This window comes from Lagenorhynchus albirostris, chromosome 4, assembly GCF_949774975.1.
Source record: "Lagenorhynchus albirostris chromosome 4, mLagAlb1.1, whole genome shotgun sequence".
In the NCBI taxonomy this organism is placed as follows: domain Eukaryota; kingdom Metazoa; phylum Chordata; class Mammalia; order Artiodactyla; family Delphinidae; genus Lagenorhynchus; species Lagenorhynchus albirostris.
In genome coordinates, this window is record NC_083098.1 from 27,115,425 (window position 1) to 27,187,513 (window position 72,089).

General features: G+C 39.7%; 1 protein-coding gene and 1 non-coding gene across 3 annotated transcripts; one reads left to right on the plus strand and one right to left on the minus strand.

Moving 5' to 3' along the window:
• The first annotated feature begins 2,237 nt into the window (after positions 1–2,237).
• Positions 2,238–58,957, plus strand: EDNRA (endothelin receptor type A). Of its 2 annotated transcripts, none has more exons than XM_060147716.1 (7): positions 2,238–2,716; positions 30,212–30,339; positions 44,109–44,307; positions 48,519–48,671; positions 53,014–53,147; positions 53,806–53,914; positions 56,436–58,957. In XM_060147716.1, the coding sequence occupies exons 1-7, from the start codon at positions 2,297–2,299 to the stop codon at positions 56,574–56,576; spliced, it is 1,284 nt and encodes a 427-aa protein (XP_060003699.1). In that variant the 5' UTR covers positions 2,238–2,296; the 3' UTR covers positions 56,577–58,957. The 2 variants fall into 2 exon arrangements, with proteins under 2 accessions (XP_060003699.1, XP_060003700.1); XM_060147717.1 differs by lacking the exon at positions 2,238–2,716 and adding an exon at positions 29,615–29,689.
• LOC132520146 (U6 spliceosomal RNA) lies at positions 7,867–7,973 on the minus strand. The gene has a single exon (XR_009540506.1). It is a non-coding gene; the product is annotated as a U6 spliceosomal RNA (small nuclear RNA).
• Positions 58,958–72,089: the final 13,132 nt, after the last annotated feature.

Consider the following 72,089-nt stretch of genomic DNA (forward strand, 5'->3'; position numbering starts at 1 on the left):
AGAGCCATTCCATTTCTGGAAAAGGCCTTCTCTCTTTTACTTTTAAGAAAACCGTTTCTGAAGGTTCATTCCTATTGGGCAACTGGGAGGCTTTAGTCATTAAACAGCACAAAATACTGAAGGATTTCCTTTTTACCATCTCTGATCTGAAGGGGTGGATGACAATATGCTTTGTTCTTAGAGTTCTGGTCTCCACGGTGGAATGGAAATAGCGGCGTGTCGTAGGTCTATCAACATTTGGTCAAATACTCCAAACTGTAAGAAGCAGGAAAAAAAAAACCCTGCAAACTACTTATAATTAAGTCTAGGCAGAACTGTATGCCCCTAGCTTAGAAAAAATGATATTTTAAGACTTGACTGAGTCAAGTCTTATGAGCAAAGTAGAGTGAGGTGTTTTACCTGTCCTGCCATTTCTTGGCCACAAAAATGTGACAACTTCTTCAAGGCTCAGTATCTTCATGATATTGTCCCTGCTTACCTAGAGTTGTAAAGTTCAAGTCTGACAACAAATACTGTATATAATAGATTAATACTATACGTAAAATGTTATTATTAATTCAGGTTCCTGGGGGGAAATCTCTGGGGAAGGCAGAAGTATGCAGTATTTGCACCTTATATTTATTTTAGACCTTCTGTACAACTTGAATAAATCTTATTTCATCCATATATCGACTAAGTCCTAAACTTTGTTGATAACCAAGATAACTGTCAAAATTCCTAAAAGTTCATATCAAAATTCATATCAACCATGAATAGACTCAAAAGGACACAATTCTTAAAATTTAAATTGTGACCTGGGTGTATTCATCATACACACACACCACATCATCATAAATGAGCTTATGGCCTTCATTTTAAAGATTCACAAAAATTCACAGAAAATATACAAAATATTAAAATGGGAAGAGCCGTTTTTATTTACCTTTAATTGTTGTGTTACCACCAACCTCCCTCATTTTCCCAGCATCTTTTCTTCAAGTAGAAACCTAGACTTCCTGAACAAGAAGGACCACTGCTCTCTGCAAGTGACTAAAACAAAACAAAACAAAATAATGAAATGGTCTTTTGAAAATATCTAACCAACCTCCAAAGTCTATTGCTTCTTCAAAACGCTGGAAACATTGTTAAAACACTTTAGATGCTAAGAAGTCATGAGAATGAGAGACAGTACAGTCTAGTGGTTAAGAGCTCAGGCTCAAAGTCAGACTAACCTGCCTTTGAATCACAGAAGCACCACACCAGCTACGGCCTTGACAAGCTACTTGACCTTGTGTTTCCCTGTGTTTATAATGGAACCATGTAACTGCTTCAGAGGGTCATTGTATGGAATAGAGGGCATCACGCATGTGAAGTGCTCAGCACAGTGACTGGTCATAATCAATGTAGCTATAAAGGATGTTTAAAGGATGTATAAAGGATGTTTGGAAAACCAAATAGTATGCCTGGCCTGAGAAAGTCTATTACTCCTAGTTTCATTCATTGGCATATATCCTGATAATAATTTCTGACGAATGGAAAAGCAGAAAAACTCCTGTCAGAAGATGTTGATTGTACACAGTAATCATCCAGGTTTTCAATAAAATAAATATTTGGTCTTTATCAACTATCTCACTTTTAAATGACTAAGATTGTTAATTGTATTGATGGTGTTAATCAGAGTTCTGTTTTTAAATGAACATTTCATAACACTTCAAATGGCTACCTGAGCTGCATGTTATTTTCATGTTCGTTATTTGCCATTGGCAAAACAGCACACATGTTGGAATACTGAATTGTTAATTACAGAATTTGGTGATTTTTGCCTTAATACTACATAACTTTCACTCAGCATATAATGTCTCTTCTCTTCTGTTAATAACTAAAATATTGTTATCTCAACTCGTGAAGGTTTTTTGTAATTCAGGCTATCAGCCTAGGTGTAATGTAACTTCTTCTCTACTACTCGAAGGAAAAACTGCCATGTCCTCATATTATAATCTAGATGTAAGTATAGCTATGGACAAAAGCGAGAGAGACAGAGACAGGATACAGAGATATAACTTGCCCTAGTAGAGCTTTGATCTTTGCTTCTTTTGTTCTTCCATGGGGTAACCTGACAGAGATATATCTTATCTAATTACCAGATACATCCTGCTTTTTAATTGAAGCAGTAATTATCATTGACTACAGTCTTATTGGCAGCTGGAATTTGTAACCAAAATTATTTTTTCTCTTGTCTCTTTTCAGGTAGGAAAAAAAAAAAAAAGAGGGTGTCAAAGCAAAAGAATAAGAGACCTTTCCTCAAATTTGCATCAAGATGGAAACCTTTTGCCTCAGGGTGTTGTTTGGGTTGGCGCTGGTTGGATGTGTCGTCAGTGATAATCCTGAGAGCTACAGCACAAATCTAAGCACCCGTGTGGACGATTTCACCACTTTTCGTGGGACAGAACTCAGCTTCATGGTTACCACACATAGACCCACGAATCTGGCCCTCCCCAACAATGGCTCAATGCACAACTATTGCCCACAGCAGACTAAGATTACTTCAGCTTTCAAATACATTAACACTGTGATATCGTGTACTATTTTCATCGTGGGAATGGTGGGGAATGCAACCCTGCTCAGGATCATTTACCAGAACAAGTGCATGAGGAATGGCCCCAACGCACTGATAGCCAGCCTTGCCCTCGGAGACCTTATCTATGTGGTCATTGATCTCCCTATCAATGTATTTAAGGTAGGAAGTAACCACAAATGCGTTTGCAGGTTGGAATATATGCTCTGATTCCACAGTTGAGAGAGGTGCTGCAGACTTTTCTGTCCTTTGGAATTTCAGTCTGTGTTTTTACTGAGAGCCATTTCTGCTCTCTTAAAACTGGGTGACATTTGAAATTTTTCTTGTTTGTTAAATGTGACACTGACTTTCTAACTTAATTGTTAACAAAATAGTATTTCAGGGATGACTCTTCAAAGTCGCGGTCTTGCATGAATGGGATTTTCATGCCAGCCGTGAGCTTGCTGGGTAGATGGGCAATCTGGGGAAGATCACTGGATTTTTCTGACATTCCATTTCCAGGGTAAGACCTGCTGAGCCCAAAAAGTACTTAAAATAAATTTATCTTCAGTTTCGTTTACCTTTTCAATGTGATGCTATTCGGAAGCCCGATATCCATAGTACGGCTTGAAATGAGAAGGGCTTATTTTATTTTGACTATCTGGATGATTGAAGGCAAAGGTCATGCTGGCTTCCGCAGTTAGGGCAACTTAGGGATAACGGGTGCACGAGATGGCAGGCCAGTCGGTGACCGCATTGAGCAGCATTACTAAGCATCAGTTTACTGTTGCCTCCCGCATTGCTTCCACTCACATTCAAGGAGCACCTACTGTGTGCCTGCTGCAGAGCTAGGCAACAAGGATCCAAAGACAATCAAAGTTAGAGCCTGAGTGGGAGAGGAAGAGAACTCACCCGCTGTTGGTGTGATCACCTTGCTCTAGGGACTAGTTAGTACCAAAACAACTAAAGCCAAGAGGAATCAGTTATTCCATATTTGGTCTAGTGGTTGTGTGGGGGAAATTGCTGCAAGAATTCAAGTGAGCTAAAATTCAAATGAAATTTCATCATCTGTGTCAGATGTTTTAGAATGTCTTTATTCCTAGCACAGGGAAAGCACTTTCCTCAGCCTTTAGTCTTTTGTCTTCTATGTATTATCTGTAGAAACAAAACTATTCTGAGCAAGAATATTCTGAACTATGACTTGAAATGGAAAGTTTGTCAGTTGAAGACATGATTAGTTTTAAGTGAAATAGTGGCATCTTGGTTTCAAGTAGATACACTCCAACTGTGGTGAAATGATACTAGCCTACCAGAAAAAGCAGTGGTCTAACCATAAAGATGAAAACAATGATGAAAATTTTGAACATTACAAGGAAAAATCATCTCAAAATTACTCCAATACACTGTTTGCAAAATTGGGGAAATTAGACAAAATTGGGGAAATTAAGGGACTTCCCTGGTGGTCCAGTGGTTAAGATTCCACCTTCCAATGCAGGCCAGTGGTGACCTCGGGGGGCATGAGTTCAGTCCCTGGTCGGTGAACTAAGATCCCACATGCCACGCAGTATGGCCAAAAATTTTTAAAAAAGAAAAAATTTTTAAATCACATACCATCTCTTTCCACAGAAGAGCATGAATACATGTGTTTTCTGTTTGAACTCAAAGCAGGATTTCAGAACCAAATTAGGAGGCAAAATTGAAAATATGTAAATAATTTTAAATATTTAGCATATGCTACAGAACTTTTTTTCTTTTAAAAAGGTTTTGATTTTCTCTTAGTGAAATATTACACATACTCAACACGACTTCCTCGGGACATCTCTCTTTAATAAGAGATTTGAAAATGTTGACTTGACTCACTCACAATCACGGTGCGGGGTATTAAACATTTTTTGTTCACACTTACACAACTAGTTAACCAACCCATTATGGCTCGGGAAAATAACATAACCATCTCTGATTAATAATTCCCGTTTGACCATGTGCAAAAGCAGCTTTTGACATAACCGTATCTGCTGAGAAGGAGCCTTGCTTATCTCTTTGAGGTGCTACCTGCTCTTCACGAGACTAAACTTCATTTCTATTCCGTAGCAACATTTTAAGTCAGATCATCTGAAATATCTCCAAATTCGGTGAAAATTCCAATAAAACTTTGTTTTACATTCATACAACAATGGAAAAAAACTGACACTTCCTTATTTGACCTTAAGATTTTTCCATCTTGGGAATCCAATACTTTATATACCTTATTGTAGTTCTCAACAATGTGGACAGTTTGATGTGTTTTTTCATAGCAGGAGTACATTTGTATAATTCCTGTTTTTCTAAAACTCATGTAGTGAGTCCTTTAACCAACATTAATTTTAGAAAGTAAACCTTTGGGGTTAAAGAAATAAATACTCTTTAGTCATTTCAATCTTCTTCCAGAGGAAAAGAGAAAAGCATTGGAGCGAACAGAAAAGCCTCACAATATTCGAGCGTTATTTCTATTTCCTCCTGGCAGTCCATTCCTCTAGGTTAGGAAACCATAAGATGTTACTGTTTCTCTGACTTCTGCCCAGGAGAGTCAAGAGAAATCCTGCTAAGCAATGTGTGCTCTAGGTCCTCATGCCTTTTCTCCACAGCTGCCTCCTGCTCTAAGAGTCTGATGCTTTGGAGTCTCATATATCAGACCTGTGGATTCCTCTGACCATGTCAAGCTACCTCTGCATTGCAGGGCAAAGTAGTAGCCATCCAGTCTCACTTTACCATTATGTTTAGGTACTGATGAAAAATGCACAGACTTGAAGAACATTCTATTAAAGGGATGCATGAAGCTTCTTTATCTCCCGTATTATTAGAATTAGGTTGAAAGAAGAATGGTTTAAAAGATCTGCTATGTTCGTCAAAGAAAGATAAGTTTTCAAATCGCACAGGTCGTTGTGTTTAACAATTCTATCAATTGCTTTTAGACTCAGTTTTAAGGTGTCTCCAGAGGGAGAACATTGCACTGAGCTAGGTTAGAGTCAGAGTGAGTGAAAGTAGTATGAAGATTGAATCTTGGGGCAAGTGAGACTTGCTGATTAGACTCTAGTAATATTACAAGAAAAAGGAGAGCACATGATAAAGTGTTCTTTCTATTCACATTTTATTATCTTTCTCTCACTTTGAAAGAGTTGTACTGAAACTGTTTCATATATTGATATGCTGTAAAACACAACTGAAAATCAATGCAGCAAGTATATCAGACGGCTAGGCTGTTTCTGTTCTGTCATTATCCCGTGCAGCTAGTGCTGGGTAGCTTTGGATCGTCTGTGGGCATGGAAGAGGGGTTCACTACACATCTGAATTTCCAAGTTTCCTAGTTGATCTCTATAGCTTCAGGACTTCTTCTGCCAGGCTGCACTGGACTTTGCTTGTACTTATCGAGTGCTGCTCTGCTCAGAAACCCCCAAGAGCTCCTGCTTCTTACTGGTTCCTAACACGCATGTGCAGCTCTTGTCCGAATGTCATCATTACCCCTAAGTAACATTCTCTGCCCTAAATGTCATTCTCAGAGAGGCTGGATATAGTTGCCAAATTGCTGCTGCTGAAGCATGTACAGATCCTAAATTAAAAAATGAATTAGATCTGGAGTTATATACATTTCATAGAGAAGAAATAACCCAGAAAGTGGAGAGAAATTCCTCTAGCCCTTGTTTACACTCGTGCACGTGCACACACACACACACATACATACACTACCTGGTGATAAAAATCGGACAGTCTGAGACAATAAAATGTAAAACAGAAGGGACCAAAAGATGCAAATAAATGCCAATTACCTTCTTGGTTTTCAAATGGCAATGTTAAAGAAACGGTATTATTTATCAAAGGATTACTCTAATTTGGAATTGTGCAAAAAACATATCATTAATTTCATGAGCAGACTGACAAAACCAGGAGAGAGGAAGGAAAAGGAGTTAGTAGACCCTTTCAAATGTTCACACTTATAACCTAAACTGATGATGGATTCAATTTGTCAAGAAATTACACTATCTGATACGCTGAATTTTCAAGGAATGCAAAAAGTTAGGCAAGTAGATTAATCTGTATATAAAATATTTACATTCATTACAATGGCAAAATAATTAAAGCACTGTATCTCTGTTTAGAATCCAAAAATGCCCCCCAATGACTAAATGCCAATATAGATTAGAAGTATAGAATTTAATAATCATATTCTTTAATGATTTATTTATGCCCTAGAGTGTCATCTATAGGGAGATGGGTTTTAATTTTGAATAGAGTGGAAACCCTAAAAGTGATGTTTGTGCATGGGTGGGCCAAAGTTTGGTGTCATGTGCTTTCAAGATAACTGTCACCCAGATGTGCACACGGATATGCCCATAAACCACTGCACCTTAGCCTCTTAAGTAGAAACAGAAGTGTGGAGAAATATATGTAGGAGAGAAGTAGAATGGAGAGGATGAGAATGATGGTCATGGGAAGAGAGAGGCAGTTGAGTCCAATGACTTGACATAGAAATGTTGGCACAGCAGGGAGGTGGAACCAGTGACGTCATAGATAATACTGTAGATGAATAATGTCTCCACTTAGTGTGTGGGGTAAAGCAGATCTCTGAGAACAAACGAAGCAGCCAGTGATACATCCAGTAATCAGCTGTTGACTATTTTAGTCCACTCTAAGCAACCACCTCTTCCTGAGGACAACAATGAAAAATAAACAAAATTTCTGTATGAAATTATCAGGAATATTTTGCAATGAAAAGCCAAGATTCCCAATATGTTGCTCTGGCAGAGGATCTGAGCAATGTGCAAACCAGAGACATTCACACAAAGCCAGTTTATCTCCATATTCACACAGCCTTTGACATCTTCTGCAACTGGGATCCATCCTGTTGGGGCAGCCATACAAAAGTTGTTTCTTGACACATCAAGAAACACATATATATGTTGTGATAAACACATATCACAACATATAAGTTGTATGCCTCAAACATAGTAGCTGTTCAGTTAATACTTTTTGATATGATTAAAATTAACTTCTTTTTTTAATTGAAGTAGAGTTGATTTACAATGTTGTGTTAGTTTCTGGTGTACAGCAAAGTGATTCATATATATATATATATATATTCTTTTTCATATTCTTTTCCATTATAGGTTATTACAGGATATTGAATATAGTTCCCTGTGCTATACAGTAGAACCTTGTTTATCTCATTCTATATATAATAGTTTGCATCTGCTAACCCCAAACTCCTGATGCATCTCTCCCCCACTCACCCTCCCCATTGGCAACCACAAGTCTGTTCTCTATGTCTGTGAGTCTGTTTCTGTTTCATAGATAAGTAAAAAATATGGGAACACTTCACAAATTTGCATGTCATCCTTGCCCAGGAGCCATGCTAATCTTCTCTGTATCATTCCAATTTTAGTATATGTGCTCCTGAAGGGAGCACTAAAATATACTTGTAATCAGATTTTTCTGAGACCTTCGAATTAAAATATTGATGGTGATGATGTTGATTTGTCAGAGGGATTCTTTGTTTACAGACAAGGCATAGGGTATTATCTGTGGTCTGCACATACTACTCCCCCAAGCTGATCCAGTTACACACCGTTGCATATGTGATAGATGTTTGCCTTTTACTCATCATCAAGCAAATAAAAACAGGCCTTTCTCAGGTATTCCAGTAATAGCGCTATAATCGTAAAAGTAGGTATAGAAACTGTATTCCCTGAATTTTAAGAGAGAAAATGTGTCCCTTCACCAAGCTCTCTGTCCCTTGAAGGTGCATTGCACTCCAGCTCATCGTGTCTTGTTAGATAGCTCTGACCCTGCCTCATCTCCAGGCACCTCCCTCTTCATGTTTTTCATCTACCCCTCTTCACTCCAGCTAACCAAGAGTACCAACATGATCCTTCTACCTTGAATATCTTCCCTCATGCCTTCTCTGGCTTATTCCACTTTATTCTTCAGATCTCAGCTGAAGCATCTCTTTGTCTGGCAAGTATCCCTAACATAGACTAGGTCAGTGCCTTTCTCATGTGCTCCCATGACACCCTCTAGTAACCCCCTAAGAGCATCTAACACACGCTCTGTTGTGCCTGCCAATTCGCTTGCCTGTCTGCCCCGCTAGACTGCAAGTCCCCTGAGGCACACTGCCATGATTCTCATTTATCATTGTATCTCCACATCCAGCACTGTGCCCAGCTTTCAAAATATTTGATGCATGAGCAAAATACTCGTTTTGCTCAAATACTCTATTTGCCTCTGTAAGAATGTGTTTCTCCCATGCAATTCCGGATCTAAAGGCAGACTTGCTTTTTGAATTCACTGAATCTCTACTTTTTTCCTGCAGACCAGGGATGTCTCAGGGTCCATAAATCTGTGAAAAATCTGTCAACCTAGAGTTGTTTTCCCCTTGTCCCTTTGTCTTTAGAAGTCAAGAGTTCTTGTTCTGTGGTTCCGGAATTATATTGTTTAATTTCCTCTCTCTCCGGTACATGTAACCAATTGAAGAGTCACTTTTCAAGATTTCTGTGCAATAGGCATTTTTTGAGCATAGCTGTAATTGTGGTTTTGATTGAAATATTAAACCTACAAGTGATTTGGAATATCAAAATGAACATTCATATCACAGAAGATTTTAGTTACTAATTTAGAGAACAGGAAACATGTTGATTTTCTAGCATGGCTAAAACACAAGCACACTGCAAAAGTTCATTATGCTAACCAGCTGACTTAAGGATACATGTACATATAAAATAACAGAGTGATACATTTATTACCCAACTTGCTGTTTGTTATAAGGAAGTTGCTGTCTGGAAAGGCTTCAGAACCCTCTCCAACTCTACCTCCCCTTCTGACTTTTCGTTTCCTGTGTCTGGGAACCTCATTGCTTTCTCTCATGGTCCTGTTAAGTAATTATTCTCATGTGAGGTTACTGGGCTAACCCTCAGCATTTGGTTCACAGCACAGTTATTCCCGTTTCAGGGATGGGGGATGGAAACCATCCGTAACTGCAAGATCGTTCCCATGGCTGAGGAGGGAGAGATGGATTCAGTCCCCTTCTCATTAGGAAGGTGTTGGGCTGTGTAAAGCATCGTGGTTGAAGATATTCCTCCATCAGACACTTCAGATCACAGAAGAGGTTGCTGTATAATAGTGATGCATAAATGTTTTACTTTTGAGAAAAGAATTTTCACATACACACTGTGTGTGTGTGTGTGTGTGTGTGTGTGTGTGTAATGTTGCAGTAATTCCAGCACTCTGTGCAGTAAAAGCAGATGTCCTGGCTATTTTATTCTGAAATATTTCTAGAGTGTCTTTATCTTTTGAGTTGCTAGCATGTGAGTGTTATTTTTTTATTATCACACAAAGTTTATACAGTTCGTGTAAAGCGTGTGTGAACTAAAATGAAAGAGGTATGAAGTTTACTGTCTCTGAAGTTGATTTGAAGACTAGAGTGGTTAGATAAGGAATGTTCTAAGAAATTCTGTCAAAATAAATTCGATATACAGCCAGAAATTCTACAACTGCTTTCTGGAGCTACCATATTCTCTTGAGAGCTAGAGTAACTGCTTTCTATAGCTACAGTTTTATTTTTAACTAGGTCTAGTTTTTCTTGGAAAAACTTTCCTTCATTATAAAGTTAATAGTTGAAATTAAACTCAATAATAGAACTGAACATATCATTCAATGTTAATATTTGATAGCCTTATTTTTAAATTTGAACATCAAAGATTTTACAAAACCACATGCTCTAAAATATTTATTTAAATTTGCAAGGTTTGAAATCCCCAGTGTTCCTGAACTCAAGAAGAAAAATCAAGTGTGCCCTCAGATTTAATACCATTTTTGTGGATGTGCAAATTTAGAGGTTACTTTGTATAATTTAAACTTCTCTAAAAGTTTCATCCACATTTTTTGCCATCACGACTTACTTGGAGACTAGGATAGATAACAGAATCTACTCAAATCATGCTTCTCATAACACTTATCTTAAACACAGGAGTCCTATTATTGGTCCGGCCAAAAAGTTCATTTTGGTTTTTCATAACATCTCACGGAAAAACCCAACTGAACTTTTGGGCCAACCCAATATTTTTTAGATCAAATTTTATACTAGAAATTAATGCGGATGGGCAACTGATTGGCTATGTAGTTACTCAGTTACATCAGGTCTCTCTTCTCTGAATGTTCTTCATTTATTCATTCATAAATATTTATTGAGCTCCTAGTATATACCAGTTACTGGGGAAATAGCAGTGAAGAAAAACAATCATCCTTGTCTTTGTGGAGTTTGCATTCTAGTAGAAGAACAAGACAACAGGCAAGTTAATAAGTAAATATATAGTATGTGAGATAACTGCTAAGGAGAAAAGTAAAATAGGGAAGAGAAATAAAAGAAGAGGAAGAGGGTATTCATCTTAGTGTGAGTGGCTGAAGAAGAGCTCAATACAAGGTGACGTTGAATAAAAACTAGAACTTAAAAGGAGCAAACCATGCCACTATCCAAAGTGAGAGCATCCAGCCAGAGGAAATGGCAAGTGCAAAGGCCCAGAGGCAGGAATGTGCCTGGAGGGTTAAAGGAGCAGCAAGGAAACCATGGTGGTTGAGTGGAAGGAAGAGAATAGTAACAGATGAGATCACAGGGATACTGGGATAGGGCAGGTGATAGGGAGAAGCAGATAACGTGGGGCCTAACAATAGGTGACCATATAATTTATTGTCCAAACCAAGATGCTTTGAGAGTGAAAGTAGACACTATCAATAATTGCATCTGGACAATAGGCATAAACCAAGACTCCTGGAAAAAATAGGAAGCGTGGTCACCCTGTGTATACACCTTTATAAAGCCTTTAGCCTTTTTCTCTGAGTGAGATAGGAAGCTTTTAGAAGGTTATGAGCAGGACTTCCCTGGTGGCGCAGTGGTTAAGAATCCACCTGCCAATGCAGGGGACACGGGTTCGAGCCCTGGTCTGGGAAGATCCTACATGCCGCGGAGCAGCTAAGCCTGTGTGCCACAACGACTGAGCCTGTGCTCTAGAGCCCGCAAGCCACAGCTACTGAGCGCACATGCCACAACTACTGAGCCCGCGTGCCTAGAGCCTGTGCTCTGCAACGAGGAGCTACCACAATGAGAAGCCCATGCGCTGGAATGAAGAGTAGCACCCGCTCGCCACAACTAGAGAAAGCCCATGCGCAGCAGTGAAGACCCAAAGCAGCCAAAAAGAAGTTAATTAATTTTTTTAAAAAAGGAAGGTTATGGGGAGATGAGTGACATGATTTGGTTTACATTTTAACAAAAACATGCTGGCTACTGTGCTGAGAAGCATTTCCTGAATCGATGCAGGAAAAATATGCAGTCTTAAAGTATGTTATGTATACCAATTTATAACATGACCTAAAGCCTAATTACTATTTACTCTGTACCAAGCTAACTCATTTGATCCTCACAGTAAACTTATCCTATATGACTGTTGCCTGAAAATGAATAAACTGAGGCATGGTGTTTAAGGAATACCCTCAAGGCTACACAGTTAGCGAGTTGCAGAGCCAGGATTTGGATCCAGTCTGATCCCAGAGGCCATGCTGTTAGCTAAGCTGCCACATTGCTTCTCTTCCATATGCCTCATAAGGCAAACTTGATAGTCATCCAGATATCCTCCCTAGTACAGAAATATATTTTCAAAGACTGTGTTCAAAAATAGTCATTCCCTTTTCTCTCCTGCATTAAACCCAATACTTCTTTAGTTGCTTATTTAAGACAGAAGTGACACACTATAAAGGAAGATGTGTATGAAACAGAGGTTGTTCTCCAGAATAGCATTTACGTTGTAAGTCTTGCAGATTGCATGGGAACATCTGTCAAACAGATTTTTGTATTCCATACTCATTGTCATGTTGGTGAGATCAATTGACGGAAGGGAGCCAGAAAATAAAATTTTTTAAAAATGAAAAGAAATGTTAAGTTCTTTGATGGACTGATTGCCTAGACATATACATCTGCTTATCTTCCCAGAGGAACACTTTTTGCCAAACTGGTGTCTCATCCAGTTATCATTGGAAAGGCTAGGCAATTTGTGGCATGAGACAGAAAAGTGAGTGTCTATGGCTATCCCAAGGTTTCAGTTGGCGTAAAAACACCTGGTTTTATTGATAAAACTAAATGTTGCATTTCTAGATCTTCCTCCTTAGGAGTTGACCAGATGCATAGGAATTAAAAGGGTAATGTGAAAGCATAATGGTTGACATTTGGGAATATGTCTCAAATGATATTTAAAAAGAAGCAAGAAATAAAATACCTAGGAATAAACTTAACCAAGGAGGTGAAAGACCTATACTCTGAAAACTATAGAACACTGATAAAGGAAACTTAAGATTGTACAAAGAAAGGGAAAGATACCCCATGCTCTTGGATTGGAAGAATTAATATTGTTAAAATGGCCATACTACCCAAAGTGATCTACAGATTTAATGTAATCCCTATCTAAATACTCATGACATTTCTCACAAAAGTAGGACAAGTAATTCTAAAATTTATATGGAACCACAAAAGGCCCTGAATTGCCAAAAATATCTTGAGAAAAAAGAGCAAAGCTGGAGGTATCACCCTCCCTGACTGCAGATTGTATACTACTGTACAAAGCTACAGTAATCAAAACAGTATGGTACTGGCACAAAAACAGACATACAGATCAATGGAACAGGATAGAGAGCCCAGAAATAAACCCACACACGTATTCAGTCAATTAATCTTTGACAAAGGAGGAGGCAAGAGTATAAAGTGGGAAAAAGACAGTCTCTTCAATAAGTGGTGCTGAGAAAACTGGGCAGCTATTAATACACGTAAAACAATGAAATTAGGACATTTCCTCACACCATATACAAAAATAAACTCAAAATGGATTAAAGACCTAAATGTAAGACCTGAAACCATAAAATTCCTAGAAGAGAACATAGAATATGCTTTGACATAAATCATAGCAATATGTTTATGGATTTATCTCCTAAGGCAAAAGAAATAAAAGCAAAAATAAATAAATGAGATCAAGTAAACTTAAAAGCTTTTGCGCAGCAAAGGAAACTATCAGCAAAATGAAAAGACAACCTATGAAATGGGACAAAATAGTTGCAAATGATATGACTAACAAGGGGTTAATATTCAAAATATATAAACAGTTTGTACAACTCAATATCAAAAAAATAAACAATCCAGTCAAAAAATGGGCCACAGACCTGAATAGACATTTTTCTGAAGACAGCATACATATGTTAACAGGTACATGAAAAGATATTCAGCTTTGCTAATTATTAGAGAAATGCAAATCAGAACAACAATGAGATCACCTCACACCTGTCAGAATGGCCATCATCAAAAAGTCTACACATAACAAACACTGGCAAGGATGTGGAGGAAAGGGAACACTTGTGCACTGTTGGTGGGAATGTAAATTGGTGCAGCCACTATGGAAAACAGTATAGAGGTCCCTCAAAAAACTAAAACTAGAACTACCGTATGATCCATCCCTGGGTTTATATCTGGAAAAAATGAAAATACTAATTTGAAAAGATACATGCAACCCCAATGTTCATAGCAGCACTATTTACAATAGCCAAGGTATGGAAGCAGATAAATGGATAAAAAAGATGTTGTAGGGCTTCCCTGGTGATGCAGTGGTTGGGAATCTGCCTGCCAATGCGGGGGCCACGGGTTGAGGCCCTGGTCCAGGAGGATCCCACATGCTGCAGAGCAGCTGGGCCCGTGTGCCACAGCTGCCGAGCCTGCGCTCTAGAGCCCGCAAGCCTGGAGCCTGTGCTCCGCAACGAGAGAGGCCACTGCAGTGGGGGTCCCACACGCCACAACCAAGGGTGGCCCTCGCCGCGGCTGGGGAGGGCCCGCGCGCGGCAGTGGCGACCCAATGCAGCCAAAAATAAATAAATAAATATAAATTTAAAAAAAAAAGATGTTGTTTATATATACAATGGATTATTACTCAGCAATAAACAAAGAATGAGATTCTGCCATTTGTGGCAACATGGATGGACCTAGAGAATATTATGCTTTGTGAAGTAAGTCAGACAGAGAAAGGCAAATACTGTATGATATCACTTATTTGTGGAATCTAAAATATAAAACAAATGAATGTATATAACAAAACAGAAACAGGCTCACAGATATAGAAAACAAACTAGTGGTCACCAGTGGTTTGGGGGGGAGATAGGGGCATTGGATTAAGAGAGACAAACTACTATGTATAAAATAGATAAGCATATAGTGTATAGCACAGGGAATTATAGCCATTATTTTGTAATAACTTTTAATGGAGTATAATCTATAAAAATACTGAATCACTATGCTGTACACCTTAAACCAATGTAATATTGTAAATTAACTATACTTTAATAAAATAAAATAAGCTAGAAATCCTCAATTTAAAAAAAAATTACAATGAAGTTTAATGAAATTGTTTCATTAAATCTGAAGCTATTTGAATAAGGAACTTTATTAACATCGCTATTTTTTCTTTTTTGGCCATGCCACACGGCATGTGGGATCTTCGTTCCCCAACCAGGGGTTGAACCCGTGCCCCCTGCATTGGAAGCGTGGAGTCTTAACCACTGGACCACCAGGGAAGTCCCTAATATCCCTAATTTTAAAAGCAAACTATATTGAGCATGTTCAAAATATCCAAAATCATTCCTTTCAAAATATAAAAGGTAATGGGCATACATCTCTTTGCCAAATATTGAATAGCATACTATGCCCCATCCCACATGAGTTTTATGTCAGATAAAGCAATTCTGTAGAATGTGTATTTTTAAAAATCTGGCCACTGTGAACTTTTAGTTTAGTTTCACAAAACAAAAATGTTTAGAATACTCCAGCATTTCTCTTTCAAAATGATGTCATGTATGTCACAAATGCTGTGTTTCTCTGCCTATTTCCTCTGTTTCCACAAATTTGATGTTCTTATAGAAGGTAAATCTATGAAAATTTAGGGTAGTGTTACATCATTTAAGTGCCATAATACTTTGTAAACATTTTCGACATTTTATTGAGATGTAATATACATGCAAAAAAAATGTACATTAAGTGTCAGCTCTATGAATTTTCACCAAATTAACACATCTGTGTATCCAGCATCAGGAATCAGAACATTACCTGCACCCAGAAGTCCCTCGGTCACTAATTACCCAAACTCCCAAGGCAGCCACTTTCCTGACTTCTAACAGCATGAATTTGTTTGCCTACTTTTGTGTTTTATGTAAATGGAACCATATGACGTATGATCTTTTCTGTCTGGCTTCCTTTGATCAGCACTATGTTTGTGAGAGTAACCCATGCTGTTGAGTTTAGTTGTAGCTTATGCATTCTCATTATTGTATAGCACTTCACTGTCTGAAAATGCCACAATGTGTTTATTCATTCTACTTAGGTAGGCATTTAAATAGTTTCCAATTTTGAGCTCATATGAATAGTGTATCTATGGACCTTCTCACATGCATCTTTTTGTGTGCATATAGATTGCCGAAAAAATAAATATATACAGATATATAAAACTTAACATGTATATATAAATATATATAACACTTAAATATCAACATATATACCTATATACTAAATAAATGCTTTTAATATAAATCTTGATCATGAATACTTAAATATCAACATATATATTTATATACTAAATATATGCTTTTAACATAAATCTTTATCATAATCCTTTTATATTTTGAACAGTAATTTTGGAGAACCACCAGGGCATGGTACAGTACTGGGAACTAGGCAGAATTTCCTAGACAGAATTCTTTTCTAAAAGGTCTAAAGGCTTGCGTGGCATATGTCTGAACTTTGTTCATTATAATTCTTCTTGGTCTTTCAAGCAGATCTATTATCTGCCTTCATATTGGATAATCCCCAAATCAACTCACACATTTACTAAGTGTCTATAGAAAACACAAAGAAATCTAGGACAGCTGTGCCTCTGAGTGGCTTGCATTCTGTGTGAGGATACATATATTCCATCAAGTTAGCCTGAATGCCAGGTGAATGTTATAGTCCAGTGTTCTGTTGAAATTTTTGAGACCATTGAACACAATTTTACTGAAAAAAATAACATTTTGAATGTAAAACACCTATTAACATTTTCTTTAAAAACAGAAAAACTGTCATCTCTCCTTCTCCTAAAGTAATATATACAGCTAAACCAAAATTAATCCAATTAATCTCAAGAGACACAGAAATAAAATTAGGTTTCAGCATTTTCCATTACTGCTGCAGTAAATGGCCATTTATTTTAAAACTTTAAAACACCCCACGAAACACAGATTAAAAAGCACTGATTTCAGACAGTAAATGTTCTGAGAGTTTAAGTTGGATTGATGAAATTTTCCAGACAATCTCTCTGAGGTTATTTTTGTTAAATGACATATTTTGGGATGCCAGTTGCTAGGTAAAACTTGGAGGTTTAGTTGTAATCTGGTTACCACATTATTGTAAGACAAAATGGTAAGGGAGGGTTGTTATAGGAATTTACCAAATTGTAGCATATGAAGACAGATCTAAAAGAAAATCCTTCCTAACATCAACACCAAAATTTGCATTTCAACATCACATAAAAGAGATTTTATGTATCAAAACCACTGAGTAGATTTTAAATGGAATTCGATGGCGGTCTTACAAGGCCCTGAATACATACTGCCAAGAAGTTATTCAGAACTTTGTGAAATGTGTGAACACTGGGCTTTGCAGTCTTACGATTGTGCCTTTAAACTTACAGGATTTGTTGAAATTTTTCCTGCTTTTTGTTCTGAGGAAATAGTTACCTTCACAATAATATTTTTATTGGTTTCATGGAGTGACCTTAAAATGCCTCCAGCTCCTGGGTTACCGTAAAGGAGGGGAAGTAAATCCAGGGGGAAGTTTGCACATTAAGGTAATATTCCAGGGCCTAATTTGCAAGCACTGAGTACTCACCACTTCGGCTTGATCCTGTCTGATTCTCTGACCCAGGGGTGGGCAAACTACAGCCATGAGCCAAATCTGGCCCAAAGCCTATTTTTATAAATGAAGTTCTATTGGAACACAGCCATACCCATTGCTTACATAAATGGTTTCGACAGATACCAGATGGTCTGCAAAGCCCAGAATATTTACTATCTGGCCATTTACAGAAAAAGTTTATCCACCCCTGCGGCATCTCACCCGCTGCCCTGGCCCTGCTTTTACTTTTTTTTTAAGTTTATTATTTATTTATTTTTGGCTGCCTTGGGTCTTTGTTGCTGTGCTCGGGCTTTCTCTAGTTGCGGCGAGCGGGGGCTACTCTTCGTTGCGGTGCGCGGGCTTCTCATTACGGTGGCTTCAGATTGGGAGAAAATATTTGCAATCAACATGTCTAACCAAAGGAGTAGTTTCTAGAACATATTAAAAACTCTCAAAATTCAACAGCAAAAAACCAAACAATCCAGGCAGAAAATGGGCAAAAAAAACATGAACAGAAAATTTTCTGAAGAGGATATAAAGCTGGTCGATAAACACATGAAAAGATGTTCATCATTATTAGCCACTAGCGAAATGCAGAACTGAAACCTTGGTGAGATATCACTACACACCTATCAGAATGGATAAAATTTAAAAATAGTGACAACACTTAATACTGGCAAGGATGAGAAGAAACTGAATCATTCATACATCACTGATGAGACTGAGAAATTGTAGAAGCACTCTAGAAAAGACCTTGCAAGTTTATTATAAAACTAAACATGCAATTACCATAAGACCCAGCGATTGCAATCTTGGGCATTTATGCCAAAGAAATGAAAATTATGTTCATGCAAAAACCTGTTCAGGCATGTTCATAGTAGCTTTATTTGTAATAGCCTGAACCTGGAAGCAACCCAGATGTTCTTCAGTGGGTGAGTGGTTAAATAAACTATGGTACATCCATTCCATAGAGTACTACTCAGTGATAAAAAGGAACAAGCTGTTGATACACACAACAACTTGGATGAATCTCAAGGGAATCATGGTGAGTGGAAAAAAATAAAGCCTATCTCAACAGATTACATACTATAATTCCATTTATATAACATCCTTGAACTGACAGAGTTATTGAGATGGAGGACAGATTAATGGTTGCCAGGGGCTAGGGAGTTCAAGGGAGAGGGGAAGGGAGTGTGGTTATAAGAGGTCATTATAAGGGGTCCTTGTGGTGATGGACCTATTCCATGTCTTGCCTGGAGGTCGATACACAAACCTACACATGTGATAAAACTGCATAAATACAAATAAATCAATGAGTAACACGGGAGAAATCTGAATAATATCACTGGATCATATCAATGTCAAAAAAATGGTTGTACCAATTTACATTCCCACCAGCATTATATGAGGCTTCCAATTTCTCCACATCCTCACCAGCTTATTATTGTCAGTCTTTTTTATTATAGCTATTCTAATGATGTGTAGCGGTAGCTCATTGTGGCTTTAATGTACTTTTCCCTTAATGATGAATGATACTGAGCATTTTTCATTTTCATGTACTTAGCTATTTGTATTTCTACTTTGGTGAAATGTCTATTTAAATCTTTTACTCTTTTTAATTATGTTATTTCTCTTTATATTTTTTAATTGTAGGAGTTCTTTACATATTCTGGACGGAAATCCTTCATCAGATATATGATTTGCAAATATTTTTCCCACTCCGTAGCTTTTCTTTTCATTTTCTAAATGCTGTCTTTTGAAGAGCAAAATTTTAAAATTTTGATGAAATCCAATTTATCAAATTTTTTTCTTTTATGGACATGTTTCTGTGTCATATCTATGAAATCTTTACCTAAGCCAAAATCACAAAAAATTCTCTTATGTTTTTTTAACAGTTTTATAATTTTAGCCATTACATTTAGATCTATGATCACAATTAATTTTTGTGTAGTATATGAGGTAAACTTCTAAGTTCACTTTTTTGCATACACATATCCAATTGTCCCAACACCATTTACTGAAAAGACTATCGTCTCCTCAAAGAACTGCCTTGGCACCTTTGTTAAAACTTAATTGATGATAAATGTAAGGGTTTATTTCTGTCTTTTCTTTTCTAGTCCAATGACTTATGTGTCTATTGTTATGTCAATACCATCCTGCCTTGATTACTGTAGTTTATAGTAAGTTTTTAAACAGGTACTGTAAGTCCTACTTTGTTGGATTTTTTTTTTCAAAAAATTTTTGGCTATTCTGGGTCCTTTACATTTCTATATAAATTTTAAGATCAACTTGCTAATTTCCTTGAATTTACCTAGGAATTGTATTGACTCTTTGGATGAACTTAGAGAAAATTGCCATCTTAACAATGCTCATCCTTCCAATGCAAAAACATTTATTTAGGTCTTTGATTTCTCCAGTATTTGGTAGCTTTCAGCAAACATGTCTTATACTTCTTTAGTTAAATTTATTCCTAAGTATTTTATTCTTTTTTTGATGCTATTTTGAATGGAATTGTCTCAATTTCATTTTTCATTTCTAGTATATACAAATGCAACCAATGTTTGTATATTGCTGTGGTAGCCTATGACCTTGCTGAAGTCCTCACCATTATACTTGCAGCATCAACTTTTTTCCACAGCTAGTGTGTGATGGTGAAGAATGCAATGACTCTTAGAACAGTTTGCACCAATAATGCAAATGTCAACCAGTAGAAAAGGCAGTCATCTCAGCGTTATCTTGACCTTGCAGGTCCTATGAAAGGTTCTCCTGAACTGTGAAAAGGGATCTCCAGGGGTCCTCAGGCAACACTTAGAGAACCACTGATCTAGATGGTCCCTAAGCACCTGTCCAAAGTCTAAAATGCTGTAATTTTTCATATCTAAGATAAATGTTGTTTACCAAACTTGTCTTAATAACATTTGCTTAAGTCACTGATTTTCATGGCAGTCAATATTCCTTAGACAATTGCTGCATGTAAAACAATGTACCAAGTGTTCTGAGAGAGATGAAAAGGAAGTAGAACATTGGCCCTAATCTCAAGGAAATGGTACAAGTCTCTCTCAGTACTCAAGTGTCTAGGAAAGGAAGCCCAGCTAATTAGTAGGCTAATTACATTAGACCCCAAATTCGTATGTTTTCTGTTCTAGGTAGCACTAAAAATAAACAAAATACTTATAATGGAGATACAGTATGTGTCGAATATCAAGACTGAGAAGTAAAACTAGGTTAAAATCTGTTATTCTTGACTTATACAATTTAATGTTATCTCATTTCCAAATGACTGGAAATAAGACAAAGTAGGATCAAACTCATTTTCAAATCTTTTAATTCTTAATTTTACACTATGATTTATAACAGACCCTTGACTGGAAGCTTAAAATAGCCACTTACCTACTGTTTTCTCCTGCATTTTACTTATAGTCCGGGTTTACAGTATGGTGCTTATAGCTCACTGGGCAAATTTTCCGTATATTTTAGCTTCTCCCTGGAGAGGAATAAAATACTGTTCATACATTCGAGGTAAATAAATAGTACCAAGACTTCACCTATGAGATTCCACAGGTACTGACATCCTTCATCCTATTGGGTAGAAAAAAGAAAGGCAAAAAGGACTAAAATACTCATAGTTGGGAAGAATAAAAGAGAAATTGGGAAGACAAAATTATTCATATAAAATGAAGGGAGGGATTGAGGTTAAGCGAGTTTAGGGATAAATGGAGTTGATAATAGTTTCAGTGAAACCAGCTGCAGACTGGAGTTCTGATATGAAAAAAAAAATCGTGCAATTTAAGAGCTGGCAGAGAATTTAGAGATAAGAAATGTTGGGCCAGAACGAGATTATATGGCAGAGGAGGAAGGCAAAGCCCAAAGATTTCTGATAGGGCTAGAGCTGGAAGCCAGAATTTCTAACTTCCCTGCAGTATATTACATCCTTCCCTCTTCTGAAACTTTAGTGGGTGAACTGTTTACATGCATGTCATTCTTATGTGAAGCATCGTTACATGACTGGTAACTCAGCCGTCTTGAGCAGGTCTTCCTAATTCACTTTATACCTCAGCTATTGCAAATTGTCTTATTTCCTAATGAATTTGTTATTAAATATTCAAAATCGCCTCAACCTTATTTACTGTAACACATCAGCTTCAGCATCAATAGTGTTCTTTTTTCCCCAAAAGACACATATGGTATCATTTTCTTCATGCCGCATACCGTATCTTAGTTGGGTCATCGTTTCCATCAACACAGGATAATTGTGACCACATGACATACTTTAAAATGAAGAACTAACCTCAGTTCTTAAGATTTCACACATTACATCATTAAATAGGCAGCATGCTTTCAAATATGCCATTGGCTTTTGCTTTTTTCTACTTATTACCACCTTCCTGATAAGTTCTTTGGGGCTACTACCTAAATCTACATGTGGAAATCATTACCAGTTTGTTTTTTGTTTTGTTTTGTTCTGCTTTGTTTTCGCCTGCATGTTTCTTTTAAATAAGCACTAGCATGTACTACCATAGAGAGTGCTGATTAAAATAAACAGTAACATTTTTTCAATAGGTTTTGGGTCTTATTGTGTGTCCAGGTCAGAGCACTTATTTTCTATAATTAACTGTCTTTTCTCCATCCAGGAAAAGCCGGGTTCATTCTTTCCAGTGTAACTCTTCTCTCCATTATGAATTAAATCCTAAAATACTGACACACACATTTGGCACTAACCTATACAATTTTGATACTGAGTGCTTCTAAATTTTGTTTTTGAAAAACATTTAATTCTTCTCCATCCAATGATCCTTTGGTTTTAGGCATACCAAAAAAGTAGAAGTCATAAATCCCTTGATTCTAGATTGGCATCCTTACAGCAGCTTTATCAGAGACATTTCTTTTCATTCCCAGCCTTCAGGTGACTGAGATTCTTGGGGATAATAAGCCCATATCTTGGGTGAACCATCTTTCCTCTAATGAAATAACCTTCCTGGGTTTGGAACTTGGTTTTAGAAAGTATTTTTTCGGGACTTCCCTGGTGGTGCAGAGGTTAAGAATCTGCCTGCCAATGCAGGGAACACGGATTCGAGCCCTGGTCCGGGAAGATCCCACATGCCGCGGAGCAACTAAGCCCGTGCGCCACAACTACTGAGCCTGTGCTCTAGAGCCGGCGAGCCACAGCTACTGAGCCCGCTTGCCTAGAGCCCGTGCTCCGCAACAAGAGAAGCCACTGCAATGAGAAGCTTGTGCACCACAACAAAGAGTAGCCCCCGCTCGCCACAACTAAAGAAAGCCCATGCACAGCAACAAAGACCCAACACAGCCAAAAATAAATAATAAATAAATTTTTAAAAAATTAAAAGTATTTTTTCCTCTTTTTTTTTCTCTCCTTCACCTGGTTGTTATTAACATCTATGTATTTCAGATTCTAAAAAGTTAAGACCTCAGCCAACACCAAAACACTGAATATTCAATGGTGAAATAGATGAATAGTGGGTAGTAGCAACAACCTCAAGTTTTCTAATCTAAGTGCAGAGTAGCTGGAGCAGTTCCTCAAAACCCATCTCTTAGAGGAACTAACATTCACAGCCTGCGATGGGTCAGGCCCTGTTCTAAGGGCTTTGCCTGGATTAATTCATTTCACACTCCCGTCAACCATATGGCATAATTTTCATCTCCAGTTTTCATTGAGGCACAGTTCACTTGCGTAAGTCATGTAGGGTACAAGGCTGCCGGGTTCCGGAGCCTTCTTTGGCTGAGTTCCCACAGAATGTTGCTTGCAGCTCCTTGAGGGACCGTCACACCTGCTCATCTTCTGGGTAGTCATTTCCTTGTGAATGGGGCCCTTTGTACCTGTGGGGTCTGCCACCCCCCTGTACCTGGTAACCTGGATGACCGTCCTTCACAATCTCACTGGAAAAAACAGACAGAAAGTAGAGACTGATAACCACAGGCCGTGCAAATAGCTCACACTTCCAGATACTTACTTCTGCTAACTGCTTTCTATGGATTGTCTCTTCTGTCACGCACAGTAACCCTGTGAGGTAGCTGCCATCACCATTTCCATTTTCTAGAGGAGGAAACTGAGAAGCAGCGAGGTTAACCAACATGCCAAGGTCACACGGTGTGAAACATAGCAGAGCTGGGATTCAGTCCAACCCAGGAAGTCGAGCTTCAGGGCCCACGCTCTTTACTACATCAAGCCACTTGCTTTCATTAAAAGGAGTGCTTCTCCATCCCCCCAGGTCACGGAGGGCACCCAGAGTCGAGAACATCTGTGGAGTGTCTGCTCTGCTCTAAGGACGTCATGCTTTCCAAATTCTTGGGCTGGTCGGGAGGCAGGAGGAACCTGTCAAAGGAAGAAGTGTATGGCTTGGGTGGAAGCCACGGGTTTTGTTCTATTTATTTGATTTGATTTCTGTGAAAACTCTGCTTCAATCCGGAAGCAATTAAAGCATAAGGGAAAGGCAAAATTCATTCTCAGTCACGCAAAGTGATTTATTTTATTGTAACCAATTTGAGATTTGCAACAGCCAGAAAACATGTTCTCGTGGAAGGCCTGTCCTGGGCACCGCAGGCTTTATTACCATCCCAGTCTGTACTGTTGGGAGATGTAGAACATCTTTACTGGTGATTCGACTATGTACCAACTTCTACATCCCAGCCCCTGCCCCAGAAAGAAAGAAAACCTCAGAACCCCACTTTCTGAAGACTGGTACCTGGTCCATCATGTCCAGCTTCAAGTGACCCAACAATAATCCACGTTGGGGGGAAGAGAACATTTTATTTACTTTGAGGGTTCCAGCTATTACAGACTATGTTCATAAATCCCTTATTCCTTCCTGAGATGGGTGGGGTGGGATGAAGGGAAGGAGAAGAAGCCCTCATCCTCACCGGATGGGCTAGAAAGAAAATTAGCACAAAGAAAAATGCACCGCTGGTTCTACTTATCGCATTATGAAGATGCCATGACAATAACAAAGATAATATCCAAGTAATGGCATTAGCATCTGGAATGGATAAAAAGAGGGGGTAAATTCATTTATATTATCCTTTTCTTCATGGTCATGAATAATTGGTACATTTCAGTTTATAATTACAAACTATAGCAGTTCAAAATAACTAACGTCTGTGCAGTGTACACTCAGCTTGTGGATTCTCTCATAAGCATCGTCCCATTTGAGCCTCCCAGCTGGTCATCATACCATTGTGGCAGGTATGAGAGCCACCCCATTTAACAAATACAGGAATGAGACATAACAATGGGTAAGTGGCTTACCCAAGGTCACTGTCGCTAACAGATAAATCTTGTATTGGAACCTAAGTCTTACGAAATGACAATCTAAGTTGATTTTAAGGAAAGAACAGCCTTATTTCATAATGCCAAGCTGGTGAGGCCTGGGACGTGAGGCCTGGGACATGAGAGTCATGCACACCAGTTAGGGCACCTGCCTTTCGATACTGATGGCTTTAGGCACTATCGGCATGAGAGGCATGCAGACTACGCGGCCCCAAGCCATTATGATTTTTTAGTCATGTCTATATTATATTCTATTTTCTGCTCATCCTGCACTAGCTGGCTGTCAACTCGCCATCATTTTTTTACTGATCATGGCATCTCTAGAGCAGAGGTTCTCAAAGCAGAGGTTGGTGGACTAGCAGCATCCGCATCACCTGGGAACTCATTAGAAGTGCAAAGCCACGGGCTTCCCTGGTGGCGCAGTGGTTAAGACTCTGCCTGCAGAGGCAGGGGACACGGGTTCAAGCCCTGGTCCGGGAAGATCCCACGTGCCGCGGAGCCACTAAGCCCGTGTGACACAACTACTGGGCCTGCCCTCTAGAACCCACGAGACACAACTGCTGAGCCCGCGAGCCACAACTACTGAAGCCCGCGTGCCTAGAGCCAGTGCTCCGCAACAAGAGAAGACACCGCGATGAGAAGCCCACTCACTGCAAAGAAGAGTAGCCGCCGCGTGTAGCAGTGAAGACCCAACACAGTCAAAGAAAAAAAAAAACAAGTGCAAAGTCTCAGGCCCCACCTCAGACCTACTGAATCAGGAACTCGGTGGGGCGGGGGGCGCGGAGCAGTGTGGTTTAATAGGTCCTCCAGATGATGCTGAACCTGCTGAAGCTTGAAAACAAGTGTGCTAAAGCAGTGATTCTCAACCTTGGCTGTACACTGGAATCACCTGGAAGCTTTAAAAACTTCCGGGCTTGTGTCCCAACTCCAGACATCCTGATTTAATTGGCCTAGGACAGGTTTTTTGTTGTTGTTGTTTTGGGGGTTTTTTTGCGGTACGCGGGCATCTGACTGCTGTGGCCTTTCCCATTGCGGAGCACAGGCTCCAGACGCGCAGGCTCAGCGGCCATGGCTCACGGGCCCAGCCGCTCTGCGGCATGTGGGATCTTCCCAGACCAGGGCCCGAACCCATGTCCCCTGCATCGGCAGGCGGACTCTCAACCACTGCGCCACCAGGGAAGCCCTGGGCATTGGTATTTTTAAAAGCTCCCTCAATCATTCTAATGTACAGCCAAGGTTGAGAACCATTACTCAGGCGGGTTCGTATTAATGAGTAGCTTTGGATGTGCAATGCACAAATAACAGAACCATTTAAAAAGAACAATAAAAATGGGTGTAAAGTAAAAACAAATCAACCTGCGGGGAAGACTCAGACCGTTCACCCGTAAGTCAAGGACATGAACTTCAGGGCATACATTTCACAGCAACCATTTGGCGCCTTACCTTTTTGCTTACTTTCTGGTTGTCAGGTATGTTCCAGAAAGCTGACATAAGCAGGTACGTTGTACATACCATCAATAAAAGATCACAACTAAGTAGAAATTGCTTTATACCAAATATAGTAGTGGCCAGACATCCTGCTTTTGGATCTAGTCATTCTAAAAACAGGGTGCCTATTGGTGGATCATGTGGTACAAGTCCTTAGGTAAATCTGTTTCGACAGGTTAAAAAATGCAGCCTATCAATTTTATGTTGATTTTTCCACAATCCGAATCAGCCACACAAATACAGAATTTCTCCATTAATTTGTGCCATTTAGTAGTGCTTTCATTTTCAGGTGGAGATCAGGACTTTAATTACGTTTCAGCTGCAGAAAAGTCCCCTCAGAAAAGTCCTAAAGCAAAATCCATGCTCAGCAGATGACCCTCTGCTGCCTAGGTTGCCCTGGGCTGTTCCTCTGTGGTCCACTTGAGAACCCGATTGGACCATAGGACGGGCGTCATCTTCAGGTGCCTGCTCTGTGGCTCTTATCAAGCTGGACGGTCTCAGCACAAAGGGAGGGCTCTCCAAGCAAAGTGTTTGGCAGCCCCTCTTTACCATGGACTTTTCAACAGAACTGTATTCTCCCACCTCCTCCAACAGCTAGTTGAACGGTGCATTGTTTGTTTCAACATAAAGAGTGGAAATACCACTTTCAGATACTTTTAAATGACTTTTAAATAGAAAGTAAATTATAAGATGAATGTGTTTTCTGTGGAAAATTGGTGCTATCAAATTTCAAAATGTGAAAATATTTCCCTGAATTAGTGAGTTGAAATCATTAATTTGTTCAACACCTACTACATACGAGGTACTGTGTGATGCCCTTGGCAGTTATAAATATGAGGGTTACATAAAAGCACAGATCCTCTCATGGCAAAAATAAGCTATGACTGCTCCAAGGTGCCAGATTTACGCTTGAACCAATCCGACTTGTTAGTTTGTCAGAATGGTTTGGGTTTTCTTTCATTGAATTGATATTAGCTTGTTAACAATAATGAAATCAACTACTTCTTTTACCATGGTCTCTTTATGCTAAGCAGTTCTTTATCTTTTCCTATCCTAGTCTAAGTGGTTTTCCTCAACGTGCTTTTAAAAAATCAAAACATTTTAATTAGGCAATAGAACTGCTTCCCAGAAGTCTGCTCTAGGAAACAAAATCATAAAAGACTGCTGGAAGGTATTATTTCCATAATGTTCTGACTTTAAAAAAACAACAACAGGATTTATGTACATAGGGAGTTTTCCGGAAGAAAACACAATTTATAATTAACAGTGGTTGCCTTTGGGCAGGGAATTAAGGGGTCTTGAATAGAAGGGAGACTTAACTTTTCATTATACAAGTTTTTATACAGCTTAACTTTTACCATTTTAAATATTGTATTTTCCATTTTAAACGCTAGTAAATAACTGAAAGGATACATTTCCCATAGTCCTTCATAAGCTCCAAAATGCCTCTTCTAAATAAGAGAAAAATAGGTGAGCTATACTCTATGTCTCTTTGATGTCTTCCTTTTGTATATGTTTTCTTGCTAAGACAGAGTGGGCTGAAAGGAGTCTTTGAATCTAAGATTACTCCAATATTGGTTCCATTAAAGAGGTTAACAAGCAGGTCCTACTTGAGATTGGGTGGTTAAGCAGGGCCTCTTTGAGGAAGCCAGCTTTAACCAGAAAGAGAAGTTGCCTGCAGGTAGGACCCTAATTTCCTGCTGGCAGCATGCGAACAGTTACTATCCATATATCCCTTGAGAATGAAGTGGATATACGTCAGGGATGTCTACACTGTGATTGTACCTAAAATTTTTTTCCAATGATTTCTTTCATTCTCCTTTGTCAGTAATTCCCAAGAAGAATCAATGCTGGCAAAGAAAAAAAAAAAAAAGAACAACAAAAATAACCAAACACCTATTTGTGTCAAAGAAGGACAATTCTGTGATCTATTTGGTGCTCACCAACTCCATGATATCTTTCTCTTGGGTGCTTCCTTTATACCTAATTCTAATTAAAAGTTTAAGCAAGCATGAAAAAAAAAATATTTCAATTGAGATTGGAAAGGCCTGAAACAATACATGCTCTGTTGTGGGTTCTCCCAGATCATTTTTCTTAGCACTTGTTACTTAGACCTGCACAGGATTTCAGAGTCTCCCTTGTTAAGCCAGGAACATCCTTTTCTTTTCCCTCATTGTTGGATGTGTGAATTGGGAAATCCATCCACGTAGATTTCAGGATCGTCTGTCTCTGGGAATGAACCAACCATAACAATTCAACTGTTCCAAAACTTATCCTATAACAATCCTTACACATTTTAATTACATCTCTCTAGTCTTTAGTGGAGAATTACAGTTCTGGGACAAAATACTAAACTCCCACTGTGTAAAAAGTAATTTTCAGGTTTTCTTTTTAGGGGGTGATTCATCTCAGAAATAATGTTTTATGTGTTTACTTGCATCAGGCATTCATAACTAGCAATCAGCAATGGTATAACTATTTTTTAGCTTCGTGAGAACTGTCAGAGTTTAGGGCAGTATTTCTGTGAAGAGCCTACTGCTTGTCTTTGGACAAAGGTATTTATGGAAATTCTGAGAAGACACCAACCAAGACCAGTTAGAGTGAGAGGAAGAAGAGACCAGCAGTAGGGCTGGATTGAAGGAAAAGGTCTTTTAGAAAACTACTCAGAAGAAGGGAAATATGTTTGAAAACCAAAAAGAGAGAACATCAGAAATTAAATCAAACAGGATCTTAGCCATAAAAAATAGAATTATAGATAGCCCTGTGTTACTAAACTCACAAAATGCATTAGTTCTGATTTTGTATTTCTCGGGTAATAGTTTCCTATCCTCTTTCCATGGACTCATATGAATGACCACGCCAACCATGAAATTAAACCTTACTCTTTTAGAAATGGTAGAATGAAATTGGAAGGTCAACTTAGAGTTAGGTACTCTGCAAAAAAAAGAAGTTTGTCAAGTGAGTACAGTATTATCTCCTATTGAGTGGAGTACGTTTAAATTCTGAGTCACTAAGCAAACATAAGAAAGGACATCAATACCATTTTTACTCGTGAAAAGGCATCATAGATATTCAGCAGAGGCTTCCTCCTTTTAGGTAGCTGAGCTATTATTTAAGGCCATGCTTCTAGTACGATACCTAATTAGATATCTCTAATCAGATATCAGCAATTCACAGAGGATTTATGTTCCTGCTACTCACCACAGCCACTAGAGGGTCATCACCCTCTCCCTGGAGCAAAAATTTCAAATTGTCAACATGGAAGAATAGATGTCCCTGCGAATGCTACAAACGGGTCACAGTAACCACATTTTCTTGTATGATAGAGGAAAATTTGAGCCTAAATAAAGATAGGCCACTGGTGTCACACCTGCTGAAGCAGGGCAGCAAGTTAAGCATGGAGGAAAAGGTGAGTTTCAAGTGGCTTTAGCTGTTAACCAGCTGGCAAGGCCAGTGCATTCTAAACTACTTCACTTTCCCAGTATTCTCCAGAACATCTTATTCAGAGCTTTGGCTGCTTCTCAGGAGATAATATAATCTCCCAATGCCACTAGCTGAAAATGATTCATTTCACTCATGATTTAGTAAGACTTGATCAGAGATGACTGCCTGCTTCTGAGTTAAGCCATCATCCAAACCCCCAAATTTTGCTCCTCTTTGAAAATCAGGCGGCACGACTACTTCCTATAAGATCCAAGTCTCATCTCTTGTTATGATATTTATCACTCTCCACATTGTTCAGGATTTAAAAAATTGCTGAGGCTTTAAAATATGGAAAAAAAATGATGATCATAGTCTATTGCTACCACACTAACTGAAAAGCATAGTGAACGATACAATTTAGAAGTTTGGAAGCCTAATTAGAAATATAAGTGTCCGCGTAGCCTATGCTGGCTCTGCCATTTCTTACCATGCTCTTTCCTTTTTTCAGCTGCTGGCTGGGCGCTGGCCTTTTGATCACAATGACTTTGGCGTATTTCTCTGCAAGTTGTTCCCCTTTTTGCAGAAGTCCTCAGTGGGGATCACCGTCCTCAATCTCTGCGCTCTCAGTGTTGACAGGTAACGTGGTTCTTTCCCTTTACTCTGTTGTTGGGTTGAGAAAAGCAGTTTTGTCAGAAAGAAGAGAACTCGAGGAGCCTTGAGAATTGGTGTTCAAGACAGTTGTTCATTAGTTCCCAGCAATGAAAATACTAGCGATCTTGCTCTACTGTTTAGAATTGCTTTCCACAGTTGTTGATTACCAGCCATCTTTGGTTCAGGCAACTTGTACCGAGAGCATTTCACCAACTATATCCATTTGACATCCTTATGGCAACGAAGGAAAAAGGAACATGTTAGATGGAATGAATGTTGGAAAAGGAAATTCTAGGACATCCACATTCTGTATTTTCAATGGTAGATTTCTCATTAGAAAAAAGAAGATACTGTTCAATTGTGTTTCTAATGCTTGATTAGTTGAACTGAGTGGTGAGTACTCAGAATTATGTTCTAATCTATGCTTTTCTGAATACCTGAAATGCTTCCTAATTTTTAAAAAGAGGACAACAGAAGCACCCCTTGATCCAACTCTGAAAAAAACCATCAAGTATCTCAGAGTCTTTCCAGAATTCTTCTCAAACATGGATGTCAAGGCGTCAAGAAAGAAGTCCTTCTGAATTCCATGAACTTCTAGAAGGTATTTTCTATACCTTCTAATTTTCATAGCAGGAATTATAAAAAATGAAGTTAGGAACTCTATAACACGTTTTGTGGTGCTTTTTTATATTGAAAATAATCCTTTGCAAATGCTGTTTAATGTCTTATTTAGGTGGTTTACCTACAATTTAGAAGAGGTTTTCATTTTTCCTTTCACACGCTGACAATCACTTTATCAGAGCACCTAAGTCCCATCATAATAGAAATAAAAGTCCCACTTTCTTAAAGAACATTTTAGTGTTTACAGATATTCATTATTTATCATTAACAATTAATTTTCAGGACCAAAATTGTTATTGTTAAAACATAAAAATACTCATTCCATTGGTAGTAGAAAATTATAGTGGTATCCTTGTTATAAATTTATGGTTATAATAATTGTGAAACACTAAACAAAATGTTTAGTAGTGTTATTAAAAATAAATTTATTGCTGAAATTAAAACGAAAAAATTCCATTAGTAGTTTAAATTGCAGTAATGCTATTGACAAAAATGCTACCACTGCGGTGGTAAACACAAAGATCAGAAATAATTTCATCACCCATTAGTAAGATTCACAGTGATTCCCAGGAAAACCTGAGGTCTACATAGGTTTCTTCTGCATCATATCAGATGTTAAGGGCTGCTGCATAAAAATATTTACATACAATAGATGACCACTGTATCACTTTCACTTGACAAATAATAGATTATGCTACTTGTGACCATGTCCTAAAAAATTGAGCAAGCATTTATAATCTGGACTTTATTCACTAATGAATTCTCATTCTATTGTTCCCACTCCTAGCACCCCAATAATATCATTTTGTCTTGTAACTAAAGTATTGTATTATCTAAAAATTAAAGTCATTAAATTATATCTATTACATTACTAATACATGAAAAATTTTTCCTACCTGTATTTATCAAGTTGTATATTTAGAGATGTAGCTAGGTATTTTCATTATAATATCCAATTAAAATTTTAAATTATAATATAACTCTAAAACCCATATGGGGAAAAGAAATAAGAAAATGATCATGACAATTTTTAAAAGAATTACGTTTCCTATACACATATTCTTCCTATATGATATTCTTAAATGTTATAAAGCTACAGTTTTAAAACAATGTGGTAGGGCTTCCCTGGTGGCGCAGTGGTTGACAGTCCGCCTGCCGATGCAGGGGACGCGGGTTCGTGCCCCGGTCCGGGAGGATCCCACATGCCACGGAGCGGCTGGGCCCGTGAGCCATGGCCGCTGAGCCTGCGCGTCCGGAGCCTGTGCTCCGCAATGGGAGAGGCCACAACAGTGAGAGGCCCGCGTACCACAAAAAAAAAAAAAAAAAACAATGTGGTACACACACATAAACACATTGACAAATCAATGGGAAAAACAGAAACAGGTGTCAGAGTGTACAAGAACATATTATAGGCTGAAATCACTTTAATGGGGAAAGGAAAGATTCATCAATAAACAGTGCTATGTACCATCTGGGGGAAAAAACATGTTAAAGTCTTATTTTGTACTATATATCAGTAATAATATTTATAATTATTACCATTTATTGAGTATTAGTATGTACCAGGCCCTGTTAAAAATACTTTCCAGAAATTATTTTATTTAATCCTTATAACAACACCTGTGATGGTGCTATAATTATCCTCATTTTACAGATGAGGAAGCCGAGGTCTAAAGGGCTTAATCAAGGCCAATTGGCTACTAAGTTTTGGAGCCATAATCAAAAGTAGTATGTGTTCTTAACTACTATGCACAAGCATGCAAAAACTCAAACCATAGAGCAATAGAAGAAAATAAACCAATATCTTTTTGATCTCTAGAAAAGGAAGACTTTTTGAACCTAAAGTGGATGGTAGAAAATCTGAATAAAACTATAAATGCATTTCAGGACATAAAATTTTAAAACATGAATATCAAACATTCATAAAATTAAAAAACAAATAAATAAAGCAATAATCCAGGGAAAATATTTGCAGCAAAACTACATGTTAATATTCTTGGTATTTAAAGAAGCCATACAAATAGTAATTAAAATCTTACTACTTCCATATAAAAAGGGCATGAGTATAAAAATCATCAAAGAAGAAACTAAAATGACTAACATATGAATCATGTTCATATTATCAAAGAAATTCGCATTACAAAGCATGTTTCTCAAAATCTGGCAGTAGTAGGGAATTGAACAGCCCTTCCAGAAACTAAAGTCCTACAAATGTTTTTGCCTTCTGACCCCGTAATTACAATTTTCACGATCAATTCTATGGAAATGATCCAAAATTTGAACAAAGAAGTCAGGTACAAAGATGTTCCTTACAACAGCAGTCCCCAACCTTTTTGGCACTGGGGACCGGTTTCATGGAAGACAACTTTTCCATGGACTGAGGCGGGGGTGGGGGGGATTTGGTTTCGGGATGATTCAAGCGCATTACATTTATTGTGCATTTTATTTCTATTATTATTACATTATAATATATAATGAAATAATTATACAACTCACCATAATGCAGAATCAGTGGAAGCCCTGGGCTTGTTTTCACTTGCCACTCACTGATAGGGTTTTGATATGAGTCTGCAAGCAATTGATTTATTATGGTCTCTGTGCAGTCAAACCTCTCTGCTAATGATAATCTGTATTTGCAGCTGCTCCCCAGCACTTGCATCACCCCCTCAGCTCCACCTCAGATCATCAGGCATTAGATCCTCATAAGGAGTGTGCAACCTAGATCCCTCACATGCACAGTTCACAGCAGGGTTTGCACTCCTGTGAGAATCTAATGCCACCGCTGACCTGACAGGAGGCGGAGCTCAGGCAGTAATACGAGCGATGGGGAGCAGCTGTAAATACAGATGAAGCTTTTCTCGCTCACCCGCCACTCACCTCCTGCTGTGCAGCCCTCTTCCTAACTGGCCACGGGCTGGTACCCATCCGTGGCCCAGGGGTTGTGAACCCATGCTTTACAAGATCATTTAAAGAAAAAGTTGAAAGCAGCCTTGTATTAGGGAAATGGATAGGGATGTTAAATGCAATTTATATGTATAAGTATATGAATATAAAATTCCTTGAAAGGAATATGATAAATATTAGTATTAGTTATGTCAAGGGATAGAGTAACAGATGTAACATTCTTCTGCAAGCAGAAAAAAACTTATGAAAGTTTATTTTATTTTCTGTGACCCATTTTCCTTATTTACTTCATGCTATTCCCTACATTTTATTTTTCTCATCTGCCCAGCTCATTCCTATGACCTTTATTTTAAATTAACACTAATTTCCTATGACTGGGTAGCTCTAAAACGCAAGCATATGTAGGCCTGTGTGTGTGTGGAGAAATACAGGTACATGCCCAGCTCAGAGTTACTTCCATGCCTACTCTTGCCTTTACAAAAGCACCATCAAATTTGGGAAAACAGCATTTTATTTAAAAAATTAAACTTTGTCCCAAAGTTTAGGTAAAAATAGGATGATAACGAGTTTTAGGAAAGGGCCACTCAGTGTTCTAAGAAAACTGCACCTCCGAGGAAACATCTAACCAAACCCAGACAAGACCAGCCCATGACAAACAAGAATGAAAAACAGGAGAAGGAAGACAAGGAAGATGCTTGGCTCCTATAAATAGTAAAACCTTTTTTAAGGCAGCTGGGTATAATCCTCTGAGAAGAGAGGCATTGATGAAAAGAGAGGCCAAGGAGAGGAAAGAATTTGCTTGGTTTGATAAGAAATATAGGCAACTTTTCATCCCTGCAATATATTTTCTTGTTACAAAAATTAGAGTGTATGCTCTGAGTAGTGTTATGTGCCATGGTATAAGTGGTCCCTTTTGTAGTTCGTATGAATCTATTAATAAATTTTTTTCTTGATTGAAAAATACTTTAGGGCACTTATTCCTCAGTGATATACTGTATCATGAATTATCCCTAGATTGAGAAGCATAATTCATAATATAGTTCAACAGAGAGACTTGGCAAGAAGGGTATGAGGTACAGACATGAAGAATCAGGCCTGGCTGCTGTTCTTTAGGAGTTTCCATGGATGTGAAGACAATGACCTAGGAACCAGGGAGAAAGAAGTGCACAGGGAAGTGTTCAGGCAGTTGGATTCCCCAGCCAGCTAAATCATCAACATCCTCCATTCCTTCTCTAGCTCACCTTGTTCTGCTGCCTCTTTCTCCCTTGGGGGAACCTCAGAGGTTCCTGAGCTTCAATGTCCCCAGTATAAACCCTACCTTTAGGCAGGGAGAAGGGGGTGGTGGGAGATGATGGGATGGGGAAATGGAGGGATAAGGTCATAGATTCCTGTTTCTGGTGTAGGAATACCTCACCCACACCATGTCCTCCCCTACCTCATGCATGGAGAAAAATTAACTCAGTGTTCAATCACAAGCTGTCAGTTATGTAGCACATGAAATGTTCTTGGTTTGAAAAAAGAAAGAAAGAAAAAAGAATGTCAAGCATTTATTTCATTAAGACTTAACCTCAGTTTTAGATCAATGAGAAGAACTGTTTTAAAATTCCACTTTCGCAAAAATCTGCCTGGATCCAGGAGGTTTTTTCTGGGTAATCAACTCACCGTCCTTTGTTCCCTGGGTCCTTTCTTTATTATTTTTACATTTCATTTGGTACTGACTCTCAACTTTGGGACCGGTATGTAGGGAATCTATTTTGACATTTCTATTTCAAAAGCTTTCACACTAGAGAATGAATCATTCACACTTGACTTCTGAAGATAAGATACAATTTGCTTTCAATCTTGATTCGGTTGCATTATATTCTTCTAAAAATAAGAAAATGCCTTTATTTAAAAAAACAAAAACAAAGCAAGGAGTAAAAAGAGGGAAATTGGAACCTGTTATGAATCAATTTGCAACTTGGGAATCCCTGCTTTCATTCTATGAGCTGAATCAAATTACGGCCCAGGAAGAGTTCCCGTGATTTTTTTGGTTTTGTTTTTTAAATATGATGATTATGTCTCATTTCAGAGTCGTTGCTTTTGAGGGAAAATAATGAACATAACTATTCATCCAAGTTTTATACAATTTCTCCATTACTTCATTGATTGCTCAGTGAATACTAATACTTTAGGATCAAAGAAAAAGTCTAGCTTTCTTACTCCAGGCTTTTAATCTGAATAAGGTAAACAAGACAGAGAAAGCACATCCCTTGTACCAGAATGGATGACTTCCCATTGTTCATTTCAACTATGGACTTGTCTTATTAAAGTTTTTCACTAAGTCTTCCTCAAATCTATTATTTATTTTTATTTCACATCATTAGTTACTTAAGAATAAGATAAAACAGGAATTTCAGAAAAAGACTGGGGAAATTTAGAAACAAATTTTGACCTCGATCCAAGCTTTAGCAGTGAAATAGTTTTGTCTAATGCTAAAGCAGTATACTTCTAAAATGAATGAATTTTTCCCAACAAAACATGAATAACCAGCCATTACCAATAGTGCAAATAGGTATTCTTACCCGCCATAAGTGACAAGCTTTACAAGTTACTCTGAGTTTGTTTCAGGGGGGAAAAAAAGAAGCGGCAGGGATTGGGAAGAGGAATTCAATGCTATTCCTTGTAAGGTTCACAGTCATGTTTAAAGCAGAAAATGATGGGGGTCAGACCAGTAAAAAAGGTCTGGGTACAGTTCCAGATTGTACTTAAAAGTTGCCTAGGGAAAGAGGTTGTAAAAAAGATATAACTCTTAACAAATACTCCAGATGATGTGTAATTAGATACCTGGGAAAGTTGTAAGGATCCATTACTAACGCACTTTGATTTGCCTCAAACTCAAAGCCAGTTCTTCATCCCTCATTTCAAGTAATTGCTTAGTGGTCTCTATGATCTTCTCAAAGGTTTATCCTAACTCAAGAAAGCATGGAAGTGATTTTCTAAAAAACTTCATTTTTACTTAGACTCGGGCTTGGTTTCTCCTTATTCTCCTGGTGCTATGATTTTCCTTTCACGCTGGGTGTAGGGCAACTTGGGATCTCATTTGGGGGTCTGTTCCCTGTCGCACATAGTTATTCGTTCTTTTATCTTATTTCTATTGTCAAGATCAGGTGACTGGTTAATCTTGCTACCTCATTTTTCTTTGATAACAAACTACCCCCAAACTTAGTGGTTTAGAACAACCACCATTTACTTATTATCTGACCATGTTGTGGGTCAGGGATTTGGGCGGTTCTTCCGCTCCTTGTTACTTCGACTGCGGTCTCATGGTGGATTTCAGTTGGCCACTGAGCTTGCTTCATGGGTCCAAGACTCACATGACTGGCCCCTTGGCAAGAACAGCTGGACATCTGAGCTCAGCGGAGCCCATCTCCCTCTCCATGAAGTCCAGGGCTGTCCAACACCCCTCCAGCGGGCTCAGGGCTCCAGGGTGGAACCTGCTGCTCCATTCAGAGGCCAGGCATGAAACTGACAAAGCATCGTTCCAGCTGTGCCCAGCTGGTCAAAGGAGCCACAGGCCAGCCCAGATGAAGGATCCAACTGAAGAAATGTCCAAATATCTGCAGCTATCTTTCTTTTTTATTATTATTTTCTTTTTTTGTTGTTGAAGTATAGTTGATTTATAATGTTGTGTTAGTTTCTGGTGTAGAGCAAGGTGATTCAGTTATACATATATAAATATATATTCGTTTTCAGACTCTTTTCCATTATAGGTTATTACAAAATATTGAATATAGTTCCCTGTGCTATACAGTAGGACCTTGTTGTTTATATACTTTATGTATAGTAGTTTGTATCTGCTAATCCCAAACTCCTAAATTATCCCCTCCCCCCCTTTCCCCTTTGATAACCATAAATATGTTTTCTATGTCTGTGAGTCTGTCTCTGTTTTGTAAATAAATTCATTTGTATCTTTTTTTTAGATTCCACATATAAATGATATCATATATTTGTCTTTCTCTGACTTACTTCACTTAGTAATCTCTAGGTCCATCCATGTTGCTGCAAATGGCATTATTTCATTCTCTGCAGCTATCTTTTATTTTTTTTAACATCTTTATTGAAGTATAATTGCTTTACAATGTTGTGTTAGTTGCTGCTGCATAACAAAGTGAATCAGCTATACATATACATATATCCCCAAATCTCCTCCCTCTAGCGTCTCCCTCCTACCCTCCCTAACCCACCCCCCTAGGTAGACACAAAGCACCGAGCTGATCTCCCTGTGCTATGCAGCTGCTTCCTACTAGCTATCTATTTTACATTTGGTAGTGTGTATATGTCCATGCCACTCTCTCACTTTGTCCCAGCTTACTCTTCCCCCTCCCCATATCCTCAAGTCCATGCTCTAGTAGGTTTGCGTCTTTATTCCCGTCTTACCCCTAGGTTCTTCATGACCTTTTTCTTCTTAGATTCCATATATATGTGTTAGCATACGGTATTTGTTTTTCTCTTTCTGACTTACTTGACTCTGTAGGACAGACTCTAGGTCCATCCACCTCACTACAAATATCTCAATTTCGTTTCTTTTTATGGCTGACTAATATTCCATTGTATATATATATGCCACATCTTCTTTATCCATTCATCTGTCGATGGACACTTAGGTTGCTTCCATGTCCTGGCTATTGTAAATAGAGCTGCAATGAACACTGTGGTACATGACTCTTTTTGAATCATGGTTTTCTCAGGGTATATGCCCAGTAGTGGGGTTGCTGGGTCAAATGGTAGTTCTATTTTTACTTTGTTAAGGAACCTCCATACTGTTCTCCATAGTGGCTGTATCAATTTACATTCCTACCAACAGTGCAAGAGGGTTCCCTTTACTCCACACTCTCTCCAGCATCTATTGTTTGTAGATTTTTTGATGATGGCCATTCTGACTGGTGTGAGATGATATCTCATTGTAGTTTTGATTTGCATTTCTCTAATGATTAATGATGTTGAGCATCCTTTCATGTGTTTGTTGGCAATCTGTATGTCTTCTTTGGAGAAATGTCTATTTAGGTCTTCTGCCCACTTTTGGATTGGGTTGTTTGTTTTTTTGATATTGAGCTTCATGAGCTATTTGTATATTTGGGAGATTAATCCTTTGTCAGTTGCTTCGTCTGCAGATAGTTTCTCCCATTCTGAGGGTTGTCTTTTCGTCTTGTTTATGGTTTCCTTCCTGCAGCTATCTTTTAATCCACTTCACCTGGCTTCTCTTTAAAGTTCTTCCTGCTGGCATTTTGCTCCCAAACCTCTGTATGGCAATTGGTCTGCGTAACACATAGGAGACACGAATCATAAACAAACATTACAAAGGGTCACGTTTTCTCAATTAAAGATGTGCAGGGCTTCCCTCGTGGCGCAGTGGTTGAAAGTCCGCCTGCCGATGCAGGGGACACGGGTTCGTGTCCCGGTCTGGGAAGATCCCACATGCCGCGGAGCGGCCGGGCCCATGAGCCATGGCCGCTGAGCCTGCGCGTCCGGAGCCTGTGCTCCGCAACGGGAGAGGCCACAACAGTGAGAGGCCCGCGTACCGCAAAATAAAATAAAATAAAAAGATATGCAGACATAAAGATATAAGTGCCACTTTACCTTATGGAACTGGCAAAACTGAAGAAAAATAAATTTTAATGAAGGCAAGCATTGACAGGCACTTAGGAGAAACATTTTTTAAAGGTACTTAAGCTACTTTTTCATTCCCTTGATTTAGTAATCTCACTCAAGATAATTAACCCAGGAAAATCATTCAAAAAGAAAAAAAAATCTGTACGTGCAAACATATTTATAGGCATGTTATTCACAACCTTGAAACACTAGAAATGATGTGATCATAGGAGGAAGATTTAGGTAAATTGTATCAATATCTTGTTATACTGGGTAGCCTTGAAATTAATAAATGCCATGCCTATGTAGAAACATGAAAAGCAAATAAAGCCAAAAACAAAATTGTAACTGACAAGATTATAATATAATTATATTCAAACTACACTTATGAGAATAGAAATGGGCAAAGAATAAGAAGAAATGAAAATAGATTTTGCTGAAGTGATCTTTTGAATTGAAGTTTTCTTTTACACTGTTTTAAAGTACATTCAATAATATTTATTTTCAGTTTAATGAGTTTCCCAGATCATACCTTAAAGATTGAAAGACATGCATTTAATGCCTCTAGCCTTGAAAACATGTAAAAATCTATTTATAGACCCATACAGTAACAAACATCTTTACATAAATAAAACATGTAATTTATTCTTGTATTTTGGCATGTCACATGACAGAGTTCACGGTGGTGTCATGGGAAAAGACTCCCCTGGGACTTGGCAGACCAGAGCCCTGGCCCAGGCGCCCCACATTCACTGGAGACCAGGCAGAGGACTTGGTGACACACCCCTCCTCAGGTTCCCAAAGAGAACACAAAGGGAGAAATTTCAGCTCAGAGGTCCTGCTTGGTTTTAAATTATTGTGTTCTAGGATTCTGAAAGTATTAGCTCTTTATCTGTTGCCTAATTCAGGGCTGGCTTGAAAAATAAGAAACTCTTTGTAATGTATATTGGCTTTGGCCAATAAAGACAAATGCATGGTAAGGAAACGAACAAAGAAAGATTCTTAATTCAACAGATATTTATTCAGCACCTATCGTTGTAGGTCTTGTGACCAACATGCAAGATGTCTGCCCTATGGAGCTTATATTCAAAAGGGAGAGGTGGACATAGACCATAAATAAGTAACATATTTGATTGGTCCCATAGTAGTAAGTGCTATGGAGAAAAATAATCAGGCTGAGTGGGACAGGGTACATCTGGAGGGGAATCTGGCAGTTTTAAATAGGGTATTCAGGGAAGGCCTGAATGGTGAAAAGACACCATTGCGTAAAGATCTGAAGGAAGTGAGGAGGCAGCTCTGAGGACACCTGTAGGCATTCCCACTGGGGTGGGAGCCCACTGGGGTGGGAGCCCACTGGGGGATCTGAGCAGAGGGGTGACATGATTGGCTTACATTTTAACAGGCTCACCCCGGTTGCTGTGTTCAGGGCAAACTGCAGGAGGGCGAAGTGGACACAGGGAGACCAGTTAGGAAGCTATTACAATAATCCAGGCAGGTGGTAACTGGCGAGATGGTGAGAAGTGGTTGCATCTGGATACGTTTTGAAGGAAGAGGTTGCAAGGTTTGCTAAAGAATTGGATGTGTGGTGGAAGAGAAAAAGAGGAGGGAAGGCTAACTTCAAAGTTCTGGGCCTGAGATGGTCACGACTAGAGAGAAGGCAAGGAAGGGGGCAAGGAAGAAGACCAGGAGTCTGGTTTGGGTGAGTTTCAGTGCCTATTAGATAATCCGAGTGGAAACCTCAAGTAGGCAGGTGGATATACAAGTCTAGAGTTAGAGGTGAGGCTCTAGGCTAGAGTTATAAATTTGAGAATTAATTATCAGCATATAGAGAGTTTAAATGATACTAAAGCCATGAGACTAGATGAGATCACAAAGAGAGAGGGTGTAGATAGAAAAGAAAAGAGGTGTGAGGACTAAGGAGAAATTCAACACTAAGAATCTGAGGCATGGGCATGATCCAGCCAAGGAGATGAGATGGAGTGGCCAATCCCATCAGCGGGAGGAAAACTAGCAGAATGTGGTCAAAGCCAAGTGAAGAAAGCCTTTTGAAGAGGAGGGATTATTTCCGGAATAGTTTTTGTTGGCAGGCTGTTCATAATCACACCTAGTAAGGAGAACATATTGTGTATGTTGTGTCATTATCACCCAAATAGAAATCGTTTTGGGAACATCCAGTATTTCTTATTTTCCACACCTTTCTGCACCTCCAGCATCACACGTGAGTGTTTCTAATCGCTTTTATGGTTGTTTTCTCATCTCATGGAGATGTTATTAAGATCAGTGTGATTACAAATGGGAAATATTCTAATTCTCAGTCATGTGGGTTAATGAAGGAGCAGACTGATTATGAATCATTTGCTCAACTAGGCACTAAAAATTACTTCTATTTATTTTTAAATGTTGAATTCACACTGGATTATAGATATGTCATATTCTGGGAACTCATGGGCACATTACAAAATGAAGCTGGTCTGTGAATATATTTATCATTAGAACGTGTAGATCACATTTTCTTACTAAACCACCTTCTATCTCCAATCCTGCCTAAGAAATCTGGCTTTCTCTCTTAAGAGATAAAGTGTTTTATTTACATCACCTTTCCTGATAAGAGGAGGGGAGAAGAAACAGATATAACTCATGGACAGCCTTGGGATATAGACATTCTGTCTCCGTTCCTTTTAGCTTTTACTGGACATCAGGCTGCCAGTCTAATAAGGCAGCAAAGAAAAGTAAACAGAAATAGAAAGCAGAATATATAGCAGTCTTCATCCCACTGGCAATAACCATAAATTTTCAAATGCAGTGTTGGCTACATTGTAAAAGGATTTTCTTGGTCTGTTTGCATAGCTGTATTTTATTCCATTCTGAACTAATCTGGACTTTTTCAGAGATTCTTATTGTACACCAATCTTATTTATCCTAAAAATCTTTTGCAAAACATTTCTCCAGCAAAGTGTGCTGTATATATGCCACGTGGCATCATCGTGCATACCAAAACTATAGTTTCTAATCTACAGTGAAGAACAGGTAGCATAATTCCTAGGAGTTGTGTTTTCACAGGTGTACGTTTTAGTTGTACTGAGACAGAACACTAACTATAAATGATAGGGGCTCATTTTGGTGGCTATGGGTAGCTTGTATCTTGCCTTGGTGCTGCTAACTAATCTTTGCCATTAAGCTGCCTGGCCTGCAAACCCACGTGCACCTGTCTCAACGCCTTGGTCTGTTTTACAGCCTTTTTCTGGCACTATCTAATGAAAGCTATTAAAAGAAAATGTTTCCTTTCCATTACAACAGCAGCAAAAATTTCAAGAATGAAGTCACAGAAATATTGTACCACAGGTCCCTTCTTAATAGTAAGTCTGAAAGCAGCACCAGACCATCATCTCATGTCAAAGAGCATAGTTTCTGAAACCAAAGTTTCTTTAGACTTAACATGTAAATGTGATTATTATCATAAAATATTAAGGTAAAATATAAGGCAAACACAATTTCTTAATGCCAGTTAGTTTTTTTTTTTTTTTTAATGTATTTATTTATTTATTTTTGGCTGTGTTGGGTCTTCGTTGCTACACGCCAGCTTTCTCTAGTTGCGGTGAGCGGGGGCTACTCTTCTTTGCGGTGCGCGGGCTTCTCATTGTGGTGGCTTCTCCTGTTGCAGAGCATGGGCTCTAGGTGCATGGACTTCAGTAATTGTGGCACACGGGCTTCAGTAGTTGTGACTCGCAGGCTCTAGAGCGCAGGCTCAGTAGTTGTGGCGCACGGGCTCAGTCGCTCCGCGGCATGTGGGATCCTCCCGGACCAGGGCTCGAACCGGTATCCCCTGGATTGGCAGGCATATTCTTAACCACTGCGCCACCAGGGAAGTCCCCCAGTTAGTGCTTTGATTGGCATGATTGTTCAGTTATATTTATATCTTATGCTTCTGTATGAACCATTCTTTCCTATTAAACTGTAAACCCTAAAGTTTAGGAACCAAGCTATCTTTAGCTCAGTTTTATATAGTCTACCCAGGGCCATATGGGAGAGATATAGTTATTCTTTGACATTTTCAAATATAATTATTAGAAATATTTATTTACTAAAACAGCCACCTGGTACAAGCCCACTTGTGATCATATTTCGAGGGTAGAGGAAGGGAGAAAACAATGGAATATCTATGGTCACTATTCACTTAAGGATATCTAGATCCACTTCATAGATAATATTTCGAGTTTTTTTAATATAGAAACAGAAATAAGACATTACCGTAACAAGTACCAGCAGCTTTCACTACCCCTTCCAGCATCCAATTTTCCCCCCAGCTTAATAAACATAGCACACCCATCTCTGCTGCCACATCCTAAATTCTCAGGAGATTTCGATGGGCCCCAAGTGAAGATCTCAGACTCAGGCCTGCCAGCCAGTTGAACTCCAAATGGGTAGAACTTTTAATAGCCCCACTTGTTTTTCACACCAGGACTCACAGAAAATTCCTAAAAACCTAATGGTTAGTCACTGGCCAAAGGAAGGATCTTTCCAGCATTTATAATTTTCATTTAATTGAAATAAACTTAAAATTTCCTAACCACTTGGTACCATCACCCCCTTTTTTTTAGGTACAGAGCAGTTGCCTCCTGGAGTCGTGTTCAGGGAATTGGGATTCCCTTGGTCACAGCCATTGAGATTGTCTCCATCTGGATCCTTTCTTTTATCCTGGCCATCCCCGAAGCAATCGGCTTCGTCATGGTGCCCTTTGAATACAAGGGTGAACAGCACAAAACCTGTATGCTCAATGCCACGTCAAAATTCATGGAGGTATGAAAAGTTTAAAGGAAATTAACTGGGGAGGGGAGAAGGTCTTCATTTACCATCACCAAGATTTGTTGATATCTCTACACTGCCGAGTGTGGTTTACTCTGTTAGTTCAGTCAAATATTCTTTAATTGCATGAAAAGCAGATGTTAAACCAGGGCTTAGCTTCTTGAATAAAACAACTATTTTGTTTTCACTCTTGTATTATAGCACAACTGTAGATACAACTATTGCTCTGCACCAAACAACTCAGAATTCTGAAACCGATTTACTAAGAAAGAGAGATTGATGTGTATGCATGTCGTGCTATTTGTTTTGATAATAAGGAGTACAGCACAATTTCCATCTGACAGACACACTGATGCTTATTTGATGTTACTTGGGGAAATGCACATTGCTCACACAGTTTTTAAAGAGAGATTTACTAATTCAAAGTAGGAAGTCATCCTCATGTGTGCTTATGTTAGTACAGATTCTGTCTAATATATAAATAATTTTTTTAATTTTTATTTTATTTGGATTCTTTTCTCTTTTTAAAAAAATATTTATTTTTGGCTGCATTGGGTCTTCATTGCTGCACACGGGCTTTCTCTAGGTGCAGAGAGCAGGGGCTACTCTTCGTTGTGGTGCGCAGGCTTCTCATTGCAGTGGCTTCTCTTGCTGCAGAGCATGGGCTCTAGGCGCGCGGGCTTCAGTAGTTGTGGCACGTGGGCTCAGTAGTTGTGGCTCACAGGCTTAGTTGCTCCGCGGCATGTGGGATCTTCCTGCACCAGGGCTTGAATCCGCGTCCCCTGCACTGGCAGGCGGATTCTTAACCACTGTGCCACCAGGGAAGCCCCAAATAATATAAATTTGCAGAACTTTTTTAAAAAGCATTTTAGTGTAACAAATTCAATTGTTGCTTAATACACCTGACTGCATTAATGTTTCTGAAAAGCTTAATTACATAACTGAGAGTATTAGGAAACACATTTAAAATGCACATTTCCTCTGCAAAACTAGTCACATGTAGAACGAGGAGGAAAACCAAGAATAACTATTTCTCTTAAGTCAGCATAACTGAGTACTTTGATGTAAGTTTCATGCAGTTCAGATTCCACATTTAATCCTTTACAGACCTCTTAAGGTATGTTTTCCTTCCATGGAAAATTCACACAATTAGTGGTTTTACAGTTGACCAGTTATCCTGCTTGGAAATTCTGGTTTCAAAATTAAAAGTGCTCATGAACACAGCCAAACTAGCAACCTTAAAATTAAAGTCTTCTGCTGATCCACTGACTTTTTTATGAAGTCAACCTCCACAGTGAAAAACAAAGTAGTAGGAGGCTATCAGAATTTGGGCAGTGTGAATGAGCAATCTAGAAAACCCTGACTAAAACATTAGAGAGAAGAGGCTCAACATAAGAAGGAACTCACTGGGAATTTCCTGGCGGTCCAGTGATTAGGACTCATGGAAGTCATGGGTTCAATCCCTGGTCAAGGAACTAAGATCCCGCAAGCCGCGCAGTGTGGCCAAAAAAAAAAAAAAAAAAGAGGAACTTACTGACCATTCCAGCTGGACAAAATGAAATGGGTTTCTTCACAAGGATGCATATCCTTTCTAGAGGTGAAGCTAAGAGTAGCTGCCCTTCAGGCTGGCGGGAGCGTTGTGGCTGGCAGGCGCCCGGAGGGTTGCAGTATAGGGTATGAGTTTGAACTGATGATTTTGAAGGTTTCATTCCAAGTCTAAAGTTTTAGGATTCTCTTTCCCCTCCTGTTCTCTTTCTCTAATGTGATTCCCCCTCTTTTTCCACTCTTTCCTCCTCAACTTTGCTCTAACCTAGACTGGAGGGAGGTCCCTCCATACCCTTGCTGGTGACATCAGTTCAAAAGAAACGTGTGACCCCATTCTCGACAGGCCTCTACCATGGAAGGGGCAGGGAACTCCATCCAGTCCCCTCCAGGTAGGGTCAGCTTCCAGGCCCTCCGCAGCTGCTTCTAGGCAGTCACACCCAGCCAGCAATGCACCCAGAAGAAGGGGGTACAAAGGAAGGGGGTCCTGCAAGGAGTGTTTGTGTTGCAGTTAAATGAAGAGAGAGTCCTTCTGATTTTTTGTTTGTTTTTTTAAGTTCAGTACTAAAATCTTTCTACAGTGTGATGTGAATAGGAATATATTTATATAAACAGATTTGAATAAACCAACTCCTTTGGGAGTCTGCATTTAACCTGAGGCTAGAATTCAGAGGTTTGTAAACTTGAATGGAAAGGAAATTACATGTTTATTTTCACTAACTTCTAACTGAAATTTATCATTTCCTTCTAATATGAAAGTAGGCAACAAACCACAGTAGTATTTAGCAGTACCATGATTTTTTCACTAATAGAAATAACAGACATGTCATACCACATAACAGTTGTATAATCTCGAAATATCATTTACATTCATCATTGCTTCTACATTCTGATAGAACCACCATTAGATCTGTGATTTAATTTGTTAATAAACACATATATGACTACATCAGAACTTTCTTTTTCATATTTTGATATCTGTGTTTGGACGTAATTGGTTTCCATTGTAATCTTACGTATTTTATTTCATGCACATAAAAGTATTATTCTCAGAAAGAATTATAGTCTACACCAGAAGGCAATCTATGGCATAAAAATATTTAAGAACCCCTGCCCAGAACTTCTTCTCCTCAGGAACCATTTAAAGAATATTTTAATAGACATGTTATAAATGCAGCCCACTGGGCCTCTTTCTATATTCAGAAACTCTCCGGTTTTTCACAGAGCAGTGTGATTATTTTTTACTGTGGGAACTGAGATATTACAGGAGGCTGCATTATCCTTAGTAAATAAACAATCTGGAGAAACAGCATAAGAAGAGGAACAGCATTTCTTCCCAAGCTGGTGATTAATTCAGTGGGCCGAAGAATTTAGATGTAATTTTCTAATTTCCATTTTTATTGGGTATTATATTTTCTCTTTCAAGAACTCATAAAACTGAGTCATCCTGGTATTTACAAATCCTGTCCTCAGGGAGATAATGCTCAGCGTGCCTTCAGATAAGCTACACTGCCTCAATGGTTTCCAGGTGGTAAGTATTAAACGAGAGCGAGAAAGGGCAGAGTTATTGATGGCTCAAACTGGCTGGCTGCGAGGTCACATAGCAGACATACCAGACAAAGGGTTAATTCCCAGTAACCGGAACTCCTCAGATAAGCCATTCATAACCCTCACTGTTTCCAGACTAGATAGGCACATTAAGTACACTCTAACCACAATAGTCAGAAGTAAACCAGGCACTAGCAAAAGGTTGAGAATCACCAACAAAGATAAGAGTCTGTATGTCTCAAAATCATGTTTTATGAGCTTTGGAAGGGAGCTCTTTTTATTGATTAGGGCTCTTGCCCTGTGTAATTAAAACCAACTTCAGTTTATTCAAAATATCTTTGTTGGGATAATTTTTTAAATTTATTTTATTGAAGTATAGTCGATTTACAATGTTGTGTTAATTTCTGCTGTACAGCAAAGTGATTCAGTTATCCATATATATACATTCTTTTTCATATTCTTTTCCATTATGTTTGATCACAGGATATTGAATATTGTTCTCTGTGCTATACAGTAGGACCTTATTGCTTATCCATTCTATATATAATAGTTTGCATCTGCTAATCCCAAACTCCCAATCCATCCCTCCCTCCCCTCCCTTGATAACCACAAGTCTGTTCTCTATGTCTGTGAATCTGTTTCTGTTTCATAGATAGGTTCATTTGTATCGTATTTTAGATTCCACATGTGAGATCATATGATATTTGTCTTTCTCTTTCGGACTTACTTTACTTAGTATGATAATCTCTAGGTCCATCCTTGTTGCTGCAAATGGCATTATTTCATTCTTTTTATGGCTGAGCAATATTCCATTGTATATTCATCTGTCAATGGACATTTAGGTTGCTTCTGTGTCTTGGCTATGGTGAATAGCGCTGTTTGTCAGGACAATTTTTAATGCAATTTCTTTGTGTGCTATTATAAAGCCAAGATAATGTCTGGAGTTTCCAATTTAGTTGTTTTGACTACCACCTCCAAGCCCATTACCACAACCAGAGAGCATGAATATACAAACATATCTGCAAGCGTGAAAATGTTGAAGCCACCAGAGGTGCTGTACAGCTAATTTTCATTATAATGCTCCTCTTCCTCTCTCCCTTCTCTTCTCTTTCCAGTTCTACCAAGATGTTAAGGACTGGTGGCTGTTTGGGTTCTACTTCTGCATGCCCCTGGTGTGCACCGCGATCTTCTACACCCTCATGACTTGTGAGATGTTAAACAGAAGGAACGGCAGCCTGAGAATTGCCCTCAGTGAACACCTGAAACAGGTAAATCTAATAAGATCGTGAAGATGTGACCGAGACTGTTTTGTCCTTGACAACAAAAGGCCTATGAATACTGTATTTCGCAGATTTAGCCTGATTTCCTAAAAATAAAAATACTGTCAGGGCTTCCCTGGTGGCGCAGTGGTTGGGAGTCCGCCTGCCGATGCAGGGGACACGGGTTCGTGCCCCGGTCCGGGAGGATCCCACGTGCCGTGGAGCGGCTGGGCCCGTGAGCCATGGCCGCTGGGCCTGCGCGTCCAGAGCCTGTGCTCCACAACGGGAGAGGCCGCAACAGCGAGAGGCCCGCGTACAGCAAAAAATAAAAAAAAAAAAATACTGTCTTGTTTGTCTGTATGGTGGCCCTGCGGGCAGGGCCCAAACAGAGAGAAACTATTCATTTATTTTGCCTAGAGTGTATCAAACATGCGTGTTTGTGATTAGCAGTACGTTGAACTGGGGTTGGAACTGTGCCAGGACAAAAAAAGAAGTATATGACTTTCTCCACGGGCAGGCTTTGCAGTCTTGTTGTGGAAATAAAACACAAACATGAAATAATTGGAAAATAGAATCACAAGTTGTGGTAAAAAGTAGCCTTTGCTATAGAAAGCCAAGGAGGATATGAGTAAAGTCATGGAGAAATTGTATGAGGGGGACTGAACTGTTCATGGAGGATAAATGGGTTCCATGGGAAAGAAGAAAAGGACAGGGGGCATTTCAGGTGGGTGGACAGGGGTCTGGTAGAACACAGCATGGGCACCATGCATTTGGGGAACTGGAAAAAAAAGATGGACCTCATTAGAGCAACATCTAAGGTAAGACTCATGGTAGGAAACGGGATTGGGTACATAAGAAGCCACATTTTGGAGGGCTCAAAGTTCTAGAAGAAATCTGAACGTGTCATTAGGACGCTATTGATCCTTCCCAGGCAGGAAACAGAACAGATAAAACTGTGATGCTTATATTTGCTGGCTCTGTGACACTGGGAAAATTGCTTGATCTCTCTGAACTTCTAGTTCTTCAGAAAATGTATATAATAATACCTGCACTTTTCTGTACAAATACCAACTTAATTTTGAGTCTTAAAAATTTTAAATGAAATGTATATAATAATACATCAAAGGGATGACCTAAGGCATGTGCAGTGTCTAATAGAACCCAACTCATAGTTTAGTCAGAAAATGTTGATATATATTAATTCAGAGAGTAAAACTAGGACTATGGGTAAGTTGTCAGTTTCAACAGACAAGTATATAAGGATGATGAACCACACCAAAAGTTAATGTGAGTTGTTGATGGAGCCTGGAAATCTGCCCTGTATGATGACCATACAACAAGCATCATTCTTCATTGGCAACACTTTTCAGCTAGAGGACTGATTTCTTTTTGAGCGTCAGCTCCCTATCTATAAATTGGACATAATAATATATGAATCAGTGTTATTATGAGAATCAAAGGAATTAATGTGCATACACATACTTTATAAAATCTAACATGTTATACAAATGGTAGCTATTATCTTTTATTATAATTTAACAGGAAAATTATCTTGAGAAACTTTAGTATGACATCATCCAGGCATGAATGTTTCAAGTACTCCAGATGTGAAACATATTAAGCAATTATTATGGCTCATTCCTGCAATGAAGATAACTAATTAGAATAGATTTGTGAAAAACAGTGTTTTAAAATGTTGATTTTGCACAAGCACCACGATTGAGCCTATTTAAGCTATGAGTGGCAACTGCTCTAAAAATAATTGAATGGGGATTGGGAGTGGTAATAAGATGCTGCTGCTTCACATTTTCATAGCATTTTTTAAAGAGCATTTCCATGTCCTTTTGGTATTTGATTCCTCCAAACACCCTGTGAGATAAGCTGGACAGGCATTACCCTTATTATACAGGTGTTTAAGAGATTGACTCAACCAAATGGAGATCAGAACCCAAGACTTGGTCCCCATGCAATAGATATACCCTCGTGTCTCACTCAAAGCTAGAGCAGGTTCTAACAGCAGGAGAGCAAGCCTGGCTGGAAGGCCTTCAAGTGGGATGGCAGGGAAGCTAGCTCAGAGTGAAAGACCCTGCCACCCTGTCCAATAACCAATATGGCTTTTGGTCTTGCTTCTTGTGTGGTTTTCTCAAATTTCTCTTCATTATACCAATGATACCTTTTATCACTTAGGGACTGTGTTTGGATGCTGGTAGCAGAAAACCCAAAATAACAGGGAGGAGACCAAGTAGGGGTTTATTTTTCTCCCATGGCAAGAAGTTCAGATGTCATTGGCTCAGTGGTCAAGGGACTCAGAAGCCAGGGTTCTGCTGGTGTACTGACCTTTCCATTTTTATTGGAAGACAGCCGCTATAGCTCTACCATTATATCTTCTATCCAGGCACAAGAAAGGGAAGAACACCGATCACATTAGTGTGTGTGCGCCAAAGGAGTATACCCCACGGTTTTTTTGGCCACGCCCCGCGGCATGTGGGATCTTAGTTCCCCCACCAGGGATTGAATCCGTGTCCCATGCACTGGAAGAGCAGAGTCTTAATCACTGGACCACGAGGGAAGTCCTATCCCCCACTTTTAAGTCACTTTTCCAGAAACTCCACACAGCGATTTCTACTTAATATAATTGGTAAGAACTATGCAGATGAGGAGGCCAGGCTCCCGTGCTGCCATGACAAAAGCAAGGATCTGACTGATAGTAAGGAAAACAGAAGAGTGGATATTGATTAACCAAACATCAGACTGTCATGGCAACGTATTAATATTACCTTTTAAAAAGTTATCCTCTTTGAGGATGTGCACAGGGGATGTAACCTCTCCCCAATACCCTCCTTTTCTATTTTTCTGGGCACACTGTCTTTCTGTGTATACAAAATTGGCCCTTTAAAATGATCCCCCATTCCTGTAGATTAATAAATAAAGGAATCCTTTATTTCTCTCAATCATCGTTCAGTTTATACATTCTCTGAAGTCATAGCCCAGCTAACTAGCCAGCTAAGTCTGAAAGATTAAAGAACTCCCAGTTCTTGGGACTAGAGCCACAATTTGTGACAACTGCCCTGAAATCTTTTTAAATGGCTCTATTAATCATGTGGGTTTATTGTAGGCTTCCCATACTTAACGCTATATGCTTCGGGTTGAACCAGCATTACCCTTCCAAACCCTGTTTTCAATCAGTTTTATTTTGACATTAAGTGATTCCAGTTACAGACAAGTTGCATTTTACATTCCCAGTGGGGCTTCCAAACGCATGCCCTGTAATACTCAAGTACAATGCACACAAATGACTGGTTGCAGATAATTCTTAACCTATGGTTTTGCTGATCCTACGCAGACCCCAAAGCATGTAAACCTGCCATTGGAGTCAAGCCAGGGTCAACATGTCTCAGTTTTTCTAATCGTCATTGCTGATAATCCTTTACCCTCATCCCTCTATTTGTAAACAATATATCCTTGGAAACTACATGTCCATGTCATTAATGAAAGAATTTTAAAAGCAAAAAAATCCCAATGCCAGGTTTCTCCAAGATCAAGAAATGGAGAAAACACGTTCTTCCTTTTTCTTTTCTGTTTCCTACTCCTGTTTTGCTTTCCAAATATCTTTTTAGACTTGTGTTTTTTTCCCCCCCCATGCTGCACGGCTTGCGGGATCTTAGTTCCCCAACCAGGGATTGAACCCAGCCCTCGGCAGTGAAAGTACACAATCCTAACCACTGGACCACCAGGGAATTCCCTAGATTTGTCCATTTTTTATCATGCTAGGGTCAGTCACCTTGACTGCCATGCTGTCATTAATGCTGGTGAATTAACTGCTATTGAGACTTTTAACTAACCCTCACCCCACATATTCAACATACACACACACACAGACCCAGCCACGGTGTTGGCTCAACCCCAGCCAGTCCCCACCTCTGCCCACCATCGAACCTCTGTCTTGGCCCTGTTGACCAGCCTGAGCCCAACATCCTTCCTGGCAGCTGCCCCAAAAGAATCACTAGCAGCTCCTTGCTTAGAAATTAGACTCCAAATGTTTTCTTTTTCTTTTCTTTTTGTTTTTTTTTTCTGGCCACACTGTGCTGCGTGAAGGATCTTAGTTCCCCGACCAGGGATGGAACCTGTGCCCCCTGCAGTGGAAGCACAGAGTCCTAAATACTGGATCTCCAGGGAATTCCCTGGACTCCAAATCTTGAAGAGGTGGAGGCATGGTGAGGGGCAGGCTGCTCTGGCATTTCTTCGAGTTACTCTTCCCCAATTTACTACTTCCTTTTGTGTAGCTCTTTCCTCTAGTAGAGAAACACTAAACTTATTGTCTTTTTTTTTTTTTTTTCTCACTTTCCTTTAGCGTCGAGAAGTGGCAAAAACAGTTTTCTGTTTGGTCGTAATTTTCGCTCTGTGCTGGTTCCCTCTTCATTTAAGCCGTATTTTGAAGAAAACCGTGTATGATGAAATGGACACGAACCGATGTGAATTACTTAGGTATGATCCTCTGTACTCAGGAGGAAACTGGAGTTTCTCTGATTTCATATTTATAAGACTTTTACAAAACCACCTACTCTACATTCTCAATAGCCCTGAAAATTAAAACTGCAAAGTTGATTGTTTTTCTTTAGCTGACATAGCCCACAACTGATCTCAAAAATTTGCGCAAGCCATATCAGTAATTTTGCTGCTCCCCTCCTGGGGCTGTGCATAATAGTTTGGGTTAACCAAGTGCTGGGTATATGTGTAAATGTTCTGCAGAACTGAAATTACCATTTAAACAAGGACTTAAGGGCTTCCCTGGTGGCGCAGTGGTTGGGAGTCCGCCTGCCGATGCAGGGGACGTAGGTTCGTGCCCCGGTCCGGGAGGGTCCCACATGCCGCGGAGCGGCTGGGCCCGTGGCCCATGGCTGCTGGGCCTGCGCGTCCGGGGCCTGTGCTCCGCGGCAGGAGAGGCCACGGCGGTGGGAGGCCCGCGTACCAAAAAAAACAAAAACAAAAACAAAAAAAACAAGGACTTAAAAAAAAAAAAATCTGACTGCCACCTATAAGAAATGGCTTCTGGGCAAGAAAAATGCTTATTCTAGAGATAAATGCTAGTTAGCAGATTTGAAAACATGTTCTAATCTATCTCCTCTATTTTCTTTTGCTCTAGTTTCTTGCTGCTCATGGATTACATCGGTATTAACTTGGCAACCATGAATTCATGTATAAACCCAATAGCTCTATATTTTGTGAGCAAGAAATTTAAAAATTGTTTCCAGGTAAGACGTTTTGCAAGCATTTTTTAAGAACAACCAAATGAGTATATTAAGTAACCAACAGGCATGGTTCATTCCAGTGGTAAATATCACTTTCACTAGCTGTACTTTTCAGTAGAGAAGTGAAAAATCACATTTTGTTACCCAGAAAGAGGGTCAAGTTGTCAGCATAACAGAAAAGCAATATCTGTTCAGACAACAACATATTCAGAGGTTAAAGCAAAAAGAGCTAACTTAATAATGTGCCAATTTAGTGTCCTGCTTTAAAAAGAAATACTCCAACTTGAGCTCTAGGCCAACAGAATAGATAAAATTTATTCATGATCTCAACAAAACATAAACTCATTGTTAAGAAATCTCTTGCTAAATGCTATTTAATAGTACACTTAATAATAGCCTTTTCAAGGAAAGTAAGTGGTTATGGATCTGGAAATCTGAACTAATGTAATTTAATTCGAAATCAATTTCCTTCCGTTCTTCAAAGTTCCCCATAGCTAAGCCAACCCACGTCCTCCCAAAGCTCCAAGCACTTCCTATTGAGGTGTCATTTTTCCAGTTCCTAGAATGATTTTAGCATAAAGTTAATCCTAACTGGATTCTGTTATCTTTGGCCAGGATGTTTAACTTCAGCTTATGGTACGTATTAGAAAGAGTAGCATAGAGTTCAAGGGTGCAGGATCTGGAAGCCAACAATCTTGATTTAGATCACAGCTCTGCACTAGCTAACTGTCTTATCAGTTCCAAGTGGTACCCCTCCTGCTTCCTCAGTTTGCTCATCTGTAAAATCAGATGCTCACTGTGTCTATCTCATAAGGTGGAATGCAGTGGGTTAATATATGTTAAGTGCTTGAGACAACAGAGAGTGCTCAGTACGAGCTTCTTATTATTAGGGATAGAAGAGAGGAAAAACACAAGCGACTGCCCTTGTGGAACTTATAATCTAGAAGGAAACAGACAAATATTTTTTAAAAAATCATAGAAATCGATGAAATCTGGTGTGGAAGTTCTTGTTGCCACACTTTTGAAGTCTAGTGGGTCACGTTTACAAGTCATGAAATGCCCTAAGAAAGATTCTGCCCTAAGAAAGATTGACTAAAATGCAGGTCATAACAGATACATGATGTAATCTGGAGTTAGTATCAGTTTCTAATTAGTTTACACATTAACTAGAGGGGAAGGGAAAAAATCAAGGTGCAAACCCTCAGACATTAAACACAGTTTTGACTGATCTTCATAAAAAGGCAGCATACCCAGGCGGAGGAGCCCAATAGAGAGAGTCCTGGGTTCTAAGTTCAGTTCTGCCTCTTATTATCCTCTCTAAGCCTCCCTCTTCTCATTCACAAAATGAGGAAAATAGCACCTACCCCCAAAAGCTGTTAAGAGCATCAGGTGAGGTGGCCAATGCAGAGAGCCAAGTAGGTGGTACACACTGAAGAAATGCCAGGCCGGAGACTTCCCTGGTGGTCCAGTGGCTAAGGCTCCACACTCCCAATGCAGGGGGCCTGGGTTCAACCCCTGTTTGGGGAACTAGTTCCCACATGCCGCAACTGAAAGATCCTGTGTGCCGCAACTAAGACCCAGCACAACCAAACAAATAGATTTTTTTTTTAAATAATAATGATTTTTAAAAACACTTAAAAAAATGAAATGCCAGGACCCTCCCAGCCCTTTCCACTCATGCCCACCCCAAATCACTGAACACTCTCCCTCCACCAACACTGCCTTCCCTTCCTCTTTGACTTGGTGAATAAATTAAAACAAGAAACAAGGGATCTGTTGCTTTGCCCTAGAATAAACTGTTTAACTTCTCCCTAGAAGTTACAAACTCCCTACCCTACATTACTAGTAAGGCTCACACTCTGTCCTCAAATGCCTACAGACATTCACCCCTTGTTGGTAGGCCTCCAGGTTCTGCAGGGAACAGGTTGTCGGCCTCATCTTTTTTTTTTTTTGTTTTTTTAATTATTTTTGGCTGTGTTGGGTCTTCGTTGCTGTGCGTGGGCTTTCTCTAGTTGCACTGAGCGGGAGCTGCTCTTCGTTGCGGTGCGCGGGCTTCTCATTGCAGTGACCTCTCTTGTTGCAGAGCACGGGCTCTAGGTGTGTAGGCTCAGTAGTTGTGGCGCACAGGCTTAGCTGCTCCACGGCATGTGGGACCTTCCCAGACCAGGGCTCGAACCCATGTGCCCTGCATTGGCAGGCATATTCTTTTTTTTTTTTTTTTTTTTTTTCCTTTTTTTTTTTTTTTTTTTTTTGCGGTTCGCGGGCCTCTCACTGTTGTGGCCTCTCCCGTTGCGGAGCACAGGCTCCGGATGCACAGGCTCAGCGGCCATGGCCCATGGGCCCAGCCGCTCCGCGGCATGTGGAATCTTCCCAGACCGGGGCACGAACCCGTGTCCCCTGCATCAGCAGGCGGACTCTCAACCACTGCGCCACCAGGGAAGCCCGGCAGGCATATTCTTAACCACTGTGCCACCAGGGAAGCCCTGGTAGCCTCGTCTTAATTCGAGTCTATTCCTTCTCCCAGTCTTGCCTCTGCTGCTGCTGTTACCAGTCCAAGAGTCTGATGACCTCAGTCCCCATGAATGGAACAAGCATCCAATGGAAGAACCATGAACAAAACAACCATAACACAGAGAGGAGCAGCCACAAGGACAGTATAAACTAAACATCTTAAGGAACATTCATCAATATACTTCAAATACTATTGGAGAAAAAAAAAAAAATCAACACAACAACTGCATCTCCAGAAATCTCTTCTTCCATCCTTCTCCCATGACTCAGTACCACCCCCTGGAAAAATGTTTTCCAAAACATTGAAGGGTTGACTGGTTTATACCCACAAATCCAACTAATCTTACTTTGATTTATCTAATTTACATATTCTGCATGTTATATTCAGCCCTAAAAAATGGTGGGAGTTGGCGGGGGAAAGGACATTGTTCAGTTAAACCAGAAGGATATATACTATCTTTGCGTGAAAATAGAGTTTTTGAGTACGTGCCTAGCTTTCATGGCGGTTCTGTAGAATGTTCCGTAAGAACTGGTCACCATGAAAAGCTTAGAAATTATAACAAGGTTTTCTATTTTTTTAAAGTAATTTTGTTTTTTTGGCCAAACATGGTATGGGTTTAAGTCTCCTTTATTTGAAATGTCCTTCAGTGCCAGTATTTTTTAACTGCATAGTTGCCTATACAAATGATGATTTGAGCTTATTTACACATATTTTGCCCCCCAAAAAGAAGAAGACATAAAATGGACTTCAGGTGAGCAATTAGGTTAATGTTTCTCATGTCACTGGCTTATTTTTAAAACATAAATTCTCAAGCTGCAAGAGCTTACAAGATCTTAAAGCACAGACCGATATCCACATACGGCAGTTTAATAGCTGCTATTCAAACAACTTTTAAGAATCTATATTTTCTTTTTTAATGGTGTTTCATTACAGGAGACCTTGTGCATATTTTTATGTTAAATTTAAAAATAATGCTTGAATGAAATAGTTCTATTTTTCATGAGCCCAATTTTTTTAATGGAAGCATGTTATGTAAAATCAATACCATATACTAAAATTTAAATGTATGTGTCATTTAACTATGCCCAAGACTTTCAGTGCAATGCACAGAAGTCCAAAGCACAGCCAGGAGAAAAGGACTGAGTATTTTTAGAAGATTTGGAAATTTTCATTGAGGTTTATTTTTGGTTTTAGTAACATGTATACGTGTGTATATGTATGCAAATGTACATACATATATACATATATATGTATGCAAATCACCTCATAGTCTTTGATTGCTTTTAAAATGTTAACTGGCAGTAAGACTTTTTTGGTCATTCCCTTTTTCACATAGGAATATAGGAAACATAATTTCAAAGAGGCCAGCTGAGTTTATCATGTCAGTGAAATATAATTGCCACCATGAACTTAAGGTTCTCTGGATTTCCAGTATGCACCTAAACACCTCCCTCACCCCAGCTCCTCACATAGTCACCATTTCAAGAGGCCCACAGTGATTTCTGCTGGGCGTTTTCCACGATGTTTACAGACTGTGAGTACAGCAGAAAATCTTTTACTGTGTGTATATAAACATATATATATATATATAAACAACCATACAGTTCTTTTAGCCAATTTTTCTGTGATTGTCTCTATGGAAGGCACTCGTGGGTGTGGTGTTTGCACGTGGTGGGACGGTTGTATGGACTTCACGTAATCTAATACTAATGCCCAGCAGTTGTGCCAAAGCACACACTCTAAGTGGAATCTAGGTAGATGTTCCTCTCGACAACCAGCCTCAGTCAGTTTTAATCTGTCTGTGTTCGTAAATCTTGTGACAGTGTTACTATTACAAATGGAACGTGGCAGGCAGCGTGAAAAAGGACGAGCCGTGGGTAGACAATGGGGTTTTGGTTCGTTGGTTGGTTGGTTAGGAAAAAGCAGTATTGGGGGTTATATTTTTTTCCTGTGCTGGAGCAAAAGTCATTAACATTTGAAGTATTATATGGTCCCAGTTCCCAACTCAGCGTGGTGATGAGACTGACAAGTGGGCAGATGTTTCTATCAGACTTCGCCAGAAAGATTGCTGATGATAAATTAGCTCAGCCGGTTCTTTGGGCTGTATTTTAGCACAGTCATGTATAAAATGATATCAGATTCCAGCCATCCAATGGCAGGGCTCCTTTACGTGTTAGCAGTCAAATTCCATTAGCCCACTGGTGTGTCACATGCAGTGATATATCCCTATAATGTAAGCCATATGTTCACACCATTTTGTTTAGACAGATGTCTTTTTTTAAAGATGCTTTGTCTCTTGCATATTAAAAATGCATTTTACAAGTTCAAAAAGTCATAGATTTCAGAATAACCACACAGGCTTCCATGGGCATTTTGTTTATGGACCAGTAAGTGACCGTGGTTGACTAGTAGGAATATTTCCAATTTCTACCTTTATCACATCTTTTCAAGTAAATCTGTAGAAATGAGCCAGAAGCCAAGGCCCTGCACTGGCAGTGGCCCATAAATATAAAATAAAAGTTTACAGAAGCCTTGCAGGTGTCTCTTCATTTGTATATAGTTCTATGTAGGAAACGTTTGTTACACAATACCTATTGCAAACCTCTGCCTAGTAATAGCCAGGTGAGCAGTTTTACTTTCAAACAGACGCTTCCTAACTGTACTCTACTCTCAACCAACTTTGCTGTATTGAACACTTAACTCTCCCATTCATTCCTTCCTTCATCTTTCCTGTAAATTTTACTGAGCATCTGCTATGCACCAGGAGTTCTTCTAGGTATTGGGGATATAGCAGGGAACAAAACAGGCAAAATGCCTGCTCTCATGGAGCTTGTGTTCTAGAAGAAGGAGTTGGACAATAAACAATTAGGATCAATAAACAATGTGTCAGGTGGATACCTGGAGGAAAGGCTCGTCTACATACAACTGCTTATTTGACATTTCCAACTGGAGGACTAATAGACTTACTATATCTGAAACTAAGGTCCTGATATCCTTCTAACCTGTGCTGCTGTAATATTCCTCTGCTCATGTATTAGTCAAGGTTCTCCAGAGAAACAGAACCAATAGGATAGATAGATGAATAGATAGATGATAGATAGATACATACATACGTAGAAGATTCTCTGTGAGAACTGGCTCACATGATTATGGAGGCTGAGATATGTATGCCATGATGCGCCATCTACAAGCTAGAGAACCAGGAAAGCCAGGAATATAATTCAGTCCAAATGCTAAAGCCTGAAGAACAAGGAAGCTGCTGGTATAACTCCCAGTCTGAGGTCAAAAGCCTGAGAACCGTGAACAGCTCGCTGGTGTTAAGTCCCAGGGTCCAAAGGCCGGAGGACCAGACAGGAGAAGATGGATGTCCACAGGCAGGAGAAGATGGATGTCCCAGCCCAAGAAGAGACAGAGGAAATTCATTCTTCCTCCTCCTTTTGTTCTTTTCAGGCCGTCTACTGATGGGTGACGCCTGCCCATGCTGGTGAGAGCAGATCTGCTTTACTCAGTCTCCTGATTCAAATGCTAATCTCTTCCAGAAACACCCTCACAGACACACCCAGAAAGAACATATTCCTAGCTACAGGGTGTCTGTCCCTCAGCCCAGCCGAGTTACACAGAAAATGAACCATCACAGCCCATCTTTTGAGGTGTCAGGACAAAAGCCTTGAAGTCCTGTCCCACTTCTTTCTCTCACAGCTTATACCCAACTCCTCAATAAATTGTGACAGGCGCATCCTCAGACTATCTCCAGAATCGGACTCTCCCTCTCCCTCCCTCCTTTCATCTCTCTCTCCCCCCACCCCCTGCCGCTGCCACACACACACCTCCCACCTCCCTTTTCTGAGCCACCAACATCTCTTGCCAGGATAACTGCAATCAGATCCTACATGCCTACTTGTTTCCAGCCTTGGAAACACCATACTCTAACTGGAGCCTCTCTCTCCACCCCCATAAGTGGTCTAAAGGTGTTCACATTTCCAAGCTAGGCTGATCAGCAACCCCTAGGGAGTTTTCTACTAACAACTAAAGTAAGAAAGAGCCCTTTCTCACTGTTGCAAGCCTGGGAGGGTGGGCATTGTGCAGAAAGTCAATCTAGAGTGTAACAGAGATGAGAAAGCACATTTAAGTCCCTGGGTCTAGTTTGCCCTGCTGCTTTTCCGTGGCTTGAGTAAGCCAACGAACACATTCACCTTGGTGCCCATGCTAGTTAAATTTGGTTTTCTGTTGCTTACAATCACATGGTCTAAGAACATCTCATCTAAGTTATTTTTATTTATCTCTTCTTATTGCTGTTGTTTAAATTAATAGACTATGTTTTTTAGAGTAGTTTTAGGTTTACAAAAAAAATTGATGGAAAAGTCCAGAGAGTTCCCATATGCCCTCTTTTCCCTGCTTCCTCATACACAGTCCCCCCTATTCTCTACCCCTTGTATTAGTGTGGTGTATTTGATGAACCGATATTGATATGATATTATTAACTAAAGTCCGTAGTTTACATTAGGGTTCGCTCCTTGTGTTGTACATTCAATGGGTTTTGACAAATGGAGAGTGACAGTTAATCTACCGTTATAGTATGATTCAGAATAGTTTCACTGCCCTAAAAATCCCCTGTGCTCCACCTGCCCTTCCCTCCTCCCCTCCCTCTTGATTTATCTTTTCACTCAACACAGATGTAGCAACAGCATATTACCCTGTGCTAGTTGCTGGGAACGTAAAACCGGATGTATAAATAAATACATGCACTGAAGTGCTTAGTGGTGAATCTGTAGCCATCAGCATCGGGGACGGTAATAGCACAAAGGCAAAAGCAGTCAAAATTCTTTAAACTTCAGCGAGTGACATCAATGAGCACAGTGTGAGGGCTCTTGCTTCTACAGTTCTTATTTTAGCCAATATAATCATGTCACTGCTGAGACAATGGCATTACAATAAGCAATATAGCATTGTCTCTACATTAGGAACTTTTTAAAAGTCTGTAAATACACGTTATTCACCATCCAAAAATAAACCCACCCAGGAAATTTTAAATTATTACAGTAGTGAAACAAATTGGAGATTAAGTCCAAGAAACAGCCAAGACACATGTGAATCTTTCACTAGTCTATTACCTCTATTGTTATTTTTAGTAGTATTGTTAGTCCATGAGAGTGTATTAAACACTATATATGTGTAGAGTGAAGAAAATGCAGTCAGTCTTCCAAAACCTTTCTAGGTTTTGGCCTGAAATTTTGATTCCTTTGTCTATAACATAACCTAGCACAGTACTGTACTTATTGATTTTTCTCCATACTTTAAACAAGCAAAGTTAAATCAAGGTACAAGTCCACCACATGCAGTTGATCTTTTCTGAAATTCCAATGGAGTCTTCACATTGAAAAATCCCAGTGTTTTTTAATAATCCTACATTTGAGAAGCTTCTGTCACACTCTTCTCTAAGTAGTAACAAAGAAAAACCAGCATCTATATTTGGTCCGCACTGATACTTCTACTTTTTTGTTTCTAAAACTGAAAGGAGACAGGCCACAGCTCTTAGAATCAGGGAATAATCAAGAACTGAAAATAACATTATAACTGCAAAGCCAGCTTTCCCCATGAAGCATGCTAACAGAGTTCACTTTTGATTTGATGAAGCCAGAAGTCCTAATATCTCATGGATTCCCAAGCTTTTAGCAACAATAATATTCAGTTGATTCCGTGTTTCTTCCTGGGAGGTAATAAATTAGGAACAGCAATTCCACCCTAGATAGAATCAGAAGAGTCATGAATCTTCCTAAGGGAATGTAGAGAACTCCACAGATTTTTCCTTTTTGGTCCTAATCCACACAGTCTCCTTACCTAATTTATGTACATGGAACTGATCATCTTTTATTTGAATTTGATTCCATGACAGTGGATGCAACTGTGTGCTTGGCGTTGTGTGACAGATTTGTCCCAGATGGGAGAGAGTACTGGACGCCGCCCAGACTATGTAGTATCACGTGATCAGCCAAACCACAGGCCCCAGGCACCTACAAGGCACAGCTTGTCTCCCTCCATTGACACAAGTTTTTACAGAATAAGCCATTTCTCCATGACACATACCTCTCTATTTCTCTCGGAGTATGACAATTGGGATTCACTACAATTAAATTCTTGTCTTTTAAAGGATCCTGAAATGAGAAAATCTACTAAATGAGATCAAGTAAGGGGAACATATATGCCTTTTTAGGCTTTTCAGGGCAAACATTCGTGCATAATGAAAATTTGATCTTCCAGGTCCAGTCTTTTCTCTATTTTAGGCAACCCAATGGGGTTAGGCCTGGATCACTCACTCTCAATCAAACCCCTGTTGGGAGGGATGGAATTCTGCTGACCAGCTTAGGCCAAGAAAGGACAACTCCTGGAGCTGAAGTTGGGACAGGGTAGTGGGGAGTAACTTCCCAAAGGAAAACCCATGTGGCCTTAGTAAGGGGAAAGGAGGGACTTCTCTGGTGGTGCAGTGGTTAAGAATCTGCCTGCCGATGCAGGGGACACGGGTTCGAGCCCTGGTCTGGGAAGATCCCACATGCCGCGGAGCAACTAAGCCTGTGTGCCACAACTACTGAGCCTGTGCTCTAGAGTCCGTGAGACACAACTACTGAAGCCCACGTGCCACAACTACTGAAGCCCCCGCGCCTAGAGCCCGTACTACACTGCAAGAGAAGCCACCGCAATGAGAAGCCCGCACACCGCAATGAAGAGCAGCCCCCGCTCACCACAACTAGAGAAAGCCTGCGCGCAGCAACAAAGACCCAACACAGCCAAAAATTAATTAATTAATTAATTAATTAATTTTGAAAAAGGGGGAAAGGAGAACAGCTGCACCACTTCTTTTCTCCATCTTTAAGGATATTGTTCATATATCCTGCTCCTCCTTATTTTCTGCTGCTTTTTCACATTTTTAGCTCAGTTAATCCCTTGATTTGTATTCTTTTCTCTAAAAATAATTTTTGCTGTTCAAATTATAAAAAATAATATATAAAATGGATGTAGGATATATTTAAAGTCCTTGCAGAACAAAAAAATAATTAATGAATGATCCATATATGCAAGGGGAGAGATCCCTCTACATGGGGCATTTTATATATATATATAATATCTTACCCTTCAATATCTTACATTTAATTTATCCAGTTCTTTGCTACCACAGCCAAGCTACACTGACTGTACATCTGTTTACAAGTCTCCATGGAGACATGTGTGATTTCTTTAGGAAAATTAAACAGAAGCAGGATTGCAGCTGAATCATACATCCTGCCAGATTGTCTCCACAATGGCCCCACCAGTCCTGGATTGATCCATTATTAAAGATTTCAGGGCTCTGGGTGCCTTGATATTGCTCCTCTTTACACGGTCGCCATCACACTGGAGGGGGACATACCTCTAGTCTCTGTAGCAGACACTGTTGGAGACCTGACCAGATTCTCTTGGATCCCTTATACCAGCTCTGTTCACCCATCCCCACCTTCAGTGTTTCTGCTACTATTTGCTCCTGTAACTTTCAGTGGCCTGCCTTTGGACACTGGAGCCCTCTAGCCTGTAAGGAGAAGAAGAGGAACCTGGGAATTTTATATCCACCTCGATCACCACCATGACCTGTGGCCAAGGACTTACCAGCATGTGAGTGCAAAACCCAGCTCTTGTGTCTCTGGTGGGGTAAACAGCAAGCACGCCCGGAGAGCAGCCTCACTTGAAACCTCACCCTAAAAGGTGAGGGAGCTTATTCCCTTTCCCCAGCCTGCCTCTTCTACTCCCTCACTGGTTTCTTCTGGGGGCTGTGCCTTAACAAACCACTGACACCCAAATCCCTGGCTCAAGGTCTTCTGGAAGAACCTGACCAAAGACGGCACACATTTCTACCTCTCTGCTGAACTTAAATGGCAAATTGCAGACATTGAACATGTCAGGTTCTTTAGCAAACTAAATGGCATCTGGGATTTGAAACCACTCTTTCAGGTTTTCTCTGTCTGGGGCAGCAGAGCTCTCTGCTAACTGGCCATCCAGACTTCCTCAGCCTCAGCTCCATTTTCTGTGAAGGCCCAATTGACCACTTTAGGAACTCCATTTCAGGCTCTTTGGAGCATGGCTGTTAAGTTTTTCTGTGTATCCAAACATTCCTCATATCGGAATTCCACTGCTATTGCCCTTAGAAGAACGTGCCTCTCCCAAGTGGCCGCCAAACGAAGGTTTAGGTCATTTATGAAGCTGGAAATCAATGAGATGGGTAACAAGATTAGTCAGCTGTGGATTGGGAAATGCAGGTCACAAGCACAGGCCACTCTTTCAAAGGGTTTGCCCGTGAGAGTACTAAGAGCTAAGATGACAGCGTGAGGAAGGCAGGGCCGAAGGAAAGGTTTTTATCTCTTCAAGGGAAAGACAACCTCAGCATTTCTAGGACAGTAGAATTAGGCCCGTGATAGGAAGAGATCACAGATGGATGAAAAAAAGAAGATAACTGATGGATCAAGGTCCCAGAGGAGATGCAAACAGCAGCCTTGGAAAGGAAGAAGGATTCTTCCTCACTGAATAATCAACGGCATCTGTTTCTTCAGGCATGTGATTTCCTATGAGTTTCTACTCATGAATGTCCTTTGTCCATATTAAGAACAAGAAAAGGCCTGCTTGTACTGTACGTAGAAGAGTGTCCCTTTTAAATCGTACCTTACAGGAACATCCTGGAAAGATACCCACCCATGTGCACTGTCTGAATGAACTCTTCAGCTAGGTCAGCTCCTCGCTAGATGGACTCAGGGAAGACTGACCTACAGCTAGAGTCAGACCATCTCATCCACACTCCAGGCTGTCCATAGCTGCCAGTAGAAACCATAACTGTATGACTTTCCTGTAATGAACATGTGTTGCTCTGTAAACAGCATATACATAGAAAGAGAGAAAATTTATCTTTGGTTTTTGGTGATGATAGTGTTAAACTTTCTTCAATTTACCAATCGTATTAGTCAGGGTTCTTCAGAGAAACAGAACCAACAGAACATACATGCATAGCTACATATAAGAGATATATCACAGGAATTTGCTTGCATGATTATGGAGGCTGAGAAGTCCCACGATCTACCAACTTCAAGCTGGAGAACCAAGAAAGCCAGTCGTATAATTCAGTCCAAGTGCAAAGCCCCTAGAATCGAGGGGGATTGCATAAGTCCTGGCCTGAGTCTGAAAGCCCGAGTACCAGGGCCTCCAATGTTCAAGAACAGGAGCGATGGATCACTCAGCTCAAGCAGAGAGAACAAATTCACCCTTCCTCCATCTTTCTGTTCTATTCAAGCCCTCAGCAGATTGGGTGATGTCCTCCCTTGTTGCTGACAGCAACCTTCTTTACTCAGTCTACCAAATGTTAATCCCTTCCAGGGACACCCACACAGACACACTCAGAAATAACATTTTACCAACTATCTGAGCATCCCTTAGTCCAATCAAGTAAAAATAAAATTAATCATCACAGTTATGCAATAAATATTTAAGATAAATCAAAATCATTTTATTACATGCTTTCTCAGAGAATCTATCAGGGAAAATAAGTTTTCATTAAGCTGGATAATAATACTATCCATATACCTATGCCTTAAAGCCTTTATTTTACAAACATTTCCTAATCTCATAGCTGTTCCACATTAAAGAGTCTCTCTCAGTCTTCCAAATAGATCAGTCAGGATGGCTGGTGGAGATTAAACCCTGAAGTGGTCTAACACATTTTCCTCCCCTTCATCTGTGTATCCATGGAGAATCTATAAAATGCTAGACTTTTTGTAACTCCTCCCACTCCACTGAATGCTCCGTTTCACAATTCATTAATTCGACCCGGAGTTCAGTACTTCTTCCACGTTGACCCTCTGTTTCTCAGATTCCGCATCACCTGCAGGTATTCAGCAATTGCTCTATACTGTAAATTGCACAATACCTTGGGCTTAGTTAGTTGGTACAGCCACACGCTTTTGTCATCAGCCCAGCATCCCATGGTCTCTTACAATCAAAAAGTTGAAGGGTCACGGGAACTTACTATTCTACTGAACAATGAATTAGTTCAGGCAAAATAATGGCGTAACTGCTGACCACACTTGGGATTAGTCATCATCCCACCAGGTTGTCCCAGTACTCCAGGGAACACTGTGTGGTAACACTCGAGTACTCTCATCTGAAATTTATGCTGCATGACGTACGATCTTACCAGCTCTTGCCTCTGCTGATTACACAGAATGCAACAAGAAAAAGGTTGTCATTCTGATTGCTTAAAGGTCACTTTCTCAGAGAGACTTTTCCTGACCGCACAATGTAAATTAGTCACCCCCTCACTCTATCGTTCAGTCTGTTTTAATTCTCTGCACAGCACATAGCGCTGAATGATATTTTTCCTGCTCATTTAAGGTTGTCTACTGTCTAGTCCCTTCCATTATATAAAGGATCTGGTCTATCTTGTTGATTGTAATATACCCAGTGCCTGGAATAATTCTGGATGGCACAGAGGAAGCCCCCAGTATGTATATGTTAAATGAATTAAACCAAGGCGAAACAATAAAAAATGGCTAGGAGACCACCTTAAGGCTACTTTTAATATAGGATGATCAGAGAAGGTCTTTCTGGGGAGACGATTTTTGAGTTAAAACCTATATAATGACAATTTGATAAGAGTACAGGAATTCCCTGGCAGTCCAGTGGTTAGGACTTGGCACTCTCACTGCCGTGGGCCTGGGTTCAATCCCTGGTTGGGGAGCTAAGATTCCGCAAGCCGTACAGTGCGGCCAAAAAAAAGAAAAAGGTTTTGATTATTACACTGGACTGTTCATTTTTACTTTGATATGAGACTGTTCTTGTTAACAAAGGGCTTTTTAACTGTTGAAGAGTGACCCCAAAAATTATGGACTTGACCCAAGATTTCAACAAAACAGGTATAGGACTGAACTTACAGAGTAGGTTTAAAAAGAGGTCATGAGAGAAATCATTTTCAATGCCTCCCAGAGCATTTTCCTTTGTAGTATTCCAGATTTTTTTTTTTCCTTTGTCCCTGAAGCTCCTTCCACCATTAAGGCTTAATCACCTGAAGGGAAGTGATGGCAGATACCATCTAGAACAAAAGACCACGTGGAAGACATGATGAGGGAAGTATCCACCAGAGTAGGGAGAATACATGCTCTTCTGATGAGCAGTGGGAAAGTCTGGGGGGAACTATGTGCACATCCCACCTGGGTTCTTCAGGGTTTCAATGCTCCTACCCTACACTCCTAAGACTTAGCCAGTTGAGGGGTTTGTTATTATGGAGACAGAAACCAGGCCAAGAGAGACAAGCTAGAAGCCTCACGATGGTGAATCGTGCCCTATGTAGAAAAAAGGTCCAGTGCATTACAGCTCCTATTTGGAACACATAAACAGACCACCTCACAGAGTGTCTGCTGACCTAAATCAACATGGGTGTCTGCAGCAAAGGAGGGATAAGCATGAGTTGTTAGAGAGAGAGGACTGTACTATCTTCAAGTCTCCCACACTTTCCTATGGAGTGCAGAAAGGATACAGAAGTTCCACTTGCTCCCAGAGAATGTCACGAAAGCTAGCCAAGAGTCAAAACGAGGGAGCTTGCCCTTGGGTCACTAGAGAGAGTTGCAATGACACTGAAGACCACAGGTGAGACAGAGTCTGCCAGAGAGCCAGGAGGACAAGGCTGGACATTTCAGCAGTGGACGCAGCGAAGACAGAAGTCACTCCCTGCAGAGGTGAGGCTGTGTCTCAAGGGGTGAGCAATAGGAAAACAGAGAGAACGGTAACACTTGGGCAAGGAGACCTTCCCCAAAGCTATGAAGATAAACAAGCTCCCTTTTGCACCCAGACACCATCTTGGGTATAAGGAGAAGGAAGGGAAACTCTCCAGAAGAGAAACAACTCTGGGAGGGAGTCTGAATTTTAAATTGCTTGAATATGAGTATAAATTACCTTCTGATTGTAAGCTTTAAAAAATGATATTCGACAATCACCAGCAATTTAAGTAGGTGCAGAGGAAGATGAAGTCAGGTATAGAAACAGAGAAGCTAAACTTGTCACACAGTGACTTTAGATTGATTCCAGTTTAACCATACTCTCTATGTACAGTGCAAGTGTCCCCTCCTAACGTTCCAGCTTGAGAAGCTCAAGCATGCTTAGTTCAACTGACAAACCTCCTCACCGGCTGCCCTAGGATTCCTTTGATCTTTACGTGTCCTGGAGGCAGAGGTATGGTGCAGATAAGAGAGTTGCTTCTTCTATGTGCTGTAGAGTCAAGGAGAGGAGACTCGGCTGGGCATTGCTTCCACACCCACAGTGGCTGTGTGATTTACGGGCAGGACACTTGAGGCCGGCAATATGAAATTCCCCAATGACCAGGACCATTGATGGCGTGACCCTGAACTTCTCTGGCAGTGACCAGGGCTCTCCAAGCCCTGTGTTCACCTCCACACCCCCCATATACTTCTTCTCCCTTCCTTAGCCTCTCCCAGTTAAACCTATTTCCCTCTTCTCCTGTTGCCACTACAGAAAAGTTCTCTCTTCTCTTTTTCTAACACAGTATTAATGGCTAATAGGTAGAGTCATGATCATCCATTGAACCTAGGTCCCATAGCACCGGTTCTTTTTTTTCAGGAGCAGGAACAGTTTTTCCAGATCTCCCATTCCTGGAAGGGAAGAGAGAGCTTTGCTTCCCATGCTGGAGAAGGTCACGCAAACATTCCCATCCCCAGAAAGACAAATGACTTTTACCAATGCCAAATAGAAAAGATAAACCTAAGACAGTTTGGTGAACAAGAGAGATTGACACTAGTAAAACAAGATGGTTAACCAAGATAAAATGTGGGATCCAGAAAAACAGAGGCTCCAACACCGTAGAGAGACAAAGAGACGTCCCAGAATAAGATGAAGAGAAGTCCCAGGATGACAGCTGAGCAGCAGCTGGCCTAGAGCAACCAGTCCAGATGACAGCAGGAGGACAGAAAGGGGGTCTTGTCTCCAGAGGAAAAAGACAGAATTAGTAGATGATCTAATATTGTCCAAATTATGACCTTGCTCCATTGTAGTAATCAGAGAAAGAAAAAATATAGTTGTGTGTGTGTGTGTGTGTGTGTGTGTGTGTGTGTGTGTGTGTGTGTAAGATGGGGGAGGGGTGGGGGTGTGGAGATTGATTGAGGTAAGATCTCATTTACCCTGAAAAGAAGCCAAAAGATAATGTATAAATTTGACAAATCTAGGGAAATGCAGTGTAACCACATTGTTCAAAAATATGGAGTTAAATAGTAGTAAAAGCAGTTAAAAAGTTGAAAGTGGTTGCCTCTGGGGAGCAGGTCTCAGGAGAGGTAAAGGATGGGGCAGGGATCTTCTTTTCTTCATTATTAGCTATGGTGGATTAAAGATGGTCACAAATTCTTTGACACTCTTCCCATGGAGAGGTGGAGTCTATTTCACATCCCCATGAATGAATTTGGGCTGGCCTATAACTGATTAGAAGCTTCCACTGTGGCTCATGAATCCCTGAACCAACATGTAAGAAGACCAACCACTCCCTCGAGAGGCCACATACAGAGGCCCTGAGACGGTATTAAGAGAGAAATAACCAGCTAAGCCCAGCCTTCTACCCACCCCACCAAGACACCAGATACGTGAATGAAGCTTGTCTTCAAACCGCCAGACCAGACCAGACCAGAGGACCACAACCAGTTAACGCCATGTGGAACAGAAAACTCACTCAGCCAAGCCCTGCTTGAATTTCTGATGGGAAAAATCATGAGACATAATAAAATTACAGTTGATTTAACTTATTACATATTGGAGTAGTTTGTTATACAGTGATAGATAACTAGAACCTAAGTCTTTTAGTACTAAAGAGTAGCGAGTCTTTAGTGCCAATTTTTTAAATGTACATGTATAATTTTCATTAAAATAGAAATTAATTTTAAATAGTTTGATCTGAATAAGGTCAGTGGATTGTATTGATGTCAATGTCATGGTTTCAATACTGTGCTGTAGTTATACAAGATTTTACCATTGGGGAAGATGGAGGGAAGTGCATGTGGGGTCCCTCTCTATTATTTCTTACAACTGCATAAGACTCTACAGTAACCTAAAAATGAAAATTTTTTAAAAATAACTTGAAGAGTTGAATGTTTGTATCTTGTCACATTTATATATTTTTAACAAAAATTGTGTCATACTTTACATATTATCTACATTTTTCCATTTAATACATTTTGTATTCATACCTATTTCTAAGTCAGCACTTAAAGATAAAGCTTATTAATTTAAATGACTCCATAATATTCCACTGTATGTATTTACTATAATTTATTTAGGTAGCACATTACTGATAGATATTTAGGTTGTTGTTCTTTCTAGAGACTGTGTACTCTATCAGGTCAGAATTTTAATTTCCCTGAGTCATACAATCAGAGGCTAGGCAACATGGCAATATTCCCCCTACTCTAAACTGAAGGTAGTTATTTCTACCCTTCTTATGATAATTCCTTTCCTATCTTTACAACTTCCATAAGCAGTTATAGAATCATTAATCCTTCTTCTTTTAAATCCAGGAAGGGTCCACATATATATGCATAGCTAACTCAGCTTCTGGGTAGCATATTGCAACTCAAGCTGCTAGATGTCAGAAAAAAAACATAACAATTAAAACTCAAAGTCCCAGTCCTGAGTCACCCTGTTTGAAGGGGTTCTAGAAAAAGTGAAACCAGGGAATTCCCTGGCGGTCCAATGGTTGGGACTCTGCACTTCCACTGCAGGGGACCCGGGTTCCATCCCTGTTCAGGGAACTAAGATCCTGCATGCCCCGAAGCGTGGCCAAAAAAAAAAAAAAAGAAAGAAAGAAAAGAAAAGAAAAGAAAAAGTGAAACCAGAAAAGAACACAGATATATGAAAGAAAGAACTGATCTTGAAAACTAGGTCTCAAATCTCAATGCTTCCAATACCCATCCTCCCCAAAATAATTATTTAATCTGAGTAGCATGTTTTACATTAATGATATCATTAAGATCAAAAGAAAAAGTAAAAAGGATGTTCTAGGTGGATACAGCCATGGATTTCTGGGCAAGAATAAGTCACATTGCCTTCTAAAGACTCTTGTGCTTTTAAGAAAGTGCATCTGAAGTGTATTATTCATTCAACACATATTTAAGTGTCTGATAGTGTGTCAGGAGCAGACAAAGTCAGCTGTGGCCCTGGAGGAGCTCATACTCTAGTGTAGGGACAAAGAATCCAATAGACAAGTATAAACAATGTGGCAGACAATAATAAAAATAAATAAATAAGCACATTTTAGCATGGAGGAGGGCACTCAAAGCTTTTATGAAGGAAATTAATAAAATCTTAAAGTAGGAAGAGGCATCGTAGGTGGGGAGAGAGAGGTCATTCCAGGAGAAGGGCAGCATGGGCAAAGTCCCAAAGCAAGCATAGAGCTGAGTGTAGCTTGCAGGTGGGGATGGTACATGGTCAGAGATGGCTCTACAAGCAGTTATATGATGCCCAAGTAGGCACTGGAAGCACGGAGTGACATGAGAGGTAGCCTATGGCCAGATCATACAGGGCTGTGTGCCTTTCTGCAGAGTTTGAAGTTTCTTCCTCCACTCAGGGGGATCCAATGAAGAAGAGCTTTGCTTAGGGTGAACATAT

Coding starts and splice junctions, on each gene's coding strand:
- EDNRA (XM_060147716.1), top strand. CDS start 2,297: ATGGAAACCTTTTGCCTCAGGGTGTTGTTTGGGTTGGCGCTGGTTGGA. Junction 48,672..53,013: donor TCAGTGAACACCTGAAACAG/GTAAATCTAATA, acceptor ACTTTCCTTTAG/CGTCGAGAAGTGGCAAAAAC. Junction 53,148..53,805: donor AACCGATGTGAATTACTTAG/GTATGATCCTCT, acceptor CTTTTGCTCTAG/TTTCTTGCTGCTCATGGATT.